At 56.6% G+C, this 66,741-nt stretch overlaps 6 protein-coding genes and 1 long non-coding RNA gene across 10 annotated transcripts; 5 read left to right on the top strand and 2 right to left on the bottom strand.

Annotated features, from left to right (window-relative positions):
• Positions 1–16,820: 16,820 nt before the first annotated feature.
• On the top strand, positions 16,821–20,622 carry LOC124505161 (aldehyde dehydrogenase family 3 member B2-like). Of its 3 annotated transcripts, XM_047070996.1 has the most exons (9): positions 16,821–17,098; positions 17,500–17,610; positions 17,814–17,934; positions 18,087–18,172; positions 18,292–18,373; positions 18,585–18,971; positions 19,321–19,487; positions 20,066–20,165; positions 20,438–20,622. In XM_047070996.1, the coding sequence occupies exons 1-9, from the start codon at positions 16,937–16,939 to the stop codon at positions 20,620–20,622; spliced, it is 1,401 nt and encodes a 466-aa protein (XP_046926952.1). In that variant the 5' UTR covers positions 16,821–16,936. The 3 variants fall into 3 exon arrangements, with proteins under 3 accessions (XP_046926952.1, XP_046926955.1, XP_046926953.1); XM_047070999.1 differs by lacking the exon at positions 18,292–18,373 and having other exon boundaries at positions 18,845–18,971; XM_047070997.1 differs by lacking the exon at positions 17,500–17,610 and having other exon boundaries at positions 16,823–17,098.
• A 7,249-nt stretch (positions 20,623–27,871) lies between these two features.
• Positions 27,872–32,943, top strand: ACY3 (aminoacylase 3). Its single transcript, XM_053722171.1, is given in 11 exon segments — positions 27,872–28,131; positions 28,829–28,988; positions 28,990–29,022; positions 29,296–29,380; positions 29,521–29,556; positions 29,559–29,615; positions 29,815–29,854; positions 29,856–29,880; positions 31,713–31,775; positions 31,777–31,920; positions 32,719–32,943. Coding segments are annotated over 11 exon segments (1,128 nt in total).
• Positions 32,944–33,943: 1,000 nt separating this feature from the next.
• TBX10 (T-box transcription factor 10) lies at positions 33,944–40,971 on the top strand. The gene is made up of 9 exons (XM_047072102.1): positions 33,944–34,103; positions 34,424–34,558; positions 37,583–37,835; positions 37,920–38,021; positions 38,410–38,581; positions 39,412–39,567; positions 39,869–39,936; positions 40,135–40,229; positions 40,682–40,971. The coding sequence occupies exons 1-9, from the start codon at positions 33,944–33,946 to the stop codon at positions 40,969–40,971; spliced, it is 1,431 nt and encodes a 476-aa protein (XP_046928058.1).
• A 1,457-nt stretch (positions 40,972–42,428) lies between these two features.
• On the top strand, positions 42,429–45,743 carry NUDT8 (nudix hydrolase 8). Of its 2 annotated transcripts, XM_047071382.1 has the most exons (5): positions 42,429–42,713; positions 43,351–43,483; positions 44,026–44,103; positions 44,201–44,438; positions 45,259–45,743. In XM_047071382.1, exons 1-4 carry the CDS (start codon positions 42,520–42,522, stop codon positions 44,426–44,428), a joined length of 633 nt encoding a protein of 210 aa, XP_046927338.1. In that variant the 5' UTR covers positions 42,429–42,519; the 3' UTR covers positions 44,429–44,438; positions 45,259–45,743. The 2 variants fall into 2 exon arrangements, with proteins under 2 accessions (XP_046927338.1, XP_046927337.1); XM_047071381.1 differs by lacking the exon at positions 45,259–45,743 and having other exon boundaries at positions 44,201–44,509.
• A 279-nt stretch (positions 45,744–46,022) lies between these two features.
• On the top strand, positions 46,023–50,246 carry LOC124505707 (double C2-like domain-containing protein gamma). The gene is made up of 11 exons (XM_047071718.1): positions 46,023–46,389; positions 46,507–46,892; positions 47,065–47,144; positions 47,221–47,292; positions 47,508–47,617; positions 47,712–47,847; positions 47,974–48,027; positions 49,214–49,365; positions 49,460–49,541; positions 49,716–49,812; positions 49,913–50,246. The coding sequence occupies exons 2-11, from the start codon at positions 46,643–46,645 to the stop codon at positions 50,041–50,043; spliced, it is 1,164 nt and encodes a 387-aa protein (XP_046927674.1). The 5' UTR covers positions 46,023–46,389; positions 46,507–46,642; the 3' UTR covers positions 50,044–50,246.
• LOC124505708 (uncharacterized) lies at positions 48,907–50,603 on the bottom strand. The gene is made up of 2 exons (XR_006960704.1): positions 50,544–50,603; positions 48,907–49,363 (listed from the first exon to the last, which is right to left on the bottom strand). It is a non-coding gene; the product is annotated as an uncharacterized LOC124505708 (long non-coding RNA).
• Positions 50,604–50,607: 4 nt separating this feature from the next.
• Positions 50,608–56,042, bottom strand: NDUFV1 (NADH:ubiquinone oxidoreductase core subunit V1). The gene is made up of 10 exons (XM_047071717.1): positions 55,907–56,042; positions 54,741–54,823; positions 54,498–54,668; positions 53,587–53,770; positions 52,566–52,755; positions 51,953–52,165; positions 51,615–51,781; positions 51,239–51,320; positions 50,865–51,010; positions 50,608–50,761 (listed from the first exon to the last, which is right to left on the bottom strand). The coding sequence occupies exons 1-10, from the start codon at positions 55,976–55,978 to the stop codon at positions 50,675–50,677; spliced, it is 1,395 nt and encodes a 464-aa protein (XP_046927673.1). The 5' UTR covers positions 55,979–56,042; the 3' UTR covers positions 50,608–50,674.
• Between the last annotated feature and the right edge of the window lie 10,699 nt (positions 56,043–66,741).

The raw sequence follows: 66,741 nt of genomic DNA, 5'->3' as shown, positions 1-66,741 counted from the left end.
AGAACCCAGAAACAGATTGACTACAAATAATATGTCATCCAGCCAGTTGCTAGAACAGCTAGTTATATTTACGGGAAAAAATTAAATTAGACATCTACCTCACACAAATCACAAAAGTAAATAAATTCTAGCAGAACTTAATGTGGAAAGCTGACTTTGGGAAGAAAACACCCCCCCCCCCCAAGCCTCCCAACTTTTAAAATGACCTTCGAGTAGAGAAACATTTCTTACACAAGGGATAAAAAGCACAAATCCTAAAGTAGAAATAAACTGGACTACATTGTCAAACCCTCCAGCCAGAGATTAGTGAGACCACATTGTCAATGTCCTCCAAGTCAGAGATCAGTGAGAACACATTTATCTTTGAACACGTTGGATTTGTTGCTTTGGGGACCATGGAGAACTGTAAAGTGCCTCAACAGAGGGTGCTAGAGAAGACCTACAGGATTTGTGTTTATGTCAAGTCATTTGGAGGAGGTTGGAGGAAGCTAGGCCTGGCTCTGGATCGAGTGCTGTTAGAGCAGGCATCTTTCTACGATCGGGTATCGGAACCAATTCTATCTGTATGGAGTGCAGGTGAACGCGAGGGCTGAACTGCTATGGGTCCACAGCAGCAGTCACGCACATCAGCCAGGATATGGGACTGTGAGGCCGTTATTGTGGTTTGGACAATGTTCATGCCTCTTGGTGTTCAGTCGTGTTTATGTAGTCTTGTTTCGTCTTAAACCATCAAGGCTGCAGCATGTCTTTGATTCTGCTGTTCTGAGGCCTCGTTCGTGTTCAACAGAACAACAAGTCCTGGCTGGTAGGGCCAACCCAGCTCCTAGATGTCAGGGCTTGGTCTTCTCTTCCTCAACACCAAATTAAAATCTAATCTACAAAGGGTGCCCTAAACAAGCTGCCAGCTCAGAGAAGATAGGCTCGAGATATATACTTGGCTTCCACCCAGCTTGTGGGGAGCTGAGAAGTCATCATTCCCCCTTAACCACAAGACTAAACAAACCGAGGCATCAACAACTCTTCTTGGATCCACCACAGAAGTGAAACCACAGTGCAAAGTGCCGCCCCCAGAATTGGGGAGACAGACAGGGGGATACAGAGAAATACAACTTACGAGAGCAGAAACACCCCCCATGGAAAGAAACTTCTGTGGGAACTGGAGCCAGCCCGGGAAAACCTGCACTGTAATCAGCTGGAGGCTCAGTGTGGACAACTCTGAGAGTGAAAAACTCCAGGGGGATCCAGTCATGGGGGACCCTTCCTCCTTTTAGGAGTTTTACCTCCAGGAGTTCGACCAGGTCCTTACAGCGAACATAGGAGAAAAATCTTCTCTGGCGGGGGAAGGGGAAAGGGAACAATTCCCAAACACTCCAGAGCTTTCTGATCTTCCCAAGGCCCGCCCTCAGGAGAAACCGTCTTACCTGAGCGTAACCTCTGGGGTTTTATCGAGGTCTTCCTCTTGGGGAAAGGGGAAAAGTCAACTCTAGCCATCCTGCCACATCTATAAGGAGGGGAAAAAGTGGAGAAGCACTCAAGTTCAGAGGAAGGGCACAGGCTCACCAAGACTGAGATCCACCCACAGGACGGCGGCCCGGGCTCCCCTCCCGGCACGTTACCGGGACGCTTCCAAAGGCCTGTTTACCACAGTCACTTTTACCCAGTGCATCATGTCCGCCTTCCAAAAAAAGATTACACGAGGAGTTAAGATGGCGAAGCAGCATGGAGACCCTCAGTTTGTCTCGTCCCTGAGATGCAGCTAGATCAGCACCAAACCATTTTTCACACCTAGGAAACTTCCCCGAGGGTTAACACCACGATCTGCGTAACTTGAGCCACAGAGCTCAGCAGGCACGTGGTGCGGAGAGGGGACCTGGGCTCAATACCACCAGCATTCTAGGAACAGTCGAGCACAGAGTCTGCAGTCCCAGAGTCCAGCGCCGGCTGGTTCTCTGGTGAGGAAGCCGGGCAAATCGCCAGGAGCAGGCGGCGGGGTCTGAGGGGTCCACGTGCCGCACGGGGAGAAGCGGTCCCCCTGCTTGGAGAGCGTTTGGTAGAGGCCACACAGCCTGCCCACCGGTAAAGGTCCCAGCGGACCCTGGAGAGCAGCCATGTTTGCTGGTATTGGGACAGAGGTGGGCAGAGTGCGGTGAAACCTGTTACTGGCTGAGCGTCGGGATTTGCCTTGATCTCTGAAGCTCTGACGCTGTCCAACCGCACATTTTCCGGGGGATGCTGGCCCTGGGCCGTTGCCCAGCGAGACCCTCCCCCCCCAGAAAGTCAGTGTGGGTTCAGGCCACAGGGGTCTCTGAAGCGCACAACCTCATCTGAGATAAAACTCTGGAGGGCGGTGCCACCCGGCAGGCGGACAGCTTGGACACAGACAGGGTAGAGGGGTGGAGTGGGCAAAGGCCTGCGACAAAGGAGGGGTGCTTGATCGCTGGTGGGTGAGAGCCCGGAGTTCCTGTGCCTGAGACTAGGGAGCTGGGTGAAGCCATTTCCACCTCTCCCACCACGCGCCACACCCTTCCACCCCAGTAGGCTAAACAGCGCCACCTAGTGGAGAATGGAGCCATTACACCAAGCCCCACCCAAAGGTGTCGTCCAAGCGCATCTCGGAGATCAGCACTAGTCCCTCCACCTGCTTAGGGTGCGGGCTATAGAGGGCTTCATAGTTTCGGTTCTAGGGGAAACTGGATGTAACTTTGTTCGGGTTTCATTCTGTGTGCTGGTTCATTTACTAGTTCTTTTTTTTTTTTTTGCTTTTTTTTTTTTAATTTGTTTCCTTTCTTTTCTTTTTCTTGGATACAAAAAGAGAAATTTTTATGTTCTTTCTTTAAATTAAAAAAATTTATATTATTTTTGACTTCTTTTAATTAAAAAGTTTTTATTCTTTGTCATGTTCTTTATTGCATTTTCCCCCCATTTTATTATAGAAAAAATTTTTTTAATCTTTAAATTTTTCTTACTTTTTTTCTTCTTTCCCTTTTGTCTCTATTCTATCAAGCTTCTTTTAACAAGCAGACCAACGTACACCTAGGATCTAGCTTCCTTTGATTTTTTGTTTTGTTTTTAATTAAAAATTTTTTAAATGTTTATTCATTTTGGAGAGACAGGGAGTGAATGGGGGAGGGGCAGAGAGAGAGGGACACACAGAATCCGAAGCAGGCTCGAGGCTCCAAGCTGTCAGCACAGAGCCTGCAACAGGGCTCCAACCTGTTAACTGGGAGGGAGATCATGACCTGAGCTGAAGTCAGAGACTCAACTGACTGAGCTACCCAGGCATCCCTTGTTTTTAATTTTTTAATTTTAATTTTTTTATTTCATTATTTTTTTCCTTCCATCTTCTTCCAAGATGACAAAATGAAGGAATTCAACCCCCCAAAAAGAACAGGAAGAAATGACAGCCAGGGGATTAATCAACACAGATATAAGCAAGATTTCTGAACTAGAATTTAGAACCGCGATAGTACAAATGCTATCTGGGGTTTAAAAAAGCATAGAATCCCTTCCTGGGGAGATAAAAGACATAAAATCTAATCAGGACAAAATTTTAAAATGCTATAACTGAGATGCAATCTTGAATAGATGCTACAACAGCAAGGATGGACAAAGCAGAGCAGCAAACCAGCAATATAGAAGACAAAATTATGGAAAATAACGAAGCAGAAAAAAAGAGGGAAACAAAGGCAAAAGAGCACAATACAAGACTTAGAGAACTCAGTGACTTATTAAAAAGGAATAACATCTGAATCATAGGAGTCCCAGAAGATGAAGAGAGAGAAAAAAGGGCAGAAGCTTTATGTGAACAAATTATAGGGGAAAACTTTCCTAATCTGGGGAAGGACACAGACATCAAAATCCAAGAAGCACAGAGAACTCCCATGAGATTCAATAAAAACCGACCATCACCAAAGCATATCATAGTCAAATTCACAAAATACACAGACAAGGAAAGAATTATGAAAGAAGCGAGGGGAAAAAAAAGTCCTTACCCTATAAAGGAAGACAGATCAGGTTTGCAGCAGACCTATCCACAGAACCTTGGCAGGCCACAAAGGAGTGGCAGGCTATCTTCAACGTGCTGAAGTGGAAAAATATGCAGCCAAGAATTCTTTATCCAGCAAGACTGTCACTCAAAATAGAAGGAGAGATAAAGACTTTCCCAAACAAAAACTAAAGGAGTTCATGACCACTAAACCAGCCCTGCAAGAAATTTTAAGGGGGACACTTTGAGTGGAGAAAAGATGAAACAAAACAAAAAAGACGAAAAGCAACAAAGACTAGAAAGGATCAGGCAATATCACCAGCAACACCAACTCTACAGGCAATACAATGGCACTAAATTCATATCTTTCAGTACTCATGCTAAATGTCAATGTACTAAATGCTCCAATCAAAAGACTAGGGTATCAGAATGGATAAGAAAACAAGAGCCATCTATATGCTGCTGACAAGATACCCATTTTAGACCTAAAGACACCTGCAGATTGAAAGGGGATGAAGAACCATCTATCATGCTAATGGTCATCAAAAGAAAGCTGGAGTAGCCATACTTATATCAGACAAACTAGATTTTAAAATAAAAACTGTAACAAGAGGTGAAGAAGGCCATTATATCATAATTAAGGGGCCTATCCACCAAGAAAATCTAACAATTATAAATATTTATGTTCCCAATGTGGAGGAACCCAAATATAAAAATCAATCACACACATAAAGACATTCATTGATAGTAATACCATAATAGTAGGGGACTTCAACACCTCACTTCTGGACAGATCATCTAAGCAGAAAATCAACAAGGAAACAATGGCTGGACTGGACAAACACTGGACTGGAAGGACTTAACAGATATATTCAAAACATTCATCCTGAAGCAGCACAATATGTATTCTTCTCAAGTTCACATGGAACATTCTTCAGAATAGATCACATACTGGGATACAAATTAGCCCTCCCCAAGTACAAAAAGATCGAGGTCACACCTTGTACATTTTCAGACCACAACACTATGAAACTCGAAATCAACCATGAGAAAAATTTGGAAAGACCATGAATACTTGGAGATTAAAGAACATCCTACTAAAGAATGAAATGGGTTAACCAAGAAATTAAAGAAGAAGTTAAAAAGTACATGGAAGCCAATGAAAATGAAGACACGATGGCCCCAAACTTCCGGGACGCGGCAAAGACAGTCATAAGAGAGAAGTATATAGCAATCCAGGCCTTCCTAAAGAAGGAAGAAAGGTCTCAAATACACAACGTAACCTTACAACGAAAAGAGCTGAAAAGAGAACAGCAAATAAAGGCCCAAACCAGCAGAAGAAGGGAAATAATAAAGGTTTCTAAATCAATATCGAAATAATAATAATAAAAAAGTAGAACAGACCAATGAAACCAGGAGCTGGTTCTTTGAAAGAATGAACAAAATTGATAAACCCCTAGCCAGATTGATCAAAAAGAAAAAAAGAAAGGACCCAAATAAATATAATCACAAATGAAAGAGGAGAGAGCACAACCAACACAGCAGAAATGAAAACAATAATAAGAGAATATTATGAGCAATTATATGCCAATAAACTGGGCAATCTGTAAGAAATGGACAAATTCCTAGAAACATATACACTACCAAAACTGAAACAGGAAGAAATAGAAAATTTGAACAGGGGGCGCCTGGGTGGCGCAGTCGGTTAAACGTCCGACTTCAGCCAGGTCACGATCTCGCGGTCCGTGAGTTCGAGCCCCGCGTCGGGCTCTGGGCTGATGGCTCAGAGCCTGGAGCCTGTTTCCGATTCTGTGTCTCCCTCTCTCTCTGCCCCTCCCCCGTTGATGCTCTGTCTCTCTCTGTCCCAAAAATAAATAAACGTTGAAAAAAAAAATTAAAAAAAAAAAAAAGAAAATTTGAACAGACCCATAACCAGTAAAGAAATTGAACCAGTAATCAAAAATCTCCCGACAAACGAGAGTCTAGTGATGGATGGCTTTCCAAAGGAATTCTACCAAACATTTAAAGAAGAGTTAACGCCTATTCTTTTGAAGCTGTTCCAAAGAAATAGAAATGGAAGAAAAACTTCTAAGCTCATTCTATGAGGCCAGCATTACCTTGATTCCAAAACCAGACAAAGACCCCACTAAAAAGGAGAACTACAGACCAACTTCCCTGATGAACATGGATGCAAAAATTCTCAACAAGATATTAGCAAACTGGATCCAATGATACGTTAAGAGAATTATTCACCATGATCAAGTGAGATTTATTCCTGGGATGCAGGGCTGGTTCAGTATCTGCAAATCAATCAATGTGATACATCACATTAATAAAAGAAAGGATAAGAACAACATGATCCTCTCAATAGATTCAGAGAAAGCATTTGACAAAACATAGCATCCTTTCTTGATAAAAACCCTCAGGGGGCACCTGGGTGGCTCAGTCAGTTAAGCGTCCGACTTCAGCTCAGGTCATGATCTCGCAGTTTGTGAGTTCGAGCCCCACGTTGGCTCTGCGCTGACAGCTCAGAGCTTGAAGCCTGTTTTGGATTCTGTGTGTGTGTGTGTGTGTGTGTGTGTGTGTGTGTCTGCTCCTCCCCTGCTCATGCTCTCTCTTTTCTTCAAAAATAAATAAACATTAAAAAAACCCTCAAGAAAGTAGGGATAGAAGGATCATAGCTCAAGATCATAAAAGCTACATATGAAAGACCCACCGCTGATATCCTCAATGGGGAAAAACTGAGAGCTTTCCCCCTGATATCAGGAACAAGACAGGGATGTCCGCTCTCATCACTGCTATTCAACATAGTGTTGGAAGTCCTAGCCTCAGCAATCAGACAACACAAAGAAATAAAAGGCACCCAAATCAGCCAGGAGGAAGTCAAACTTTCACTATTTGCAGATGATGTGATACTCTATGTGGAAAACCCAGAAGACTCCACCAAAAAAAGGCTGGAACTGATCCATGAATTCAGCAAAGTCACAAGATATAAAATCAATGTACAGAAATGGGTTGCATTTCTATACACTGAGAACAAAACAGCAGAAGGAGAAATCAAGGAACTGATCCCATTTATAGTTGCACCAAAACCCATAAAATACCTAGGAATAAACCTAACCAAGGAGGTGAAAAATCTATACACTGAAAACTATAGAAAGCTTAGGAAGAAATTGAAGAAGACACAAAAACATGGAAAAACATTCCACGCTCATGGATTAGAAGAACAAATATTGTGAAAATATCGATCCTACCCAAAGCAATCTACATATTCAATGCAATCCCTATAAAAATAACACGAGCATTCTTCACAGAGCTAGAATAAACAATCTTAAAATTTATATGGAACCAGAAAAGATTCAGAGTAGACAAAGCAACCGTAAAAAAGAAAACCAAAGCTGGAGGCATCACAATTCCAGACTTCAAGATGTATTACAAAGCTGTAATCAAGACAGTATGGTACTGGCACAAAAACAGACACTCAGATCCATGGAACAGAACAGAGAACCCAGAAATGGACCCACAAACGTATGGCCAACTAATCTTTGGCAAAGCAGGAAGGAATATCCAATGGAATAAAGGCGGTCTCTTCAACAAGTGGTGCTGGGAAAACTGGACAGTGACATGCAGAGGAATGAACCTGGACCACTTTCTTATACCAGACACAAAAATAAACTCAAAATGGATGAAAGACCTAAACGTAAGACAGGAAGCCATCAAAATCCTCGAGGAGAAAGCGGGCAAAAACCTCTTTGATCTTGGCCACAGCAACTTCTTACTCCACACGTCTCCGGAGGCAAGGGAAACAAAAGCAAAAATGAGCTATGGGGACCTCATCAAAACAAAAAGCTTCTGCACAGCGAAGGAAACAATCAGCAAAACTAAATGGCAACTGACGGAATGGGAGAAGATAAGTGCAAATGATATATCAGATAAAGAGTTGGTAACCAAAATCTATAGAGAACTTATCAAACTCAACACCCAAAAAACAAATAATCCAGTAAAGAAATGGGATGAAGAGACACTTTTCCAAAGAAGACATCCAGATGGCTAATAGACACATGAAAAAATGCTCAACATCACCCATCATCAGGGAAAGACAAATCAAAACCACAATGAGATACCACCTCACACCTGTCAGAATGGCTAACATTAACAACTCAGGCAACAACAGATGTTGGCGAGGATTCAGAGAGAGAGGGTCTCTTTTGCATTGTTGGTGGGAATGCAAACTGATGCAGCCACTCTGGAAAACAGTATGGAGGTTCCTCAAAAAATTAAAAATAGAACTACCCTACGACCCAGCAATTGCACCACTAGGAATTTATCCAAAGGATGCAAAACTATTGATTCGAAGGGGCACCTGCACCCAATGTCTATAGCAGCACCATCAACAATAGCCAAAGTACGGCAAGAGCCCCAATGTCCATCGATGGATGAATGGATAAAGAAGATGTGGGATATACACACAATGGAATATAACTTGGCAATCAGAAAGAATGAAATCTTGCCATTTGCAACAACATGGATGGAACTGGAGTGTATTATGCTAAGTGAAATAAATCAGTCAGAGGAAGGCAAATATCATATGATTTCACTCATACGCGGAATCTAAGATACAAAACAGATGAACATAAGGGAAGGGAAGCAAACATAAGATAAAAACAGAGAGGAGACAAATCATAAGAGACTCTTAAATACAGAGAACAAACTGAGGGTTGCTCAAGGCGTATTGGGTGGGGGATGGGCTAAATGGGCAAGGGTCAGTAAGGAGGACACTTGATGGGATGAGCACGGGGTGTTATATGTAGGGGATGAATCGCTGGATTCTATTCCCGAAATCATTATTACACTGCATGTTAACTAACTTGGATTTACATTTTGAAAAATCGAATATAAAAAAAGATTTCAAACCATACTAAAAGACAAAAAACAGTCTGAAGAGACTGAACAAGCATCAGAAGCAGAGTCAGATACGACAAGGACGTTGGAATCATCAGCCCAGGAATTAAAAAAGACCTATGACTAACGTGCCAAGCACATTAAAGGCAAAGGCAGACAACATGAGGTAACGGAGAGACAACGGAAGCGGAGCGATGGACATTTGGAGGAAGAATCGAAATGAAACGCTAGGGATCCAAAACACCGGAACGGAAACGAAGGATGCCTCTGATGGGCTCACTAGTAGCCTGGACACGGCTGAGGAAAGAATTTCTGAGCTTGAAGATATGACACTAGAAACTTCCATAATGGAAGAGCAAAGAGAAAAACAGATTGAGAGAGAAAAAAAAAGTCCAGGCTGTCCCAGAACTGTGTGACAATAACAAAAGGCGTAGCATACATGTAATAGGAAAACCCTAACCAGAAGAGAAATGGAACAGAGGCAATATTTGAAGCAGTGATGACTAGAGTTTCCCCCAAATTAACACCAGACACCAAACCACAGATCCAGGAGTCCCAGAGAACACCAAGCAAGATAAATGCAAAATAATAATAATAATAATAATAATAATATTATATATACAATATTATAATATATTATACATAATATATTATATATATTATAATAATATAATATTATAATAATATAATAATAATAATAATAAACAGTTACATCTAGGCACATTACATTTAAACTTAAGAAAATCGAAGATAAAACAAACATCTTGGAAGAAATCAGAGAGGGGAAACCTTATCTATATCTGACCTACAAACAAGGACAAACAGAAGAATCATATCTGACCTCTCAGAAACCACGTAACCAAGAAGAAAGCAGAGTGAAATTGTGTTGAGTGCGTGGCGGGGGGCGGGGGGGGGGACAAAGGGATGGATGGGAACCGTGTGTATTTCTCGCTCAGTTTTGCCGTGAACCGTTCTAGAAAACGACGTTCGTTAATTAAAAAAAAACTAGGTACACAGCGAACGATTATGACCGTGAAAATTCAGATTCCTACAAGCCAGTAAGACCAGAGAAAAGTAACACAACAGAAAACCATACCCATTGTGTCAGTTTCCTAGAACCGGTATAACCAATTACACAAACTCGGAAGCTTAGAGACCAGATATTCATTCTCTCACAGCTCTGGAGGTCAGAAATCTGAAATCCAGCTGTGCCAGGACCACGCTCCCTGCACCGTCTCTAGGGGGAGGGTCCTTCCTTACCTCTTCCAACTTTGGGGCTCCAGGCGCTCCTTGGCTCATGGCTGCATCACCCCAATCTCTGCCTCATAGTCGTATGGCCTCCTCCTCTTCTATTCCAAATCTCTTTCTTCCTCTTACGGGGACGTGTCATCGGATTTAGGGCTCCCTTGGACAATCCGGGATGGTCTTCTCTTGAGACCCTTAACTTGATTCCATCGGTAAAGACCCTTTTTCCACATAAGGCTACATTCACAGACTCCCAAGGTGAGGGCACGGACATACGTGTTTTGGGTGTGGGGAGGGCACCGTTCAACCCCACTGCGCTCATTGGCCAAAAGCAAAATGCCGACTGTTGGAGAGGAGAGGGGGCAAGGGGAACTTGGGTACAGTGTTAGGGGAATTTCCATCAGTCAGTCTCTTTGGAGGCAACATCTAGGTCATGTGTAGCAATACCTGGGCCAGTCGAAGATGCACATACCACCTACAAGTCTTACTCCCAGATACACACCCAGAGAAACTTTACAAAGAGATACACCCAGTGTTACTCACGGCAATGTCTGGAATCGCCAAAAAGGGGGCACTCTCTAAACGTCCACCATATTGATTTTGAAAGGTTGCAATTCGGGCCACAGGAGGCTGTCAGATCTCAATGGAAGGAAGGTCAGGGCCAAACCTCAGAGGCCTCAACCAGAGCTGCTGTTCTGTCCTCAGGGTCGTCACACCCGACCTCCTCGCTCCCCCACTCTGGCCGACGTCACGTCACGGGAAGCACAGAAAAGTCCAGAGGAAATCCGTCCCTCATTCTCCACCCCCGACTCTGCCAGCCCTCACCCCACAACCACATGCCCTGTCCCTTCTACCTTTCCCACCTGGACCATCCCTATATGCGCCCCTGGATCTCCCCACTCTCAACCCATCCCACCCCTCAGCCATCACCCATTCTTGGCTTCCCCGTGGCTGCAGAACTCCTTGAAAGAATCATCTAGGGTGGTGGCTGTCAGCTGGGGGTGATGGCATCCCTCAGTGGACACACCGACTCCAAGGTGCTCCTTCCATGTCCCCTGCCTTCCCTCTGCTCGGTCTCACTGATGCACAGCCACGTTGATCCTCCTCTTGTCCTCAGATGTTTATGCTTGCGTCCGTCTGCCTGGAACGGACACTCTTCCCTCCCAGCTGCAGGTGTCCGAGGGCCCGGCTCATCTCACTGAGGGGTCAGCTCAGATACGGCTTCGTCCGAGAGGTGCCCCTGGCCGGCACAGCCTCTGTCTGCCCAACACTGCTCCGTCTAGTGTCCCTCTCCAACTTTGAGACTACTGCCCTGTGCAGGGCTAGTTCAAAGCCAGGTCCCATGTGAGGCTCTCTCCTTAAATGCTCAGCAAATATTTGTTGATGATTTCACTACGTTTTCCTGGGAGTCATGATCCATCATTTTCCAGGATGTTAAAGCAAGTGGCTTTTGCTTCCTACGGGAGGCTGACGATGGCTCCCAAAGACGTGTCCACCTCCTCTGTGAGTGAGACGTTACTTTCAAAAAAGTGGCTTTGAGGGTGCCTGGGCGGCTCAGTGAGTTGAGCATCCAACTCTTGATTTCAGCTCAGGTCACGAGCTCACAGTTCGTGGGATTGAGCCTCACGTTGGGCTCTGTGCCCAACACATTCTCATTCTCTCTCTTTCTGCCCCTCCTCACTCCCAAACTAAGTAAATAAACTTAAAAAAATACCTTTGCAGGGGCGCCTGGGTGGCTCAGTCCGTTAAGCGTCTGACGTCGGCTCAGGCCACGATCTCACGGTCCGTGAGTTCGAGCCCTGCGTCGGGCTCTGTGCTGACGCCTCGGAGCCTGGAGCCTGCTTCGGATTCTGTGTCTCCCTCTCTCTCTGACCCTCCCCTGTTCATGCTCTGTCTCTCTCTGTCTCAAAAATAAATAAACATTTTTAAAAAATTAAAAAAAAAACTTTGCATGGGTGATTAAGATAAGGATCTTGAGAGGAGGAAACCATCCTGGAATGTCTGATGGACCCCGAACTCAATCACAAGTGTCCCAGTAAGAGAGAGGCAGGGAGAGATTCAACACTGAGAAGACCCCACGAAGGTAGGAGGTACGTGGCCACAAGCCCAGGGATGCGGGAAGCCACAGAAGCCGGGGGAGGCAGGAAAGGACTCTTTCTAGAACCCCGGGGGGAAGCATGGCCCTGATTTGGGCCTTCTGGCCTCCAGGACGGGGAGACAATAAATTTCTGCTGCCCGCAGTCACCGTGTTTGTGGTCATTTGTTAGAGCAGCCGCAGGAAACTGACAACATGGGGCGGCAAAGGTGTCTTACGAAGGTTTTATCTTAGTTTTGCCAACTGCTGTTGGGGTGGAGCGTTTTGTTATTCACTTACGAGCTGTTCAGCCTTCATGGTTCAGGTTTGCTTGCTTTTGTTTTCTTTTATTTTAACAGCTTCATTGAGATACAATTCACCCACTCGAAGGCATGAGCCAATGGTTTGGGGTCAGTGGGCGTCCTCAGCTGCCACGCTCCCCCTCCGCTCTACAGTGAGCCTCGCCAGCCCGCAGGTCCCCTTCCCGGGCTCATAACAGCACTGACATCCGAGGCTCGGGCCCAGACTCGGGTCTGGGGTTTGTGGCAGGCTGTGGCTCCTGCTTGGCTGACTCCAATCAGAGCCAGGGGATGATCTCAGGGTACACGGTGGGTTCTCACACGCTCTGCCTGGAACCGCTCTCCGCAGCCCTCCGCCGTGGGTGGTCTTGGTCTAATCTTCCCGTGTGATCCTCTCAAGGACCATGACAAGCACTCTGGCGACCTGGAGAGGCTCAGCGAGGTTAAGTAACTTACCCAGGGTCCCACAGTGAATAAGAGAGTAAGTGAACAAAAGAACGAGGTAACCACCCGCAGCTCTACAGGTGTCCCCTCACCCCCAGTCCAGGCTCTCTCGGCTCACAGCCCCTTCCTCTGCCCTGAGGATGCCAGTCAGACACATTAGGAGAGGGGACATAAAGGGGCTCAATGGCATGAGGTTGGGGGGTGTGTGCAGGGACCTGGGTGGGCCATAAAACCCTGCTGGCTGAGGGCTTCCTGGAGGAGGCAGCATTTCCCACCAGGGTCCCACTGATCTTTTCATCCTAAAGCCCCCTGGGGGATTTGTCTCCTTCTCACGCAACTCCCTGCCAGCACACTCAGACCGGAGTTGCCAGACGTGTTCTCTAAACAAATGCAGCCAACTCCCAGCCCAGCCTGGGGAGGGGTGTAGGTCTATGAATTAAGAGGCAGCTTCTCCTAGGTCTCCCCCACAGCCGCTCCACTGCGGGGCTTGGGCACAGGAGTCTCTGGTAGAAGCCGACAGGCTGCTGGGGCTCCTGGGAGGATTGGCAGACGGCAGAAGCAGGGGTGACACCGGGCCGAGGAGCAGAATCAGCACACCTGGAGGCAGAATGTCAGGCAAAGAGGGCAAAGGTGCAGCGAAGGATGCAGAGTCGGAGCCCACGCTGGGGTACGTGGGGCCCTGCGGTCGGGAGCCCGCAGCGCGAGGGAGTGAAATGTGGGGCCACAGGGCCAGGGGTCGGGAGCGGGCTCAGCTCAGGCAGGTGTCACTGCCCTGCTCCGGCTGTGCCTTCTGACTGGATCTCACTTTCCCCCCCTGGGACAGGCAGGTTCCTGGGAACACCCTCGGAGGAACCGTCCCTCCAGACCTGTGCTGGTCTGGCCCCGGGGGGTGGGGGTGGGGGGACAGATCCCATCCTTCCCGGAGGAGCTCCCAGGCTGGGGGAGGAGGCAGCATGTGGACAGACTGGGACCAGCCAGGTGTCACCGGGGCTGGGATGGGGATGGCTGGGGAGTCGGGAGACGAAAAGGGGGGAGCTCCTTGGGAGGCGAGGCCAGGGCTGTCTTTGATATAGGGTTGTAAAAGCGACCCTTACTGACATTTCTTTCCGCTTCTGGAAGTATCGCAAGCTGACTACGGAACATCTGCGAGAGGCGGAGAGATGCTAGGAAGTCAATAAAAAAGCCCAGGGTGCACCTTGGTGCAGGGTCTCAGTGCCGGTGGGGTGAGGGGCTAGGGCCACACAGACTGGGACTGAAGCCGCCACACGGCAGCCTCGAGGAGGGCAAATCGGGTCGCCTCTCGGAGCCCCGGTTTCCTCATCCTTCCAACGGGGCAGTAACGAAACCCGCGAGGCTCAAAAGAGACGTCACACACCAAGCACTCAGCTCCGGGGCACCGGCTGTGTTCCCCATGTAGCCTGTGTTCTGTGACGTGCCCACTGGCCTCGGGATACATTGCAGGGCCCTGCCCAGCTGTGTCTTGTTTCTCAAACCCCGGGCACACGCGCGTCCCTCTGCCCAGAACGCGTGCCCCCCGAGAGCCTCCGCCCCCGTCCCTTCCCCGCTGCAGCTGGCTCCCGCTGGTGGGGTCTGTCGCCGGCCTCTTGGAGCCTGTGGCACACCCTTTCACGCTTGGGAATTGCTTTCGGTGTCACCGTTCTGTGTTTGATTTTTTTTTTATGTTCATTTTTGAGAGAGAGAGAGAGAGAGACGGAGAGTGCGAGCAAGGGAGGGGCAGAGAGAGAAGGGGAGACCCAGAACCCGAAGCAGGCTCCAGGCTCCGAGCTGTCAGCACAGAGCCCGAGGCGGGGCTCGAACTCACAAACCGCGAGATCAAGATCTGGGCCACCGACTGGGGCCACCCAGGCGCCCCTGTTCTTCTGTGTTTAGACTGCGAGGTCCCGAAGGGCCGACCGAGTCTTCTGCAGTCACCCACGTGGCCCGGGCCCGGCCAAAGCCTCCCTGACAAGCAGCTGGGACTTTCTTGCCAGCAACCCCTGAGGCCTTGCTCCCCTGAAGCAGGGAAGGCACGACAGGGACGCACCTTGGGTGAGAAGCAGGAACCAGCTGGTCAGCTCCAGCCCCACCCTTGGCCTTGCTGCTGACCTCACCCCCCACCCAGCTGTCTGTTTCCTCACTTACTGGGCAACAGTGGGGATGGGGCTGGGGATCTGGCCACCCATAAGCTGAGTCTGAGATTGTCCCCGGGCACCCCAGGTGTGCCCAATGGGGACACAGACAATGACGGCTGAGAAAGGCAGGGAGCTCCTGCCCTGCCTGCCTCACCTGGAAAAGGATCTTGGGAGGGACATCAGGACACCCAGGTGCCATAACTCGTCCCAGACTCCTCCGCTCTGGGCCTCGATTCAGGGCTGAGGCTTTTGACCCTAGAGAGGTACTAGGGAGCCATGGACAAAGTTAGAGCAGGGCTGATAGGACCAGGAGCTGTTTGAACCCCAGGCAGGGAAAGCTGGGTGAGGGAGGGTGATGCTGGCATTCCAGGCAGAGCTCTGGGACTGAGGGTGGGCAGTGCTGTGGTCCACTCAGGTCTCGCTCCTCTGGGAAGTGCTCAGAAGGAAGATGAGGCTCTGCTGTCTGGGGCAGCGGTCTAGGTGGGACGCAGTCCCCCCCCCCACACACACACACCGGGCCTGGCTGTGGGAGGGCATGACCGGGGCCCCCTTCCAGCCCGTGACAAGAACAAGTCTTTACTGAGCAACTACTGTGGACTGTATCCTCTGGACCCTGTGGTCCAGAGCCCCTGTCCCCACGGAAGGGAGTGCACAGTGCCGGGAGTGACGGCCTCACCGCCAGGGGGAGGGAGGCATCTGCAGACCGCCCGGGAGTGTGTGCGGCATCTGTCCCGTCGCCCCGAATTCCCCCGCTGGGACAACCCCCTGAGCTGGGCACTAGCTGCTTTCCTTGTGTCATGGCTTCCGAGAATAGTAACCGCGGCCGCCGACGTGCGCTGAGGGCTGCACGGCCAGGCCTGTGCTGTGTGCTCCACAGAGGCGGGCTGTTCCCACTTCCCAGATGAGGAGACTGAGGCTCGGAGAGAAGGAGTGACCGGCCTGAGGCCCTGGGAGTGGTGGAGGCACGGATGGGGCCGCCGGCCTGCAGGTGCCCAGGGGAGAGGCTGAGCCCCATCTCCTCCACGGCCAACGCGCTGAGGTCCTGGGCTCCGGCCTGCGAGATGCGGCCGAGGACAGAGGACAGCCCAAGACCGCACGGACAGACAGACACACACACACAGACGTACACACAGACACACACAGGCGCACAGAGAGACAGAAATATGCACACGGACAGACAGACACAGAAAGACAGGGAGGCACACAGGTAGCCTCTGGGTTGGGGTGCTCAGAACCCCCTTTTGCTCTAGGTCTGGGGAATGCACCCCCTCTGCTGGGCCCCTGCTCCCTGGCCCCCCGCAACCCCCCCCACCCTCAGCCCTGCGGGGGTTCCCTTGGGCCGTCTGGCTACGGCCCAGAGGGATTCGAGGCCCCAGGCTCTCTCAGCTCTCAACCTGGCCCTCCGCCTCTGCCCACCAGAATGTTCCTCTGCTCCTTGCGCTGAGACCCTCCTTCCAGGACCACCTCCCCAGAGCAGACATGGGGCCCTCCTTCCGCTGCGGGCACCTGTGGATGGCACGCCCGGCCTCGCTTTCCCCGTGAGCCACTGCAAGCACTCTGTCAAGAACCCTCAGAGTCCCTGCTTCAGGCCCAGAGGGGGCCCCCCGTGTCACCCGTTGGATCCCTGCTTCTCAGCTTTGCTTGCGGCCTGGCGCCATGGCTGGAGGGGACCCAGGCGCGAGTGTGGGTGGGGCACACACATTGGAGGCGCCGGGGGCAGCCCGGGCCCTCTGGGGCTACACGTGTGTCCCTGCGGGAGCGTCCTGAGCCCTCGTGGCTGCGGCCAGGGCCGGGGGCGGGGGGACCGGCCGTGAGGGTGGGGGAGCCCCGGCCCACGCCGCCCCCTCCCCGCAGGATGGACCCCTTCGCGGACACGCTGAGGCGGCTGCGGGAGGCCTTCAGCGCAGGGCGGACGCGGCCGGCCGAGTTCCGGGCGGCGCAGCTCAGGGGCCTGGGCCGTTTCCTGCAGGAACACAAGCAGCTTCTGCGGGACGCGCTGGCGCAGGACCTGCACAAGGTGGGGGCGGGGGGCGGGGCCGGGGGGGCAAGGCCGGCTGTGCCCCCCACTCGTTCCTGTTTGTTGCACACACCCTTCCCGGGCGTGCAGTGTGGGGTAGGCGCTCTACGACATTAACTCACCCAAACCTGTGGGGCGTGGTTCCCATGGTACCCATGGGGAAACTGAGGTGCACGGGGGTGAAGACACCTGCCCAAACTCCCACACCCGGGAAGTGGCAGAGCGGGAGCTGGAGCCCGGGCCACCTGTCCTGGGGTCCACGCTGCTCGCCGCTCACCGTGCCGTTCCTCGGGAACTATCTCCACATCCCGGGGTGAGGATTCGTGGGGACCCCACGCCCTCGATCCCCCCCCCCCCCGCCCTGCCCCAGGCCCGATCCCTGAGTTCCATCTCCACGGCAGGCAGCTTTCGAGGCAGACATATCCGAGCTCATCATGTGCCAGAACGAGGTCGACCTCGCGCTCAAGAACCTGCCCACCTGGATGAAGGACGAGCCTGTGGCCAAGAACCTGGTGAGCCAGCTGGCCCGGTCGGGGCAGTGCCCGGCGGCAGTTCCAGCACAGGCCTCTCCCCCACCCTCGTCCCACGGCGAGCCACTGATGCTCTCGAGTCTTCATGAGGACTCCGTTGCACAGGCACCTCGGGGACACTGGGGGTGGCTTTGGGGTGCTCCCCCCCGCAGCGCCTCACTATGCCCCCCACCCCTGCACTCCAGCTCACGCAGATGGGCTCTGCCTTCATCCGGAAGGAGCCCTTCGGCCTGGCGCTCATCATCGGCCCCTGGAACTATCCCGTGAACCTGACCCTGGTGCCCCTGGTGGGTGCCCTCGCCGCAGGTGAGGAGAGCGTCCTGAGCCCCCCTCCCCACCCAGCCCAATAGCCCTTCCCTAAGAGGGCCCCCGGCCTCTGGCCTGTTCCTTGCATCTCTGCCCTGGGTGGCTGTCGGGGCCCTGGCCTCTCCCCACGCCTTCCACCTCTGTCCCTACAGGGAACTGTGTGGTGCTGAAGCCGTCAGAAATAAGCAAGAGCACAGAGAAGGTCCTGGCTGAGGTCCTGCCCCAGTACCTGGACCAGGTGAGGATGGCCCCCCCACATCAGCACCCGGTGGCCCACCCCCCGCCTCTGTCAGCTGGGAGGGGTCCAGCCGTCCCCAGGGCTGCAGTATCTCCTGAGGCGCCTGTTCCGCCCTACAGAGCTGCTTCGCCGTGGTTCTGGGCGGGCCCCAGGAGACGGGGCGGCTGCTGGAGCACAAGTTCGACTACATCTTCTTCACGGGTGAGGGTGGCCTCAACCAGTGTCCCGGGGGGAAGGCTGCGGAGGGAGGAGGTGGTGGCCAGGAGGGGGAGCATCCCAGATGGCAATCAGCCCCTGGGCCTTGGAAGGTGGAATCTGGGGGCAGCAAGGCCTGGGGCACCTGCCAGCCGACAAGGTACAAATGGGCCAGGAGAGGGGGGGCCTGGACCCTCGTCAACTCCCGTGTCCCCAGGGAGCCCTCGGGTGGGCAGGATCGTCATGTCTGCGGCCGCCAAGCACCTGACGCCCGTCACGCTGGAGCTGGGGGGCAAGAACCCCTGCTACGTGGACGACGACTGTGACCCCCAGACCGTGGCCAACCGCGTGACCTGGTTCCGCTACTTCAACACCGGCCAGACCTGCGTGGCCCCCGACTACGTCCTGTGCAGCCCTGACACACAGGAGCGGCTGCTGCCCGCCCTGCAGAGCGCCATCACCCGCTTCTACGGCGAGGACCCCCGGAGCTCCCCGAACCTGGGCCGCATCATCAGCGACAAGCACTTCCAGCGGCTCCGAGGCCTGCTGGGCTGTGGCCGCGTGGCCATTGGCGGCCAGAGCGACGAGAGCGAGCGCTACATCGGTGAGCCTGCCGTCCTGCCACGACCCCCGTGGGAAGGCCCGTCCATGAGGCGGGTCCTGCCTGGGCCGCGAGTCTGGGCCGCGAGTCTGGGCCGCGAGGCTCCCACCTGGGTCCCGAGGCTCCCACCTGGGCCCCGAGGCTCCCACGGCTGCACTGGCCGCGCCCAGCCTGGACCCCGGCTCTGGGAAGACCGCTGGGAGACGCGGGCGCTCCACCTCAGCCCCGGCCAGGCTGGAGAACCCCTCACGGTCCTTCCTGGGGGCCGTGGGGACACTGTCTTCCCCAGAAGGTCCCTGAGCCCTGCCCGAGGCCCCCCTCCCCAGGGCTGAGCCGCCCCCTGTGCCCGCAGCCCCCACGGTGCTGGTGGACGTGGAGGAGACGGAACCCGTGATGCAGGAGGAGATCTTCGGACCCATCCTGCCCATCGTGAACGTGAGGAGCCTGGACGAGGCCATCGACTTCATCAACCGTCGGGAGAAGCCCCTGGCCCTGTACGCCTTCTCCAACAACAAACAGGTGGGGGCTCGGGTGGGGCTGGGACAAGAAAGGGGTTTAAAAAAGGTGCAGACTGGTGACCTCCCCCCATCGCAGCCCACCCTGGGAGGGTTAGGGCAGCACCACTTGGCCAACGGTTCCCTGCACAAGGCTCCTGGCAGGGAGGGCTTGGGCAGGGCCGAAAACCTGCCAGATGTGCGGCTGGCCAGCCGTCTGCCCTGGCCGGGTTAGCCTCCAGCTAGACGATGGGGTGCCTTCTTCTATCTGGCCTGCTCAGAGAGCCCCTTCTTCCTAAAGTGCACGAAGGCTCTGTGTGGGCAAGCAGAGGCCCTGAAGGGGGAACGGGGCAGAGCTCCGGGGGACCCGACAGGCAGAGGGACATGCCTGCCACTGCATGGCTGGTGCTTCCTACCCTTCCTGCCGCCCCTCACGGTCACGGGCTCCCTCCATGTGGAAGGGGCTCAGAGGCTCAGAGGGGAGATGTCTCAGCAGAGGACGGGAACAAAGGGGGCTCCTCTGCTCCCAGTGGAACGGTTGAGGGCCCAAGCCCTCTTCCCGGATCACAAGCCCACCACCGGCCGCCCCCCTCCTCCCCCCAGGTAGTGAACCAGATACTGGATCGGACCAGCAGCGGGAGTTTCGGAGGCAATGAGGGCTTCATCTACCTGACTCTGACGTCCCTGCCGCTGGGGGGAGTCGGTGAGCCCTGCCCTCCTCTACCCTCCAGCCCCCACTCCCAGGGAAGCCCGGGTTGGTACTCCGATCCCCGGAAGGCCCAGTTTCGCCTTCACTCTCTTGCTCCTGGCCCCGGGTCTCTCAAGGCCTCAGTTTCCCTATCCGCACAATGGCTTTTTGAGTGGCTCAGCTTTCCCTGAGCTCCTTGCCAGCTCTGGGCTCCCACTTGGGCAGGAGACTGCTGCTGAGGCTGGGTGGGCTGCCGGCCTCAGCCCCTCCCCTCCACGCCCACGCAGGGAACAGCGGGATGGGACGATACCACGGCAAGTTCTCCTTCGACACCTTCTCCCACCACCGCGCCTGTCTGCTCTCCCACCCCGGCCTGGAGAAGCTCAATGAAATCCGCTACCCTCCCTACACTAACAGCAAAGAGCAGCTGGTCAGCTGGGCCTTGGGGTCCCAAAGCTGCACCCTCCTGTGAACACCCTGTGCCCCTCCAGTGCCCTACCCCCACGATCCCTCTGTCCTGCCGCTGCCCAGGTGTTCAGTGTGGGGCTCGGAAGGAGGGGATCCTGTCCAGGAGTGCAAAGATCGTCTTTTTGGGCCTTTGTCTCAACAGACCCCTGGCTGGGCAGGACCTCTGGGCCTTTGGTCCACTGTTTCCAGGGCCAAAGTCCTTGCCTGTGGTCTCCTGATTCAGCTTGGCTGTGCCTGGTGATGGAATTCTTGTGGTTAGAAAGGACTCCCTTGTATCAGATCTATAATTAGGCCCCCCAAATGCAGAGCGATTTCTAACAGCGCCACTCACACCTGGTTTGGGGAGCCGACATAATCTGATCTTGAGTCCGGACCTGGCTAGTTGCCGAAGTCACCCGAGAGGGTGTCCCTGGCAAGGACTCGGATGCTGTGGATAGGTGGAATCAACAGGAAAGAGTACAAGGGGTGATTAGTCACGTCTGCTCTGGGCACAGGAGGGGGTGTGCACATTCTGGACACGTCTGTCATCCGGCCGCAGACTCCCAGGAGGAGATCGTGGTCGGCAGAGTCTAAACCTAGCCACTCCATCCGACATATGGGGAAACTGAGGTCTAGAGACAGCAGGGGGCCGAACCGAGTTTATACAGGAAAGCAGGGCAGAGCTGAATGATGGCGGGTTTCTGGAGAAATTTGGAGGGGGGGGGGGCATCAGTAAACAGAATATATCTAGTGCATCGTGACCTGCCTCTTACTCTTCCCCAAATCCTCATCCTGGGAGCTCACTTCCGACCCCCACCCCACTCTTCATGGAGCTCCTCACCCCTCAGAGCCATGGGCAGACTGGGGGTGTGGCCTCCGGTTGAGGGAAAAGGAGGAGGATGGCCGTCTCGCACACCACGATCTCTGAAATGTGGCCCCCGGTGACCATCTAGTCAATGAGGGCATCTATCTATGGTGTTCACATTCTCTAGTCCCCTGATGATGGCAGCCTGGTCTGCACGGTGGCGGGGGACAGCCTGGCTTAGGCCACATGCCGTGTCCACACATATTTAGAAGCCTCGCCCAGAGGAAGGGACTGATACAATCAAGTTGCTGGTCCCTCCGCGGCCGGGAGCTCCCGTGGGTGGCCCCGGCTTCTTTTGCATCTTGGGTTTTGTTTAGAAAACACAGGACGTGCAATTACGTCACTGACCGAGTCACTGTACTCGGAGGGCAGTCCGGCCTCCTTGGCAACATGCCATCCTGCTGGGGCACTGGGGTGGCCCCGCTCCCTACGCACCCGATCTAGTCAGTATCTCGGGCTCGGGCTCCAGCGAGGGCATCAGCTTCCCAACTGCCCAGGGTTGTGCCATGCGAACGGAGATGAAAACCGGGGAGGGAGGAGTGTCTCAGGCTCTTGCAGGTGAATCCAAAGGTCTTTCCACATCCGCTGCCCCCACAGAGGCGTGGGCACGAGCTTCCACCCCTCAGCTTCCCCTGCTCAGAGCTGCCGGGTTAATCCCTTTAAAACAGCCCAGCTGTCGTTGCCAAGGGTTAAAGGCCACGGCTCGCTCACGAGCAATCACTGGCCAGATGACTTAGAGCTCAGCCCGCTGGTTGCTGTACTGGCCGCCGTGCGAGAGGCCGTACCTGGACTATGCCAGGTGAGTATTAGAAGTCACCCCAAGGGGTGCCTGGGTGGCGCAGTCGGTTAAGCGTCCGACTTCAGCCAGGTCACGATCTCACGGTCCGTGAGTTCGAGCCCCGCGTCGGGCTCTGGGCTGATGGCTCGGAGCCTGGAGCCTGTTTCCGATTCTGTGTCTCCCTCTCTCTCTGCCCCTCCCCCGTTCATGCTCTGTCTCTCTCTGTCCCAAAAATAAATAAAAACGTGGAAAAAAAAATTAAAAAAAAAAAAAAGAAGTCACCCCAAACCCCCAAATCCCTACAAAGGCTCACACTTCTCTCACCTTCTTAAGGGTTGCACCTTATCAATCACGGCTTTGGGGACAGCACGAGTCTTACCAGACAATCCCCCAAACCTCCCAACGGCGCCTGGGCTTTGGGTTTTCTGTAGATAAATCCGTCTTTTCCTTTGCAGGTGCGTCAGGAAAGTCCGTGCAGCAGAGGCAGACCTTTGCTTAACATTGCATCAGCAATGCCTTGGGTCCGGGTCACTGATGTGGGGAAGGAGAACGGGGACAGGTCCCCAGCCACCACCCCACGACAGAGGGAGGGCGGGGCTGCGCAGGTAGCTTTGGGGGAGCCCTTGACACGTTCATCGCCGTCCCTCCCACACGAAGGCAAATCGATCTTAGCTGTCAGAAACCCGTATTGTCGGTCTTTTCTTCGAATCTCCTGGCGATGAGGCGCTTTTGTAGGCATGCATTTTTGCCAAACCACTAGGGTAAAACAGTAACTCTCTGTAAATGACGATAGACTTGACAACGGTCAGGGTTAGAGATCTGATGACAGTTTGTTATAGCACACGGGGCAAGGGAGGCTCTCCGGCAGTCTGCATTTTATTTGTTTTTATTTTTTTTAAGTTTCTTTATTTATTCTGAGAGAGAGGGAGAGAGGGAGAGAGAGAGAGAGAGAGAGAGAGAGATCGAGTCAGAGGGAGAGGGGCAGAGAATCCCAAGCTGTCAGCTCAGAGCCTGACGTGGGCTCGAACCCACGAGCCGTGAAATCATGACCTGAGCCGGTCACTCAACTGACCGAGCCACCCAGGCGCCCCTGCCAGTCTGTATTTTAAAAGTCTCTTGGGGCGCCTGGGTGGCTCAGTCTGTTAAGCCTCCGACTTCAGCTCAGGTCACGATCTCACGGTCCGTGAGTTCGAGCCCTGCGTCGGGCTCTGGGCTGATGGCTCGGAGCCCGGAGCCTGCTTCCGATTCTGTGTCCCCCCCCCCTCTCTGCCCCTCCCCTGTTCATGCTCTGTCTCTGTCTCAAAAATAAATAAACGTTAAAAAAAAAATTTAAAAAGTCTCTTGCCTCCTTTTTGCCTTCAGTCTCTGTGGGCAACGTTTGGGTTATCTCTCGGGATGTTTTACATTTACAGACCAGACTTAACAACCTCCAGGGACAAAGAAAGAACGCAAGTTGTCTCTTAGGACTTTTGGGGTAACTGCTATTTAAAAATTTTCCGTAAAGGGGCACCTGAGTGGCTCAGTCGGTAAAGCGGCCGACTTCAGCTCAGGTCACGATCTCGCGGTCTGTGAGTTCGAGCCCCGCGTCGGGCTCTGTGCTGACAGCTCAGAGCCTGGAGCCTGTTTCGGATTCTGTGTCTCCCTCTCTCTCTGACCCTCCCCTGTTCATGCTTTGTCTCTCTCTGTCTCAAAAATAAATAAACGTTTGAAAAATAAAATAAAATAAATTAAAAAATAAAAATAAAAAATAAAAATTTTCTGTAAGTTAGGGGTCAGAAAGCAGGGCGCATTTTGTCTGTTTCCTCATCATTTGCTGCAACATCACCCTCTCCAACTTCATCGGTTTCTCAGAGATTCCGCCTCTTAGTGTCCCAGTCCGGCTGTGTCACAGTGCTGGGGTCTTAACCTTAACCAGCTTGCACCCTCCCTGGGTTGCAGACGGCAGGCCGAGGCCTCTAGTTCATCACCCTGGTCTCCCTCCCAGCTCGTCTGCCAGCCTGAGGCCAACAGAGCAATGGACACCACACATCTTTCTCTAACCTCGGCGATTCTAACTTGCTTCCCTTTTCTTTTTTCTTTAGTTTACTTATTTGAGTGTGAGACAGTATGAGCAGGGGAGGGGCGGGGAGCAAGAGAGAAAGAGAGCGAGAATCCGAAGCACGCTCCACGCTTAGCGCAGAGCCCCACGCGGGGCTCGATCCCACGCCCCGGCGATCATGACCTGAGCCAAAGTCAAGAGTCTGACGCTTAACCGACTGAGCCACCCAGGCGCCCAGGCCATTCTAACTTCCTAACTGGAGCTGAAACCTCGGGGCCTGCGGAACTGCTCTAGGCAGAGGTCGGCCCACCGGGGCCCCCCGTGACTTGCCTCCTCTTCCGCAGGGCACCACGTGCAGCTCTGCCGAGGAGCACGGACGACGGCTGGCGTCTTCGGGCGTCCCCTGTGTTCACACGGCAGTCCGCAGTCCTCTGACACAGGCCGCCGCTCCTCGCACGGAGGCTGATGGCCAAGTTGGGATATCCGCACCCCCCCCCCACCCCGAAGATGCCTCCTTCCCAAGGTCCATTTCTTTGGTCTCCTGGCTGGCTCACCAGGGGTTGGTCTGAACCCCTCTCGGGAGCTTCCCAGGTGTTACCTAAAACCGGCCCCCATCTGCGGAGGGCGGGGACTGATCAAGGAAGAGGGAGGTCATTCTAGGTTGGTAGGTGGCAGTGTTAATAAGCTAAAGGAGGGGCGCCTGGGTGGCTCGGTCGGTTAAGCGTCCGACTTCAGCCAGGTCACGATCTCGCGGTCCGTGAGTTCGAGCCCCGCGTCAGGCTCTGGGCTGATGGCTCGGAGCCTGGAGCCTGTTTCCGATTCTGTGTCTCCCTCTCTCTCTGCCCCTCCCCCGTTCATGCTCTGTCTCTCTCTGTCCCAAAAATAAATAAACGTTGAAAAAAAAAATTAAAAAAAAAAAAAAAGCTAAAGGAACTTACATACGAGGCCCGTCTGGGGCAGCAGCAAGACGAGTGGGTCCCCCCGCTGCCCGCCAGATCTTATAAGTTTACACAGAAAGAGGCCTCAACCGGGTACAGTCACGTATACCGCGCAGGGCTACAGCTTTGGAGCAGCCTCCGGGAGCGGGAAAGGCACGCTTCAGAGAGCCTTGAACTCGTCCAGGCCTCGGCTCAGCCTTCTCTCTTCCCGGGACGCCCTCCCTCTACCTCTAACCCACCCCTGCCTCCCCTCGGGCACTGCCTGTCTCGCCCTCTTGCAGTAGCCGGGGTCCCCGTCACTCCGCTGCCACACCGGTACCGGGTCCCTCAGCGTGTCTGGGCCTCCGCTCCCTTATCTTGCAGAACGGGGCTCCCACTTCCGTCTGAGAATCGCTGTCGGGGTTAAAAGGGACCACGCGTGTCCGAGGCGCAGGGGCCCCCAGACTCCTACAGAAGCTGTGCCCTCCCAGAGCTTCCCGGGGCTCCGTCACAACCGTGAGGTTTGTGCCAGAACCTCTCCTTGTCCTGCTGCCCTGAGGCTTGGGTGTGGCCCAGGTGTAGGAGTGCACCCGACACAGATCCAGATGTGGCCCTCCGTCCCGCTCACGTTCGCTCGATGACCCCTCATGGGGTCGCGCGTTCGGGGCCCCTTGGAGATCAGTATGCGTACCTGAGAAATACCCACCAAGGCCCGGATCCCCGGGAGACTTGCCCCGGCCTCCCGGGAACCTGTCAGAGATAACACAGTCTTCCCCGTCCTGACGCACAGGCGACTGAGCCACAACATCTAATTAAAGGCTAGCTGTCGGGGCGCCTGGTGGCTCAGTGGGTGTCGGGCTCTTGATTTCAGCTCAGGTCGTGACCTCGCGGTTCGCAGGCTGGGGCCCCGAGGTGCAGAGCCTGCTTGGGATTTTCTCCCTCTCTCTCTCTGCCCCTCCCCTGCTTCTGCTCTCTCTCTCTCTCTCTCAAAATAAATAAACATGAAAAAAAAAAAGAAAAGGTTAGCTGTCAGGTGCACGCAAGCCCTTTGATGGCACTGGTCACCTCGCTGTGTAAGTAAGATCTGCAGACGAAAGTTCCCGACTTCACGGAGAATAACCACCCAGTTAGGTCATCGTCAGCTCCACCCACCGTCAGTGGGTCGCCCTGAGCAGAGCTGCGTAAAGCTTATGGAGTGGCCTCCTTCGCTTCCCGGTCTGAAAGGGCCTTCTCAGCCCGGGAGATACTTTACTGTCCCTCCTCCACCTTCCAAACCGGGGTGTGGGAGGCCCAAACTCAGGGCCCTGGAGCCTCGCCCAGTGTAGGTGACTCACTGCCTGGTTCTGCCTCCCTCCTCGGTGACCTCCGGACTGTCCTTAGCTCTTCCCTGACAGCTCGACCTGGAGGCCGCCAGGGCCGGGTGTGGGGGAACTTCCCCCTCATCCTAGCTCCCTTGACCCTTGAGAGCAGCAAGGAAGGGTGGGCTCAGACCGGACCCCCCCCCCGGGTTCCGACTCCAGCTCTGCCCCTAAAGCCCTGTGTTCCCTTGGCATTTTGTCTGAGCCTCGGTTTCCACATCCGTAAAATGGGTCTGGGGGTCATTTCCAAAAACAGAGCAAACTGATTCCTTTGCGTCACGCCTGTCCCTGAAAATGACCGAAAATACTGGACAAAACATTCCGAAACTTTGTTTAAAGCATCAAAAAGCTGGAAAAGTGGGACCGCACAGATCATAGCCCTTTAGGGTAAAGGTGACCTGGGAGAGACGCTGGCCCTCTGGGGTTACAAGCACAGAAGCATGTGGCTGAGGGGGTAAAGGCGGGGGGGAGGGTGTTCCTCATCTGGGCATCTGCCAAAGCACAGACCTCTTGGGGGGGGGGGAGAGGTTGTCTTCATCTCAGGCCTTAGAGAGTCCTCGCAAGTAATTTTCCAAGTGTGCGTGCGGCTTCCCTTCCTGGCCCTGGGAGGGAGGGCTGGCCCCACTCCCAGAGGAGGGACAGAGGGCACGGACAGGAGCCTGGCCACGGGACCTGGGCTCTATGCGGCCGCAGCAAGTAGGAGTGTGGGGTGGAGCCAGGTGGGGAAACAGCAGCCCTGACCCCTGGGGGGACCTGGGCCAGCTCTCCGCAGGCTCGGCACGAACACTGCCCTGGGGATCTCTGGGCCCATAAACATCCGCTGGCCCAGCAGGTGCACACCCGGCCCCGGAGGCCCCGGAAACCCAGACCACCTCTGCACGAAATCACCCCCTCCCTGAGGCCTCTGCACCGGCCCAGAGGGGACGGCAGGAGCTGCCTGGAACCCAGACACCCCCCAGCTAATCAGGTGACACTCCCCATGCTGCGCCCTGGTTCCCCCACCTACAAAATGGGAGCGTAGTCCTCTTGCTAAAGGGAGCCTGTCTTGAGGTCCATCTCCCCCACGGGAACGGGCCCCTCTTCCCAACATAGGCACCGGGCGGGAGAAGCCCTGAGCTGCACCCCCAGAGGCACAAACGGGGCGGGGCTGAGCTGCGTCCCACCACAACTTTTGACAGACAACCTCCTTGCCCAGCTGGGATTCCTCGGGCCTCAGGGAGCTCACCACTCTGCCACTCCAGCTCTGACCACTGGGCCCCGTGTCCGTGCCAGGGTCACCTAAGCAGGTCCGCCACCAGGTTCTCCACCCCACATGTGGATGTGCTTGCTGCCTGTGCCCCGAGGGCCCCTGCGCCACGCGGCAGTGACTGGGGGCACCCAGTGCCGTGACACGTCTGGTGTCTACCTGGCCCAGCACTGGCTGCGGGCCCCGGGGGAGCTGCAGAGACCCAGCTTCTCCGCCACGCCTGGGCTGGCCAACCGGGGCCCCAACCGCACCTTCACCAGCGACTTCCTCACACGAATGTCCTCCAGGCTGGCCCAGCCCCTCGGCCTGGCACTGAGTCCCCGCCTCAGACGGTCGCGGTAGACTTCAAGCTGATCAAGGCTTCCTCTGAGTTCCCCAGACCCACGGTTTGCCTCCGACCAGCCCCATAGGCTGTGTTTAACTGTCCGGAACCCCAACAGCTCTTCCTCCTCCAGTAGATGCTCGCTGGGCCCCATCTCCGAGCCGGGCTTTGGTCAGCTCAGGTGAAAAAATGGGGAATAAGACTGAGGTGTTGTCCTTGGCCCCCTGGGGGACACAGAGGAAACCCGCAGCAACCACAGCCCAAGAGGCTAAATGTAGGGGAGGGGGCAACATGAAGCATCTAACGTGGCCAAGGGCAGCCATGGAGGGCTTCCTGGAGGAGGTTATATCTCAGCCAAGCCCCAAAGGGTGAGTAGAGGTTAACTAGGAAAAGAGAGGAGAGGAGATTCCGGGAAAGGGTCCGGCAGGTGCAAAGGCCTGGAGGTGCGGCTGCAGTGAAAGCTGATGAAGCAGGTGGGGCCAGGCTGAGGGTTTGGATTTTATGGGGCCAGTGGGGAGCCGGTGGGGGTCCTAAGCAGGGCAGGGACGGCCACAGTGGCACAGAGAAGAGGCCTTGAGCTGCTCTGTCTCTCCTGCAGGGTCTCGGAGGCTTCACCCCTCCTTGCAGCATGAGGCCGTCATCCCATTAAACCTCTGATCACTGACTGAGACTCTTAGGGGGCTGACACCCCATTCCTGCTCCTGCAGTTCCAGGGCCAACCCGGATGACCCCTGCAAGGTGACAAGGGCCCGAGAACTGAACCAGCTGCCGGGGCCCCAGGCCTCAGGCCGGGCCTTCGGCTTTGTCCTTGACCTGCACAGCAGCACGGCCAACGCGGGCACCTGCCTCATCGCAGAAGCTGCCCACAGAGGGTCTTGCCATGCACCTGTGCCACCACCAGGTGGCCCTGGCCCCTCGGGGGCAGTGGGGAAGGGGACCGCTGGGAGGGTGCCAGTGCCTCCCCTGGCCCTCTCCTTGGGCTCCAGTCAGGGCCTGCCACCTGCAAGGCCTCCAGGCCCTCTGGTCCCTTCCTTCCCCCCTTCCTGCCAGAGGGTGGAGGGAGGCTGGGCTGGGGTGGGTAGTGCCCCGTGCTCCCTCCATGCTCTCCCCACGCCTCAGTTTCCCCTTCTTGGGGGCCTGACCCATCCCTCCTGTCCCTCCACCCCCACTGCAGAGCCCCAAGGTGCCCTGCCCAGCCCTGTACCAGCTGCCGGGGTGGGGGAGTTATAGCCTGGACCCCTTGGCCAAGAACGGAATGGGTAGGCTGCCACCTCAGGGGAAATGGGTGAGGGGGCGGGACTTGGAAGGGCGGGGCCGCGTGATAGGCAGGGTCAAGGACCTGGGGTTAGAGCACTCCTCTCTGGGGCACCCGCCTGACCCCTCTCCTCCTGGTCCCCAGTCCTGGAGCTGGGCCCCCAGCGTCAGGGTGTGCTGCGAGCAGGATGAGGACCCTGGTGGCCAAAGTCCTGGACTTCATCGAGCTCTTCACCCAGGGTGAGATCTGCAAGGACTTGCTGGGAAACTGAGACCCAGAGAGGCGAGGGCCCGACCCGGGGACCCTGGAGCCAGGCTCACGGGTGGGCTGGGGACCAGCCTTGGGTGGCCCCCATGGCCCACTGTGTTCTGGGCCTGGAGGAAGGGACAGGCTCACACACCCAGCCTTTGGCCCAGGCACAGCCTCTCCTGCTTTAAGCACATGGAACGGGCAGCGTGGACCGGCCACGCACGGAGGCTGGGGACCGGGCATCCTCAGCTGCAGGTGCGTGTGTGTTGTTGTGGGGAGATTCCTGGGTCACAGCTTTGGTGGCAGAGGCAACTGAGGCCCAGAGGCAGGGACCACGGGTGCCTCCCACAGGGTCATCAGGACCTCAGAATCGGGATCAGAACACGAGGCTGCCCCCTCCCCCCCACCAATGCCCTGCCCCTACCGCCTCCCTGGAACCCCACGGACAGGCCTGGCATTCGGGGCCACAGTGATCTGTCCGGCGCCTGCAGAGGCCAGGAGGGGCTCCTCGAAGCCTGGCCACAGAAGGCAGAGGGAGGTGATACGGAGCGGGCACCACCCAATCCACCTGCTTGCGGGTGCAAACATGGAGCCTGTCTTTATTTTCCAAGTACTTCCCCGAGCGTCCCTCTGCACGTTAGCAGGGAATCCGGCATTCCTTCTGCAGGCCTTCCCTTCCTGAATGTCACAGGAGTCTGGCCTCCCCGCTTCTGCGCCCGGCCTGGCGGGGAGGAGATTGGGAAGATTGCGCCGCCCACCGCCTACCGCTCTGCCCGCTGCCACGTGGGGTCGCTGTCACACTAGGTGCACGCCCTCCGTGGCCTTCGAGTCCTGCCGTGTCCAGGCCACAGGCCTCCCCACGCTGGGTGCCCAGCCCTAGCCTCCTTAGTAACCGTTCTCCAAGTGTCCCAACTGGCCTTCGGGGGGCGGGACGGGCTTCAGAGGGGGCCACATGCTCTGTTGGCACCAGCCCTCCCCCTGCCACGGCAAAGATCTGTCCCCCAGCCCAGTAAGCAGCCACAGCCCCCTCCTTCAGTGGTGAGTCCCAGCGGGACAGCATCGGAGTGACCCAGCAGACAGACCTGGTATGCACCGGGGGCGCAGCAGAGGCTGGGCACAAAAAAGAAAGAAATATCGGAAAGAATTTGACATTTCAAAAATTGTTTAAAGAACCAGAGTAACAGGGCACCTGGGTGGCTCAGTCAGTTGAATGTCTGACTTCAGTTCAGGTCATGATCTCACGGTTCGTGAGTTCGAGCCCCGCGTCCGGCTCTGTGCTGACAGCTCCGAGCCTGGAGCCTGCTTCAGATTCTGTGTCTCCCTCTCTCCCTGCCCCTCCTCTGCTCATGCTCTCTCTCTCTCTCGCTCAAAAATAAATAAACATTAAAACATTTTTTTTTTAAAGAACCAAAGTAACAATTGTAGGAAAAATCAGCCATTGGTTGGGGTTTTTTGCTGTTGTTAAAGCTTCGTGTTTGATTTTGAGGTGTTCTCTTACTTATAACAACACCGTAGTGGAGGGGCAACATCTTTTCGGCGTTTAGGGCCGGGGGCCCATCCATCGTCCTTACAGATGCGGAGCCATGACAGTTATTCCGAGCGATTTCTCCCACAATTTAAAAATTTATTTGATAGGCCATTATATTATGTTTACTCCGTGTCAGACGCTGTTAAGCACTATTAGCCGTTTACCTTAAACCTCAGGAGGATAGGAGAAGACACCATAATTCCTATTTTACAGAGGAGGAAACTGAAGAACAGAAAGGTTAAGTGACTTGCTCAAGGTCACCCAGCTAGCAAGGATTTGAACCTCTACTATCTGTGCCCTTAACCACGAGGCTACACTTCCACGATGACAACTGTCTTTCTAAGGCAACTTGTGTCTCCATTCTAAACACAGAGCCGGGGGCATCTCGGCAGACACCCTGTCACATTGGTTGAGAAAGTGAAGCAGTGACTGGATGAGGCCATCGGTGAAGGGCATCTCTTGGGCACTGCCTGCTGGGGTTGCCCCCACAGGGCCCAGGGCAGAGGTCGGCCCCAGCAACCTTGGCCGGAGGCTCTCTTCCCAGGACTGAGGCTTCCAGACCCTACAGCCCGGTATAGCCATCCTCCAGATGTCCGGTGGTGAGGATGTGCTCTGTGAGGGGGGGGGGGTCTGCCGTGTACCCCATGGTCATCAACAAGGCCACCTACTATGAAAAGGGCATTGCCTCCATTCAGGCGGAGAAGCTCATGTTCTCCGTGCCTGCCCTGCCGCGCTGGCCCTCACCCCCACCCCAGCCCCTGACCCAGGCCGGACCAGGGACTCAGCCCTCCCATCTGAACAATGGGTCCCGAGCCACAGTCTTGCTCCCAGGGCGCCGCTTTGCCTTCTGCTGTATACCATGTTTCTGGCCATACCCCCATGCCTCCGTACCTCAGTTTCCCATCTATAAAATGGAAGATGTCCAGGGGTTGATGGTTCATGTCCTCTGTCCTTCATGGTCCCTCTCTGTGACCTCAGGGTCTGGCCCAGGGTGGTCTTGGACATGCTGTGTGTCCTGGGGCCAGTGATGGCTGTCTCTGTACAGCCTATCGGTGCCCAGGGGGAAGATCCCACTTGGAGTCAACAAAGGGCCTTCCAGAAGAGGCCACGCCCCAGGGGGGGCCTCCCAACCTGCCTGCACTCCTGGGGCCGGAGAATCAGTCTGAGAGAGCAGAAGCCCATGCACGTGCCTACCCGGGCACTGTGTGTGTGTGTGTGTGTGACTGCACACACATGTGTTTCCAAGAACTTCAATACCTTGGGTGTCCTTCTGAGGAGGTCTTTATGTGGCTGGGCACAGAGCCCAGATGTGCATTTCCAACGTATAATGAGCCTGGTGCCCATGGGGACTCAGGGGGAGTCAGGGCTGGGGAAGGGGTGCAGTTCGACAAGGCTGTCCCCACCCAGGACAGCCGCCCGGGGGCAGGGACGCAGGGAAGAGGTGCCTTGGCCTGGGGTAGGGGGAGTCCTACCAGGGGGGCTGGAGGTCCTCAGCGCCCCAAGAGGGAGCGGGCGCGGGGTCTGCTGCTGGGTCCCCTCGGTCCTGACCCAGGCCCTCTCTGCAGGGCGTCCACACAGGCCAGACTGGACACAGCCCGCAGCTTCTGCACCCACCTGAGCCTGACAGGCCGCGGCTCCCGCCTGACAGCAGGGCCGGGGGGCCCAGAGCGCCATCCTCGGGAGGCGTCTCCCCCCGGCCCCTCCGCACCCTCGCCTGGCCCATCCATCTCCCCGCGGCCACAGCTGCCACGCGGCCTCCTGCTATTGAGCAGCGAGATGAGAAGGTGTGAAGGATATGGGGGCGCCAGGGACGGGCTGGCAGGCAAGATGGATGAGGGGGCAGGGGGGCCAGCAGGCGCCTCCGGCGGGAAGGGCAGGCCGGCCGGGGAGGAGGCTGTGCAGAGAGGCGCGCCTGTGTGCGAGGCGTGTGTGAGAGAGCGCGCGTGTACCCATGCACACGGCAGCTTGTGCACGTGTGCACACGAGTGGGTGTGGGGCATGGGGCCTGGGGTTCATCTGTGTGCAAGTGGGCTGGCCCGTTAGTGTCCTCACCTACGTGCGTGGAGGGGGCGTTTCCCATCACACAGAGCAGAGCTGCGTGCAGGTGCACGTGCACGCGTGCACACACACACACACACACACACACACCAGTGGCCAACAGGACCCTGGGCTGGCCCACTCCTGGGAGTCCAGGCTGAGGGGGAGCCAGGAGGATTGGTGGGAATCTCCCAAGACCATCATCTCTCCCCTCTCCCTCCTCCCCACCCCCCCGCCCCACTGTGGATCCTGGGACAGCGTGGCGTGGCCGGTCACACACCTCACTGGGTGGCCCCTGAGAGCCGCTGGGACCCTCCCAAGCATGGAGAACCGCCCCCCTCATCCTGCCCCACAGCAAACCCCAGAGCTGGGCATGGGCCTACCTCTCCCAGCTTGGCAGGCAGGGATCTGGGTTACAGGAGACCAAAGCAGGAGGCATCCCTAAGCGGAGGGAGGAGAGGTCTGCCCCCGGGCATCAGGCTCCGGGAGGAGCTGGGTGTCATTCTTGGAGAGAAGCAGTCCTTCCGACCCGCGGTCCCTCTGTGCCCACTGCCAGGCATGGGCCTCCGCCTCCCCCACGTCCCCAGTGCCACGCTCTGGAGGAGGTGTGTTGGGGTGGGGGGGGGTCTAGTCTGCCTTGGGGACCCCAGTCAAGCGGGCCCAGCCCAGCCTGAGGTGCTGTCCCCTAGTGCCGGCCTGGCGGCTGGCCTGGAACACTCCCTCCCAGACTGAGCTGTCCTGGGGTCTAGCCCGATGACCCTCCCTGGGCAATCGGGCGGCAACGAGATGGCCAAGCAGCACTCTCATCTGACAGCAACCAGCTTTGTGCCTTCCTGTGCCTTCCTGACCGGTGATCCAGGTGTCCCTGAATGCCGGGCCTGGATGGGCGTGGGCAGCCTGGAGAAGGCGCCTGGTCGGGCCGGAGAGAGCAGGGTGACCTGTGTGCAGAGCAGACACCCGCCCCAGAGACCTGTGACCTGGGCCGGCCTCCCACCCCGTGGGGACTACTTAGGCACCGTCAATCAGGATGGGAACAGTTTACTGCCGTCCGTCCCAGAGAGAAGAGATTATGCGCGCAGTTGGGGAAACTGAGGCACGGGGGCTGTCGGGAATCCACCAGCATCGCACAGCTCCTCGGGCGCCAGCCATCAGCCAGACCCGGCTTCCTGCCATCCGGCCCAGGAGCCCTGCCTCCTCCAGCACTTGCTGAGGCTGCCCCCTTGTGATTCCCAGTTTCCCAGGCGATGCCACACCAGCAGCGGCCCCAGGTCAGGGGTCGAGGTCCTGGTGAGAGGGCATCACCTCTGCCATCAGCCCTCACGCTCCTGCGGCTACTGCGGCCTCCCCGGCCTCCGCCAGGCCTTTTCGGTGCCCAGCCCTCCAGTCACCGGGCCTGGGCCCCTGCGGACCGCCCAGCCGGGTCCTCCAAAAGGGCCCCCACTCTGCGCCTGGGTCCATTGATCAGGAGTGGCTGAGGGGCTCCTAGCTGGGAAAGGGAGGGAGCCGGGAGGGGGGACCGGGAAGGGAGGGGGGGAGGAGGCTTTGCAACGTCAGAGCCTTCCCACCTGCCCTCCTCCCACACAGCACCACTCCTGGAGCTGGACAAGCCCGGCCAGCAGCCTGGTGCAGTCCAGTCTGAGGGTGGTTTGGAGACGGGGCCCTGCATACCGCAGGGCCAGAGTAGCCTGCCTGCAGAGACCAGGCGCCTGACTCCGGTGGAGAACCAAGACGCGAGTGATCGCTTGGAGGGAAGGACGGTCCCGCAGAGCTGAGCTGTGCCGCTGAACGGGCCGGGAGACCAGGAGCGTCTGACCACCAACCCAGCAGGCAGGGACTCCTCAGGTGACAGCTGCAGCTGGCCCGCACTGAGCAGGACTTCTCCAGGAGCCAACGTCCAGGCCGTCCCCATGGCAGGTACGGTGTAGGCAGCCGGGGTGGCCCCGTGACTGGGCTCAGGCTCCAGGGTGAATGGGGCGGGGCGGGGACTGGGTGGGGGGACCAAGGAAACCCTTCTGGATCCAGGTCTTGGGCAGGAGGGTGGGGCAGGGGCACCCCACGCTAAGGCCTCAGATCCCACCAGGGCAAGTTGATGGGCTCACAGCCGCCCATGTACAAATATGGGGGTGCTGATGGGCCGGGGCACAGAGCCATTTCTGGGAAGGGAGAGCCTTCTCGGGCATGAGTGACCTTGGACCTGTCCCTTCGTCTCTCTGGGCCTCACCCATTGAGTATCGAGGTCTAACTTCCCCTCCAGACCTGGTTCCATGCTTGTGGGAAATTGTCAACTCCTGACCCCAAGGGATGCCAGCTTTTAGAGGAACCAGACAGAGAAGGGGCCCCTCCTGAGTTTCTGAGAGCGCTCAGGGGTGGCACTTTGACCAAGATGGGCAGGGGGTGAGCTCATAGAAGACTTGGGAGCCAGTGACCAGCCCGTGAAGGCCCCAGACCCAGGGAAGCCATGAGCCTCTCCCCTGGGGACCCATGGACCCTTGGGGTTGTCATCAGTTACCCAGACGATAGACCTGCCCCAGCAAGGCAGCTGAACAACGGAGCAGTTGCCCATGTGGTGGCCTGGTCCAGGTGGTGGGGACGTCAGCCCGTCTACACTTCATGCCCCTCTGGGAGATGCAGACCTGATGCGGTCCATCCCTCTCGGAAAGACCCCCACCCACTCCCGGGGCTTTTCATACGTGGCCCTCGGGGCTGAGAAATATGGGACCGCGGGCCCTGAGCCCCACACTCCAATGAAGCACCTACTATGTGCCAGCTCTGGCCAGGCGCTGCCCACCTGTTAGCTCATTACACGTAGACCACCCCGGGAACCTCCCTCCACCCATCCCTCTATCCGTCCGTCCGTCCATCCATCCATCCATCCAACACCAAAATCCACCTCTGCCCAGGAGATCTCAGTTCCACCAGGCTCTTGGCCACTTAGGGGGCTGCTAGAAACTAATAGTCCATTTTTCAGGATGTTTTTTTTCTGGTTTTAATGTTTAACTTGTAAAAAATACATAACATAAAAATTACCACTTGGGCCTTTAAAAAAATATTTTTTTGTCTATTTATTTTTGAGAGAGAGAGAGAGAGACAGCACGTGCAAGGGAGGGGCAGAGAGAGAAGGAGACACAGAATCTGAAGCAATCTCTAGGCTCCGAGCCCAACGCGGGGCTCGAACCCACGAACCGCGAGATCATGACCCGTTTCTCTTTTCTTTTTGGTAATAGCCATCCTCATGGGCGTAAGGTAGTGTCTTATTTTAGGTAGAATTTGCTTATTTTTATTTTTTCTTAAAAAAAATTTTTTTATATTTATTTATTTTCGAGACAGAGAGAGAGAGAGAGAGAGACAGAGCATGAGTGGGGGAGGGGCAGAGAGCGAAGGAGACGTAGAATCCAAAGCCGGCTCCAGGCTCTGAGCTGTCAGCACAGAGCCCGATGCGGGGCTCGAACCCATAACCGTGAGATCACGACCCGAGCCGAAGTCGGATGTTCAACCGACTAAGCCATCCAGGCCCCCCAGGATTTGTGGTTTTTTTTTTTTTTTTTAAGGAGGGTAGAGGGTGGCAACATTCCAAGAAATGGAATGTTTATGGGGCGCAAGGTCAGACATGGGTGGGAGTCCTTGGTGGTGATTCGAGGATGTCCTCTCAGCTCAACTCTCCCGGAGCAGGACCAGGCACCAGGGTCTCTGCGGAGTGAAGACGCTCATTCCCGAACCCCCACGACCTCACATGTCCTACCATCGTAACAGGTGTCGTTTTTGAAGGGTGTGCCGGGCACCGTGTGTGTCCTCGCAAATCCTCACATCAGCCCTGCGAAGCACGTATCAAGAACCCCTTGGGGGCAGATATAGAAACTGAGGCTCTGAGGGGCGCCTGGGTGGCTCAGTCAGTTAAGCGGCCGACTTCAGCTCAGGTCATGATCTCGCGGTCCGTGAGTTCGAGCCCCACGTCGGGCTCTGTGCTGACCGCTCAGAGCCTGGAGCCTGTTCCAGATTCTGTGTCTCCCTCTCTCTGATCCTCCCCCGTTCATGCTCTGTCTCTCTCTGTCTCAAAAATAAATAAACGTTAAAAAAAAATTAAAAAAAAAAAAAAAAAAAGAAACTGAGCCTCTCAGAGACGGAACAATTTTGTTGCTCAAGGCCACAAGGCCACGTGACTTGATGGCTCGAAGATTCCCTGAGGAAGCCAGGCAGTTCCTGTCTCTGGCCTCCAGGAGACTTAAGTCGGCATTTGCCTCATGAAGTGATGCCCCGTCAGGGATACTATGGGAACACAGGCCTGGCAGTCAGGGAGGGCCCCCTGGAGGAAGAGGCACCTAGGTGCAGCCGGAAGGATGAGAGCCGGCTTGGTGGCACGGGGGTGAGGCTCACGCTTTCCTCCTCTCTCCCCAGCCTTCCTCTCTGCCGGCCTCGGGGTACTCGCGACCTCGGAGCCCTACACCCTGACCAGCTCCAGCTGGGAGCCCCGGCTGGACTCCCCATTCCCGTCAGACCCTCCCACCGGGGCCCAAGTCGTGGCCGAGCCCGGCAAGCAGGGCCCCAAGAACCCGCGTGTGTCCAGCGTGACGGTTCAGCTGGAGATGAAGGCTCTGTGGGAGGAATTCAACCAGCTGGGCACGGAGATGATTGTCACCAAGGCCGGCCGGTGCGAGCGGCGGGCGTGTGCGTGGGGGGGACAGGGGGCCACGGCGGGGCCGCCCCTGGGCTGCTGAGCGCCGCCCTCCTGCAGGAGGATGTTTCCCACCTTCCAGGTGAAGATTCTGGGCATGGACACGCTAGCTGACTACGCACTGCTCATGGACTTCGTGCCTCTGGACGACAAAAGATACAGGTCTGGGGGCCGGCCAGGGGAGGCAGCTGGGACAGCGGGGGGGGCGGGGCCAGGAAGTCGACCCCTACCTGCACCCCGGGGTGCGCCAGGGGCCAGTCGGAGCCGTGAGCGAGCGGGGAGGCCTACCCTGGGGCAACAGCGGAAGCCTGAGGCGGGCAGTGGGCTAGCCTGGGCAGGGAGAGTGGGCTAGCCCACTGCGGCCACCGGGCGCTCGAGGCCAGGCAGCGTCCTTGGGGTCTCTGGTTCCTCGCGTGTGAGATGGGGGCAGAGCAAGGGCCGCGATGGAGACGGCGAGAGCCCCTTGGCCCCGCCGGTCTTCGGGGCAGGGGCAGCAGATGCGGTGCCGTGGGGGCGGACGGGGCGCCCTTCCCACTCGCTCTGTCCCCAGGTACGCCTTTCACAGCTCAGCCTGGCTGGTGGCGGGCAGAGCAGACCCGGCCACGCCCGGCCGGGTGCACTTCCACCCGGACTCGCCGGCCAAAGGGGCACAGTGGATGCGCCAGATTGTGTCCTTTGACAAGCTCAAGCTGACCAACAATCTGCTGGACGACAATGGCCACGTGAGGCCCCGGCCACGGCGGGGAGGGGGCAGGGCAGGGCTGGGGACGCTGGGGCCTGATTATAACGAAGCCCGGAGCCAGGGCCAGCTGTGACTTTGGCGCCCAGCGTCCCCACCTGCTACTGGCGGCTAACGCTGGGGGCCAAGTTCACCCGGCCAGGGGTTGGGCAGCAGAAGGGACTGCCCGAGCAGGGGGCTGGAAGTGAGAATGTTCCAGCAAACACTATCCTCCTCGTAGACAGTGTGTATGGAACGCTGTTGCAGGGGAAGGAACAAGTGCAAAGGCCCTGGGGCTGCAGAATGTTAGGCCCGTCGGGAGAAGCGCAAGGAGGCTCCCCACGTGGCGGAAGTGGGGTGTGTAGGGGAGATGGGAGGAGAGAGACCCTAGAGGCTGCCAGGGCTGATCTGCGGGGCCAGTCGGCTGCGGAGAGGGTTCCGGCTTTTACTCTGTCCGGTGGCCACAGGAGGGTTTTGAGCAGGGGGTGGCACGCCGCAGCTCGCTGGGGCTGCGGTGCGGAGAATAGACAGCACGGCTGGACGGGAGCAGGGACGCTGGCCAGGAGGCAGTGGGGTGGGAGAGGTGATCAGATTCTGGATGTTTCTGAAGGTGGAGCTGACGGCGGGATGTGGGTGTGAGAGAAGGCAGAGTGGCAAAATGCTCAGACGCCACGGGGCCTTTGATGCAGAACCGTGGGCCCTCGGGACCAGACTCTGCGCCCCCGTTATAAGAAAGACAGCCGTTCTGCCCCGGAGAGAAAGGCTTAGCCCGAGGGAAGGTTTGCTGCTGCTCCGCCACACCCCCGAACACCGCCTTCCGCACCCCCCCCCCAGATCATTCTCAACTCCATGCACCGCTACCAGCCCCGATTCCATGTGGTCTTTGTGGACCCACGCAAGGACAGCGAGCGCTACGCCCAGGAGAACTTCAAGTCCTTCGTCTTCACGGAGACCCAGTTCACGGCCGTGACAGCCTATCAGAACCACCGGGTGGGTCGGGACCACAGCTCACGAGGCAGCTGCCAGCCCATTTCACAGGGATGGAGACTGAGGCCCAACGCTCTGAGCTCAGAGCCTTGCCCTTCTCTCCTTCCCTAGGACTCAGCAGACCTCTGCCCTCGGTCATTCCCCTGCCTTCACGCCCACTGACTCGGTGGCTCCCGGGCTGAGGGCCCGGGTCCCAGGGCCTCCTGACTGGGGGGGTTCAGGGAAGACAGGGTGGCTGAACCTGGGACGCCACAGCCTCGCCCTGGCTCAGGGTTGGCCCATAACTGCACTTTCTCCTCTGCAGATCACCCAGCTGAAAATCGCCAGCAACCCTTTTGCCAAGGGCTTTAGGGAGAGTGACTCAGACTCCTGGTACTGTGTGAGCCCAGCTGCCCCAACCCAGCCCCTCACCCCCATCTGCACTGTCTCCTAAGGCCTCGGGTCCTGCCCTTCTCTCTGCTTCCTGCCCACTGACTGGTCCTGGGGTCCCACGGCCTGACTGATCATGATCCTTGACCCGGGCTCTCCCCTGTGACCCTCTGCCTCCATTCCTGTTCGTCCCGTCTCCAGGACTGTCCCTCCACGAGCCCTGCTCGGCATCCCGACCCGGAGTCACGGCGGCCTCGGCCCCTGCCTGCTGAAGGGCTCCACAGAGGAGGGAACAGGTCAGCCTCCAGGCTTACAGACACAGTGGGACCAGAGCCTGCATGATGGGCAGGAAGCGAGGAGACAGGGCCACACGGCCTCCGGGAGGGGGCTTCAGCACGTCCAGCAAGCCCACTGGGCACCTGTGTGGACGAAGAGGAGGAGGCAGAGAATTCTGAGGCAGTTTGGGGCCAAGGGCACAGAGAACAGGACGGGGACAAGGTGCTAAGAGCAGGGGTGGGAGGTGTCAGACGGGCTTCCTGGATGAAGTGGCTCCTGAGCTGGGCCTTGAAGAACTGGGAAGGGTTTGGACGGCAAGAGATGGCAAGAGATGGCAGGGGAGAGCGAACGAAGAGAGAACAAGAGCGAAGGCTGAGAGGGGGGCAGCTTGGGATGGGAGCAGGGGAGGAGGAGGGGAGGCTGAGGCTGTGAGGGAAGGTCCGGGGTCCACGCAGACCATGTCCTCCCTCAGACTCCCACAAAGCTCCAGTCTCCAACTCCAGGACCTCCGCCCGGCTGCAACATCAGCTGCTGGCCCCCCCTGAGGCTCTGCTGGCCCCAGCCACCTACCAGCCCCTCGCCTACCAGGGCCTGTACCCTGGAGCCTCAAGCCCCCTCAGAATCCCAAGGGCCCGACCAACACCATACCCCCTCCCCAATGTCCAGAACGACAGAGATCAGGAGAGCCTGCCCCTCCCAGCTAGGCTGGGGCTCCTGTCCCCCACAGCCATGTGCTTGGGGACTGTGCAGGACCCTCAGTGATGATGAGGGCCCCGTGCACAGACTCCTCTTACCCTGAATACTACCCCTGCTGCCTCACCTCTGCGGAGGCCCTCTTCCCTCAAGGATAGAAGGGCAGGTGGAAGCCCAGAGAGAGAGGCTACCTGCCCAGAGTCACAGCAAGGCCGAGAAGATGCCAGGCTTGGAACCAGCCCCCCCCCCCCATACATGTCTCCTTCTGCCTTGGGGGTAACTCCTCTCAACCCTGCTTTACCTCTCCTTTTCCCCCAACATTAAACCATTTGGCATGCGTAGTCAGAGCACTTCTGTCCTCGGGGGTCGGGGTGGAAGGACTCAGGAACACCCAGACCCCAGAGACGGCTGCAGACATTCCAAAGCTCTGCCCGGTGCCGGTGGTATCGCTGGGAGCACAGTGATGGTAAAGATGCCAACACCAGCCAAGGAGCAGCGCTGTGAGTGAGGCTGCAGGCTCTGCTCCCGGCCTTAACGTGCCCAGCTGAGGACTGAAACTGCAGCTCAAAGAGGCACCGGCTCAAAGTCAATGCAAAGCATTGGCGACACCGGCCATTCCACTATAGGTGCCGTGCACAACTGGGGTGGTCTGGTCCGCGAGAAGCCAGGGTCTGGAGGGATGCAGAATCATGATGGGCAGTGACCACACGGGCCAGGCCAAGTGGGGGGGAGGGGGAGGGGCTTGAGAATCCAATCAAGACTCGACGCAGGACAGCTTCCACAGAAGAGTGACATTTAAACCTACACCTAAAGGAGTAGAAATTGAGAGCGAGAGCGAAGGGGAGAGAAGACAAGCTCCCAGCGGTGGGAAAAGCAGGGCAAAGGCCTGGGGCTGGAGTGGGTCCCTTGGAGCGGGAGGGCTCGGCGCGCGCCACCCAGAAGAACCAGGAGAGGGGCCCAGAGCGGGGCCGGGCTAGGCACTCCTCCCGCAGCCCCTGATGTCCCCGGCCTCCGGGAGGCGCGCTCCGTGGACCCCCTAAATGCCGACTCCGAACATCCTGGAGCACTGCGCGTGAGGTGCGTAGGAAAGGGACGGGCACACGCGGGCGTGGAGGGACGCGGGGTCCGGCGAAGCCTCGAAGCCTGACGCCCGGAATCTCGAACCCAGCTGTCACAGAGCTGGGTCCGGAAGCCGCCGAGACTCGAGTACCGCGAGCTACCGACTCCAGGCTCTCTGACACCCTCCCTCGAAACCACCAATGCCAGCCAGCTCCGCCCTCGGCCCAGGCCCGCCCCTTCTGCCGGAAGCCCGAGACAGGGGGACCCGCCCCTTCCGGACCCGCCCCACCAACTCGCGTCGAGGCCACTCCCTCGGGCCCCGCCCACGGCCCTCTGGCCCAGAGCCCCGCCCCCTCCCGCCGAGGCCCCGCCTCTTGTGCGGGTCTCGCCCCCAAGGGCACAGCCGACGCCGCTTCGGAGCCCCGCGGGCGGGGCGGGGCGACTCCTCCCGCGGCCCCGCCCAGCTTCCCCGGAGACCCTGAGCGCTAGGGCTGCCTGCCCCGCCCCTTCCTTCGCCCGGCGTGGCGCCCTCGGTGTCCCGGGTGCGCCCGGCCCGACATGCCGCCCCACTGCCTGTCAGCGGAGGACGAGCAGCGCTGCCGGCGGCTGCTGGCAGGGGCCACTGCCCGACTCCGCGCGCGGCCCGCGGCGGCCGCCGTGCTCGTGCCTCTGTGCTCGGTGCGCGGGATCCCAGCGCTGCTCTACACGCTGCGGTCCAGCCGCCTGGCCGGGAGGCACAAGGGCGACGTCAGGTACACGGCCGGGAGCTCCTCGCTCTACTGAGAGGAGGCCGCCGAGTCCCGGAGACCGCAGGGACCTGAGCGAGGCGCTTCGCCTGTCCGAGTCTGGGTTTCCGCCTCTATGGAATGGGTCTGGGGAGAGCCGCGCCCCCAGTCTGGCGCCGTGGGTGCCAGCCCGGACGCCACGCCGGACCCCTCGAAGCGCGTCCCGCACCAGCTCAGGACGGGGACACTTCTCGGAGCTGTGCCCGTGTTTCTAAAAAAGGCAGGACCCCGCCCCCTGCCGGCGACTCTGGGGAGATTCGGGTCCTGGAGCCGACGAAGCTCGCGGGTGGGGTGAACTGCCTGGCTTCCCGCCCTGGCCCCGCCCCTGTCCCGTCGGGAATGAGGGACACGCTAGGGTCATAGCGCCACTGGGGCCACCATAAGCAAAATTTGCGTGTGTGAGCCCCAGGGCCTCTCCCTTACCCCTATCGTTTAGGGAGGTAAGCCGAACCTGGAGAGGTCATGTGGCTTGCGGGAGGCCTCACGACAAACTAGGGGCAGAGTCAAAAGATGCTTAGGTGGGTGATCAGCTCTCCGCACAGCCGTCACCCTCACCCGCCATGGCCCCAACAGACCAAGGACCGGGCCACCTGTGCTTGTTCAGTTTCCCAGGTGGCAAGTGGGACCCCACTGACCAGGACGTGGTACACACAGCCCTGAGGGAGACCCGTGAGGAGCTGGGCCTTACTGTGCCTGAAGAGCATGTGTGGGGCATCCTGCAGCCTGTGTATGACCAGGTAAGGCTGCCAGGCCCCGAGGCCACCGCCAGGGACAAGGAGAGTGGTCCTGGCCTCTGGTGGAGCTCCAGACACCTGCCTGGCAGTCATGTTCCATCCCCGCACAACCTTTCAGAGAGGGGTATCTTAGCCCCTTTTCGTGGGAGATACTGAGGCTCAGGTCCTGGGAGGGAGGTGGCCCCAGGATAAGCCAGCTCTGCCCAGCTTGGTGGAGGAGGGTGGGGGAAGGCTTCACAGGGTAGGCAGGGATTGAATGACAAGTGGGAGATTTCAGGGTAGTAAAGGTCAGGGGAGGTTATTCTAAGCAGAGGGAACAGTCTGCAAAGGCCCAGAGGACTGAATGGCTCTAGTGAGTTTGAGGGGCCTGTAGCTAGTCGGCATGGCTGGAGTGAGCTCAAGGGCAGGGGCCAGGTGGACCCGACCTCCAATACTGAAGGCCTCTGGATGGCGAGGTGGAGTCTTCCTCTCGGGCTCCCCTCCCCCGCCCCAGAGCCCCGCCAAGGCCGCGCCTCCCCTGACTGCCTGCCATCTTCCTGCCCCAGCAAAAGACCACCGTGGTGCCAGTGCTTGCCGGTGTGGGCCCCCTGGATCCCCAGAGCCTCAGGCCCAACCCTGAGGAGGTGAGTGGGGAGAGACGGTGGGGGCCAGGTTGTTCCACGCAGGGGAGGCTGCGGCAGCAGGTCCCGTGTCTACCCTCTCGCCGCCTCCCGCCCACAGGTGGACAAGGTGTTTGCCCTACCCCTGGCCCACCTGCTGCAGGAGCAGAACCAAGGCTATACCCACTTCTGCCAGCGTGGCCACTTCCGCTACACTCTGCCCGTCTTCCTGCACGGGCCACACCGTGTCTGGGGTCTCACGGCCATCATCACAGAGTTCACCCTGCAGCTGCTGGCGCCCGGTGCCTACCAGCCCCGCCTGGCCCTCCCTAAGCGGTCCACGGGCTGAAGGCCTGGCCGTAAGCAGCACCCTTCCTCCACCCTGCTGGGCCAGCTCCATTCCGGGACTGAATAAAGAGCCTTGACCCATTCCGTGGCCACTGCATCTTGTGCACTGACCTTGAGCAGACCCCGTGGGACAGCTGGCTCCTGGCTGGGGTGCCTCTGTCCAATCACAGTGTTACCCACTGGACAGTGGGCACTTAACACTTGGCCCTTACCACAGCCCTGAGGTGGGGCAGTGCTGGCCCTGGCTGGTGAGACTGGGGCTCAGAGAGAAGAGACACCTTGCCCCAGGTCACCCCGAGCTAGGATTTGAACCAAGCCCTCCCTGACTGCAGCGCCCAGACCCAGCCACTCCCCTGCAGTTCCTGTTCCCTGCTCTGTGTCTAGCTGACCCCATGCCAGCCCGCAGGAATCCAAAGAGGAGCCCTGTGTTACTATAAAGTTCCAACACGCCGAACTCCTGCCATGCACCAGGCACTGTGCTGGGGCCATATCTTCGGACCAGCCAGATGCTGCCCTGCCCTCTGGGGGTGACTCAGTCCAGGGAAGACCTCAGAGCAGGCCACAGAGATAATCATGTGATTGTACATTAATTAATCACAGGTAATAGTGGAATTAATTATACATCAGTTATGTAGAGCAGAGAGAGAGAGGATAAAGCAGTCTGACCTTGTCATGGTGGACTAGGCAGTAATATTAGCCGGGACAGGTGACAGGAAACTCCCCTCACCAGCTGACTTCACCAAAAGAGGCTAGCTTCAGGCATGGCTGGATCCAGGGGCTCAGGGGCTCTCCCTCTTACTGTGCTTTCTACTGTGCTGGCCTCACCTTTAGAGAATCTCTACTCTGCCGGGATGAGAAGTGAGGAGAGGGCAACGGCTCTCGGACGGCACAGCATTAGCCTCCCATCAACAGAAAACAGAGCTTCTGTCTCTGGCCATCCAACCCAGAATTGTACTTCGTCGGGCCTCCCCGAGCCTGTCACATGGCCTGCTGTCTTTGGAATTCCCTAGGCGGCAGGGTCTGGGGGCACAGTCCCAGGGAGGAGGATGAGCCTCCCAGACGGAGACTATGGAAAGGGCAGTCCCCGCAGGACTGCTGGGAAGAGAGAGAAGGGAAGGTCGAGCGGTAAGAAAGCAGCCAGGTTCCCCTACAGAGTGACCTTGAAACCAAAGGTGAGCAAGAACAGGCCACGTCAAAGGGCACAGGGGGGAAGTGGGGGCAGAAGGAGCAGCACATGCACAAAGTTTGGGGTCCTGGAGGAAACAAGATGAACAAGGCGGAGAGTCGGGGAGGGGCCCCGCCACTCAGGGGCCACCATGGTGTGCCAAGGGGACGTGCTTCAGTGGTGACTTAGGATTTTGTTCCTAAGGGGGACAAAGGGGGGGGGGGGAGAAAGGTGTGAAGTGATGTGATTTCTGTCTTAAAAAGCTTGAGCTTGAGCTGCAGAGAAGCAGACTGCGGTGCCCCCCTCCTCCTCCTCCTCCCCTCCTCCTCCTCCCCCTCCCCTCCTCCTCTTCCCCTCGGCCCCCTCCCCACTCCACCCCTCCCAAAGTGTCCCCCACACTGCTACCCACTCCTACACACCTCCCCCTGCATCCCTCCCTCCCTCCTCAGCTATCCCTTCCTTCACAAGCCCCTCCCATTGCCCCTCCCACTTCACACCCCCTGTGTCGCCTCTGGCCCTCCAGACTCCTCAGATGAGAGCAGGGCGCATGACGGTGGTAAAAATAACTCATGGTGTGAAGGGGGAATGAGGAAGGAGGGAGGCTGAGCCCCAAGGGACCCCTGGGGTTGAGGGCAGAGAAGTGCCAGCCTCCTGAGCCCAGGAGATGGGCTCTGACCCCGCCCCTTCCCCCTCCCTCACCGCTTCTGGGAGGCTCTTTGCTCACCGTCCTGCTCGAGGGTCATCGCAGTCTGGCTTATACTCAGCGAACCAAACCAAGTGGACGAGCTCACGGAGCGGTGAGTAGCCCAGCCGGCCCGACTGCCAGCCCACAGGCGTCCTCCTTCGGGCCAGAGCCCCCCACTTCTCCCCCACCCCACCTACTTGGACCCTGCATTCTGTCCTTCTGTCCTCAGGTCCTGGCTGCCACCCAAGATTCCCCCCCATGCCCTCAGGGATGCCTCTTCACCCTGGCTCCTTGGCCCGCTGCGTTCCCCCCGTCTCCAGTTCGTGGGGGCGTCTCTGAGTCCCCGCCCCCACGTCCAAGCCCCCATGGCAGGCGCAGCAGCAGGGAGCCAGGGGCGGCCACAGCGGGTGAACATGCAGGAGCACATGGCCATCGACGTGAGCCCCGGCCCCATCCGGCCCATCCGCCTCATTTCCGACTATTTCCCACACTTCTACCCCTTCGCTAAGCACACCCTAAGCGCCCCAGACCCACACCCTGCAGTGACCCCTGCCATTCGCTCTGCACCCCGGCAGCGGGCCGATCCAGAGCCAGAGGGAGATTCAGATGACAGCAGTGAGTGGGGACAGGGGACGAGGGGAACGCTCCTGGCCCAGCCCAGCCAGGCTAGGGTTTGGGGCCTCCCAGGCATCTGACCAGGGAGGGGCAGGGCGGGAGGCATAGTGCCATTTGGGGGGTGGGGAGGGGGTCGAGGCAGGGGCTGACCCTGCCTACCACCTCCTGTTAGCTGCCCTGGGCGCCCTCGAGTTCACGCTTCTTTTTGATGCGGACAACAGCGCCCTGCACTGCACGGCTCACCGGGCCAAGGTGAGGATGAGGGCAAGGGTCTACGGGCGGAGGGCCTGGGCCACAGACCTGCCCCACATTCGTGGTCTCTTCTTAGGGTCTCAAGCCACCAGCCTCAGGCTCTGTGGACACCTATGTCAAAGCCAATCTGCTGCCAGGAGCCAGCAAGGTGAGGGTGAGACCCAGACCCCTACTGACGCTCTTTGGCCGCACCCCAGCCTGGAACACCCACCTGGCCCTGCAGTGCCCCGCCCCCCAAAGCCTGGACATCAGGCATGGAGCTCCCCATCGTAGGGATGTGCAACTGGGGGCCCACCAGGCAGGTGGGCCAGGGTGGGGCCCTGGGGCCCAAGGAGGTCCTGATCCCCCCTCCCTGGCCCCTAGGCCAGCCAGCTGCGGACTCGCACAGTTCGGGGCACAAGGGGGCCTGTCTGGGAGGAGACGCTCACCTATCACGGCTTCACCCGCCAGGATGCTGGGCGAAAGACACTGCGGTGAGGACAGGGCCGGGCCTGGGCTGCGAGGGGGCAGGGCCGAGGTGGGGGGGGCGGGGCTTGCTCGGCCGGGTTTGACCCGGGCGGCCCGCAGGCTGTGTGTGTGTGAGGACCCGCGGCTGCGGCGACGGCGGGGGGCGCCTCCCCTGGGGGAGCTGCGGGTGCCCCTGAGGAAGCTGGTGCCCAACCGAGCCAGGAGCTTCGATGTGTGTCTGGAGAAGCGGAAGCTGGTGAGTGGGGCTGACACAGATTGGGGTGGGGATCAGCATCCTTGTGGTGGGGAAGCTGGAAAGGGGACAAGGAGGGAGACCCTGGGCGGTGTCTGGCCAAGGTGACCAAGCTCTCTGCTCTTTCAGACCAAGAGGCCCAAGAGTCTGGACACCGCCCGTGGCATGTGCCTGTATGAGGAGGTGGGTAGGACGGTGGGACCAAGCAGGGATGGGAGGCCCTAGGCCCCATAGCCCTAGGGAACAGCCAGGCCCCAGTGGCTGGGCAGGGGTGTGACTCCCCCCCCCTCCCACCCCTCTCCACCAAGGCAGCCCAGAGCAGCTATTGGGCACTGGGACAATCAAGGCCCTCAGGGGGCAGAGATAAAGCCCGGCTTGAAGCAGAGGCTGAAACTGATGGGATCCACCCATAGCCCAAGTTGGGAGGGCAGGTCAAGGTCCAGGAGAGAATGGACAGCAGGATAGGGCATTGTGGACGCCACTCCTGGGGCTTGTAGCCCTGGATAAGCTCTTGTCAGCAGGCAGAGGTGCTTGCAGGGGGCCCCACGCCAATGACCAAAGACCTCCGGCTCCGCTCCCCGTGGATGGAAGGACCTCATGCTACTGCCCTGCCCCCTGGTGGAGCCACAAGTTGCCGCGCCTGCCACTTAGCCAAGGCCAGGCTGGCAAGTCCTACCCAGGTGGGGCAGGCACCCCGAGACGGGCACTTCCTGTCCCAGACCCCACACGCGGCCGCACCGCTGCGCATGGCAGGTGCTCATCGAACCCTCCCTTACTGAGGAGCCGGTGAGAAAGGTGGCTGGGCTTTCTGTAAACGGAATCCTCCGTGAGGTATGGGAGAAGCGCGTTCTTCCTGAACATCCTCCCAAGCCCTTTGCAAGCACCAGGGGCTGAGGGTGGCAAAGGACATTCAGAATCTGGTCCCCTGGGTGGTGCGGGGTGAAGAGGGTGGTTTTCGTAGCTTTAGTGACCTGTATGTCATCGGGTAGAGGAGCACAGCCTCTCGGAGCTGCTTCTGTGACACAGGGGGAGGGTGGTGATGGGCGCTTAGTGAGACGCCACTCGGGAAGCTCCTCGCGTGTTTGTGGCCTTCAGACACCAGCACCCTTCCCCTCCGTGACGAAGACGCACTGTGCTCACCAGTCACGTGGCCTGAGCAAGCCCCTCCCCTTCTCAGGCCCTGGAGGCTACAGCTGACCGGAAAGTTCCCTTCCAGGGCACCGGGCCAGTGACTGTTTTGGGAAACTCATGACATGAAGTTGTTGGTCCTCGATTGCTTTGCAGTCAGCTCGAGTTGTCACATCCGGGCTAACAGCGGTGGGTGGGCGGGCTTTGGGCTGCAGCTGGCTGACCACAGCCTACCCCGCAGGAGGAGACGGAGGCAGCAGGGGACGAACGCGGGCGCATCCTGCTGTCACTGTGCTACAGCTCCCGGCAGGGCGGCTTGCTGGTGGGTGTCCTGCGCTGTGCCCACCTTGCCCCCATGGATGCCAATGGCTATTCGGACCCCTTCGTCCGCCTGTGAGTGAAGGGGGGACAGGTAGGTGGGCCGTGGGGGCTCCCCGGAGCCCCTCTCCAGGGCCATCCCTAACCTGACCCCATCCTTCCCAACCAGTTTCCTGCATCCAAACGTGGGGAAGAGACGTAAATACAAGACCAGTGTTCGGAAAAAGACCCTGAACCCCGAGTTCAATGAGGTAGGCCGGGGTCCGGTGGAGGCGGTCCCGGCTGCCCCGGGGCGGGGAAGGTCAGCGTTCTGCCTCAGTCAGAAAGCGCAGGTCCCACCTGACCTCACCTGCCTGAGCCTGTTTCTGAACCTGTAAAGGACCCGAGGCGCCCCCCTTCCTACATTTCTGCCCCCTCCCCTGCAGGAATTCTTTTATGCAGGCCCAAGGGAGGAGCTGGCCCAGAAGACACTGCTAGTGTCTGTATGGGACTATGACCTGGGCACAGCTGACGACTTCATTGGTGAGTGAGAATGCAGGGGAGCGGGCTGGCGGGGGCGGGGGGCGGTGGGAGGGGGGCAGCGGGTTCCGACGTGGCTCCTGATTTCTGCTCCCCAACCCAGGCGGGGTGCAGCTGAGTAGCCACGCCAGCGGGGAACGCCAGCGGCACTGGTGCGAGTGCCTGGGCCGCAGTGACTGCCGACTGGAGCTGTGGCACCCGCTGGACGGTGCGCCCCCCCAGCTCAGCGACTAGAAGGGGTACCCGGCCCGGCCCCGCTCACCACCCTCCCCCAAACTGACCCACAGAGCCGGGAGGACCTGGAGCTGCCTCACCCACCGTGCCCAGCCCCACGTCAAACTGTTTGCTCCCTTACCCCCGCGTCCAAGTTCACCCCTCTGCCAACCATGAAGAATAAACTTCCAAACCAGGCCAGACAGAGCCTGTTCCCTTCGCTGCCCGTCGCCTCACCGGGCAGACTGGGCCCCGTTCTTGCTCCCATCCTCCAGATGCCCACGGAGGGCCAGGCCCAGGGCTGGACCCCAGGCCGCCGCTTCCCCCTCATCACACTGGGAAGGCCCCGCCCCCGCCCCTGCTATCTGCACTGAGGGATGGGCGCTCGGGATGGTCTAGGGCAGACTGACCCACCGGAAGCCAAGCTGTGGGTTCGTGACATGACCTTGAGCTGACCTATCCCCCCTCCCCACAAGAGACCCACGTGGCGTATGGGAAGCCTCCCCCTCTGGGACACAGACCTCCCCGAGTAATGGGCCGCAGTGGCAGAGCGACGAGAAAGACCACAGAAAAGCCGCAGCAGGAGACCGGGCAGCACCCGCTTTATTGTCCAGCCATCTGGACAGACAGACGTCAGCCCAGGGCAGCGGGATCAGGAGGCAGCTTGCCTGGCCTGGTGCTGCCGGGCGAACCTCTGCATCCGCTCCTCGAGCTCTGGCCGGAAGTGGCGGATCAGGCCCTGGGGGAGGGGAGGGGGCACCGTGTGAAGCGGAGCTGAAAATCCCAACGCCCTAGGCTCTCGGCACCGCCACCCGAGTGCCCCACGGCAGGGCAGGGAGTACCTGCACGGGCCAGGCGGCTCCATCACCCAGGGCGCAGATGGTATGGCCCTCTATCTGCTTGCTGATCTCCCAGAGGGAGTCGATCTCGGCCGGCCGGGCATCCCCCTTCACGAAGCGGGCCATCACCTTGTTCATCCAGTCCACACCTGCAGCCGTGGCAGCAAGAGAGGGCCCGATGACGCCAGCCAGGGTGCACCCCTGTGGCCCTCGAGGGGTGCAGGCCACAGAGAGGGTGGGGCCGGGAGAGGCCGGAGCCGGCCGGGAAGCAGCAGCCGCACACTGAGTGTCCGGAGCCCACCCGACCTCCATCCTGCGCCTGACCCAGGCCTAGGGTGAGCCTCAGAGGAAGCCCCCGCCCCGCCCAGGGTGCGTACCCTCGCGGCATGGGGTGCACTGGCCACAGCTCTCGTGCTTGTAGAACTCAATAAGGCGGGCGATAGCTTTCACGATATCCGTCTGGGGTGACAAGAGACAGTGAGGAGTCACCCGGGGCCAGAGCCTCAGCCCGCCCAGAGCAGCGCCCCGTCCCCCCACCCCAATTCCAGCAGCATTCTGGCCACCTCCTCCACTGTCCCTGGGCATCCGGCACTGCCCAGACCCCTCTCTAGGCATTCTCTCCAGGGGAATTCTCTCCCACCTGACTGTATCTCAGGTCACATGAACTGGGATCCAAGAGCTGGGATCCAGGGAGGAGTACTGACCGGGTGGACACGAGGCAGGGACTGGGTGGGGAGCGTGGGCAGCCCTTACCGAGCGGTCCATGACAATCACAGCAGCCGTGCCCAGGCCCGTCTGCGCCTGCACCAGCGCGTCAAAGTCCATCAGCACCGTCTCACACACGGACTTGGGGATCAGTGGCGTGGATGAGCCGCCGGGGATCACAGCAAGGAGGTTGTCCCAGCCACCTGTGACACCCCCTGGGGCCCCGGTCCATCCCCAAAAGGATGGATGGTCAGGGCTGGGACCGCCACACCTGAGTAGTCCTGAGCCCAGGCCCTCTGTCGGCCCCCGCCCAGCGCGGCCTCCCACCCTGGCTCTCTTCACGGACATCCTGCCCCACTCCGGCTCCGGTTGGCCCCTTGGCTCACCCGCATGCTTTTCGATCAGTTCCTTCAGCGGTACAGACATCTCCTCCTCCACAGTACAAGGGTGGTTGACGTGGCCAGAGATATTGAACAGTTTGGTGCCCGAGTTGCGCTCACGACCAAAGCTGGCAAACCACGCACCCCCACGACGGCAGATGGTGGGGGACACAGCCACCGTCTCCACGTTGGCCACGGTTGTGGGGCAGCCGAACACTCCTGTAAAGGAATGGGATGAGACCAGTGGCTGCCAGAGGGTGGGGACAGGGTAGATCAGGTTTCCCAGCAGTGGGGTCTGTCCCAGGGTCCTGCTCTGTGGCACAGCCCCCCTTCACCCTTTGGTCATTCCCATCCCCCTCTGGACCCCAAACTCTAGCAGGCGCTGCATTGCCTTTTCACCCCTCTACTCTTAGTCCCTGGGGGGCTAGAGAGGACCTGGGGACTGGGACGGGGTGAGGGACTAGAGATGGAACCTCTATGTTGTCACCCACCCTACTCTGTGTCTGGCCCCCAGTCCAGAAGGAACTCAGAAATCCCCTAAGAATGACCAATGGGGACCTGAAGCCAGATGAGATTCCACAGGATGCAGCACAAGGCCCAGGACCGGGCCGGGTCTCACCCACATCAGCAGGGAAGGGCGGCTTCAGGCGGGGCTTGCCCTGTTTGCCCTCGATGGACTCAATGAGCGCCGTCTCCTCCCCACAGATGTAGGCCCCGGCCCCACGCACAACAAACACATCAAAATCGTAGCCGGAGCCACAGGCGTTCCTGCCAATCAGACCAGCCTCGTAGGCCTCTCGGATGGCCACCTGTGGGACAGAAGCGTGAGGGTACCATCCCCCCAGCCTGGGAACACTGTGTGCTGGGGAGGGTTACAGGCCCACTGAGCCCATGTTCACCAAAACCCAGGGATAAAGCTCCCTTTGGACATAACCAGAGGATGCTCTGGGAGAGGGGTGGGATTTTTACAACGTTTATGCTACTTTTGTAATAACAACACTTAACAAATTCTTCACCTATATGCATTTTTAGAAAAAAGACTAAGGGAATAATGAAAATTTTCATAAGCACTTTCCTACAGGTGGTGGATCTGTGGGAGGTTTTTCTGCGTGTTGTGTACGTGTGCAGTTTCCTATCTTTACAATGAGCAAGTCCTACTTCTGCAGGAAAGGAAAAGACCCTAGGGGTTTGTTTTTAAATACGTAGTAATAACACTTATACACAAAGCTACGATGTGCCATGCCGTCCCAGGTGCTGTTTCCGTTTCCCTCGTTGCTGCCGTACAGGAGCCTCACAGAAAGGTGTGAGACTCTGGCCCTGGACCAGTCACTACAGGCATCACTGAGCTGAGAACCGCTGAAATGACCCCTTGGCCCTTCTGCAGGAAAAATGCCTGTAAGCCCACCCCTGCCCCAGGAATCAGAGAGCCCGGAAAGCCTCCCGAGTTGAGGCTTCGGAACATGTCCAGAGAGCCCAGAGGAGGCTCTGGGGGCCACGTTCCATGAACAATGCATGCAGCAGGGGTAACTACTCTTCCGGGTCGAGCCCAGACAGATCAGGGGCTACAATCTAAGAACCATGCCAGGAAGCAAGCATGTGAGCGCACCCTCTCCTCTGTTGAGGCTCCTCCCCTTTCCCACCTGCAGATTGGAGGCCTCGTTGTAGAATTCCCCTCGGATGTAGATGTAGGCAGCACGGGCGCCCATGGCCCGGCCCCCAACTAGGCAGCCTTCCACCAGCTTGTGGGGATCGTGGCGAATGATCTCCCGGTCCTTGCAGGTGCCCGGCTCCCCTTCATCTGCGTTCACGACTAGATACTTGGGCCTGTAGGTTCCAGCAGATCCGTAAGGCCACTGGGCCACCAGGCCTGGGCCTTCAGCTACATGCCACCCCACTCCGCCCAAGGAAGCCTCAAAGATGTCTCCTCCGAGAGCCAATCCCTCCCTGTTCTCCCAACACATTCCTAGCGGCTCTGCTCGCTCACAGTCAATGACATCGAGCTCACTGCCTATTACGCCTTTGGGTGGCTAAGACCACAGGAAAGGTCTTTGTTCTGCTCAGTCCAAACGTCTCCTTGTGCTTTCCTAAGAGCCCAAATTCTGCTCTTGGTCACAAAGAACCTTCCTGAACCTCTGCCATATCTCTGGGGCCAAAAAGAGGTGAAATAGCTGACATTTATCATTTGCTTTCTATGTGCTGACCAATGTGAGGGGCAAAAACTTTGTGAACACCCTCTTTAATCCCTGCACAATGTAACGTCCACTTACAAAAAAGAAAACTGAGGTTCAAAGAAACCAGGAGACTGCCCAAGGCTACATAATTAGAAGACAGAATTGACTGATGAGTCTGCTTAAGTCAAAATCTTGTGTTGATTCTTATACCCCTCAAGTCTCCCCCGAGGAAGCCCGGAGAGAACAGAGTCCCACCTACTTAAGCTCTGGTGATGTTTCCTTCACTCTTAGTTTCCAAGGAAACAGCCCCAAGGCCCGGGTAAGCCACAGCCACCCCCAAGGTTTCTCCTGCAACCCCATCTCTACCTCCCTACACACACCTGCCATCTGAGGGCTTATTCATGAAGCTCCATTTGAGGCCAGTGGGGAAGCCAGCACCGCCACGGCCCCGCAAGCCGGATGTCTTGACCTCACCCAGGATCCAGTCAGGCCCCTTCAGCAAGATCTCCTTTGTCTTGTACCAGTCACCTCGGCTCTGAGCACCTTTCAGCCTGGACAGAGTGGGGAAGACATTGAAGGCGAGGCTCTGCTCCAGGACCACCGAGCTAAGGGCAGCATCTCACCTCCAGTCATGGCGGCCATACAGGTTGGTGAAGATCCGGTCTTCGTCTTTCAGCGAGCCAAATGAGGTTTTCTTGGGTGCTGTCTGAGGACACAAAGGGTCAGGAGGCCCGACCCAGTTCTGCGGTCACAAAGGGCCAGGCCAGATGTTACAGATTCTCGGGTCCCCGTGATTAGACGGGGCTGGGCTGAAGACAGGGTAAAGGCCTACGCCTCAGAACCCTTCGTGGCATCACAGCTACCACCATCACTTTAGTGAGCACTGATGCTTAGCAGGCATCAGGCTAAGCACTTTCCAACCCAAACCCCATTTCGGCCTCATAACCCCGAGACAAGAATGATTTCCTCCATTTGACAAGGGAGGAAACGGAGGCCAAGAACAAACAGCACTTATGGAAGGGCACACAACCAAAAGCTGCTGGGATCTGAACTCAGATGTGCGGGTGGTCAAAGCCCACACCTGAACCACAGCGCCATATGAACTCCCTGAGCCCGGTGTGAAGTGTCCATTCATTTGCCCGGCTGTCCTGCTGGCCCAAAATTTGGTCAAACCAAGGCCTTGTACAACTAACTCTGCTGGGAACAAAATGTGTTTACTGATGCAAAAGAAGCGTTTCACCGGGGCTGGGATACAAAGCTGATGGGAGACCCACTTGGGATAAAAGTGATGAAAGGCGGGGTCTGGGATTCCACACGACCCAGTGGTCAGCACCTCAGCTGAGAGCTAAGGGTACCAGGCTTCCAGACTCCCAACCCCCTAAAAGGCACTACAAGGAGCAGAGCGCTAGATGGGGCGTCAGGAGACGCACATCCGCTCCAAAGGTTTTCTGCATCTGTAAAATGGGGCAGAGGCACCTTCAAGCTCTACAAAGCTCGGGCACGGAAACAAAGAGACAGGGATGCTTCGCCACCTGCAAAATTTCCCGCTACGTCGCCCAGTTGTTAACTAAGACAAGCCAAGGAACCGGAGGGCTGGGGGGAGTCAGCCTCCCACTGGGGCCGGTTCCCTTCTACATCCAGGCCGGAGCGGCAACCTTCCTGTCGGGCTGGGGAAATGAGGAGGGTTCTCTAGAAGGCACTACAGACCCAAGGGACGGCCGGCGCAGAGGCGCTGCACAGAGAGACCCGGCCCGCAGACACCCTTGGCCCGAGCCAGGCCGGGCCTCACCGTGTCGCCGCTGAAACGCACAGACACCCGCGCAGGGAGCGACCCGCTGAGCAGCCGCCGTGCCGCCAGCATCGCGGGAGACGGCTCAGTCACCTCCCACTGTCACCTTCACGGTTCCGAGCCTGAAGAACCGGCGCGACCGAGGCGCTGGGCGGCGCACAGGAAAAACGTCACGCGCCCTGGCCCGGGCTGCGCGCCCAAGGTCCCCTGCGCCGCTCTCGCCCCGCCCTCGGCCGCCCTCCCTCGCAGGAGGGCGGAGAGGCTGCTGGGAGATGTAGTCCCGTGGGCCTCGGAGCCCACCTTTCCACCGGTGCGGGTGGCGCTTACTCTCGTGCTCCTCTGCTCCGATTGTTCGCATTCGCCTCCGGACTCGAGACTTTCAAACCCTAAGTAACCAAACGTCGCGTGTCACCGTTTGCTGGGTCCTGGTGTTTCCCACTTTCTACAGGTTCTGCATTTAGTGTGCACTTGTGCGTCTGGGTGTATGGCGGGAGGAGGAGAAATCAGGCAGGTTGCAGCCCGACGACCCCTAATGACCGCGTTGTAATTATTCTGCCCTAGTCCAAGCCTGATGATCTCTCCCCGACCCCACTCTGGGCACCCCTGGGCTCAGGGAAGTATTGCTTATTAGCGGCAGAGAGCAGGGACAGCTCCGGAGCCAGGCAGGGGATTGTTGGTGGAGGTCTTAGGTTGGGGTGAGACCGAGAGAGTGGAAATGGTGAAGATGGGCCGGTGAGTGGCACGTCCTCTTGCCGGCGCTGCTAAGCTCGCGCAGCCATTCCTTCCTCAGCCCGTCAGTAGAGCCCGGGCCTTGGCACTCCTGCTCAAAATCTTGGGGTGGCCCCTAAGTGCCTTCACAGTCACGCCCTGGCCTAGCATTTAAGGACTCCGCCCCTCCCCCCGCAGGGTCATCAGGCCCAGACCCCATCAGGCACGCACACCCTGCCCAGGACCCCTTCTTCTTGGGACTTTAGGGCCGTTTATGTGGCTGTGCTCCTCCGCCCTGAGGAGGTCACGTGTCCTTTGCCTTCCCCTCGAAGTCGCGGAAGCCTGATTAACTCTTGTCTTTATCCGTTCTCTGGGACCCTTTGGCTCTGAGACCTTGCCCCGGTCCTGTGACAAGCATGTCCTTTTTGCTCTGTCCAGCTCCTCTATTCTCTTTTCCTGTTATCATCCCTTCTGGTCTCTCCTGCTGTTTAGAAACTCATTTGCCCTTATTTTCAAAGATACTCCCCACAGCAGCCTTGGAGAGAGTTAACGTTACACGTGAAAAAAATTGAGGCCCATGCAGGTTTTCCCTCTCGTCCATGAGCATGAGGGTGCCGAGTGGTAGGGCTGGAATCAAATCAAAGCCTTTCTGGGGCGCCTGGGTGGCGCAGTCGGTTAAGCGTCCGACTTCAGCCAGGTCTCGATCTCGCGGTCTGTGAGTTCGAGCCCCGCGTCAGGCTCTGGGCTGATGGCTCAGAGCCTGGAGCCTGTTTCCGATTCTGTGTCTCCTTCTCTCTCCGCCCCTCCCCCGTTCATGCTCTGTCTCTCTCTGTCCCAAAAATAAACGTTGAAAAAAAATTAAAAAAAAAAATCAAAGCCTTTCTTCCTTTCCAGAGTGCCCCCTCCCCCCCCACTCCAGCAAACGCACAGAACAACCACACGCGTGTGACCTTGACCTTCATTGAAGATGGCAGTGGTATTCCCAATAAAGGTACTAAAGCATCAGCACCTTGTCTGAGGTCTCACAGGTGGGTAGGGCAGTACCAGGCCCAGGGCCCAGCGGTCCTGGCTCCCAGCCGGGGGACCCCCACTCCTGGGCAGGGAAAGAGATTGCCCAGACAGAGCTGGGGATTACACAGCTAATCCCAGCCTCCGAGACCTGAGTCCATGGATCCCTCCGTATGGGGCAGGAGAAGGGGGGCAGGATGGAGCCAGAGGGTGGATTCCTTCCTCATCCCTGACTGGGTCAAGGGAACACAAGGCCACGGGGAGAAGGCCGCCTGGGGATGCCGTGGACGGGAGATGGTGGGGCATGGGATGATGAGAAACTGAGAGTGAGGAGCAGGGTCTCCTGTTCATCCAGCACCAGGCTCTGTGCCAAGCACTTGCCATGTGTTATCTCCTTAATCCTCCCACGACCCAGAGCGTAGGAATGATGAACCCCTGTTTTCAAAAGAGGACAGAATGTATTAGCCACGCAGAGTGGCCTGCCCCGGGCAGCACAGCTGCTAGAACTCAGCCTGAGGGTTCCTGACCTGAGATCCCCCACTCAGTCCCCACCCATCCAGAGCACCTACTTGCCAGGCTCCCCTCAGTGTCACCTCCCAGAGAGCCCTCCTCTGAGGCATCCCAGGCCCCGGCCGTCCCCTCTCCCTCCGCACCTGTCCCGTCCTATGCCACTTTCTCGCATCTGCCTCCCCAACCAGCCTCCAAACCAGAAGCCATTGCTGTGTTGGGCTAACTTTGCCTTCCAAATGCTCCTCGTTCCTGTGCCCTCCTGCCCATCCCATCGCCATGACCGGGGTTCGCTTTTAGCCGGAATTTTGCAAAGCTTCCTTGAGGTCTCCCAGCCTCCCATCTCGACCCCTCCGATTCCTTCTCTGCACCACGGGGTGAGTGGGATTGAACCTCAGATCCGTGTTGTCTCTCCTTTGCCCTGAGACCACCGAGGGGTGGTTCCCCAGTGTCCTCAGGACAAAGCCCAAGCCTCCTGGCCTGGCATTCAAGATCAGGTGCTGACTTCTCCGTCTCCAGCTCAGATGGCTCTCCCCACACAGAGGATCTCTCTGATTTCCACCAGAGGATCCGTCTTCCTTCCGTTCTCCTCCTGATGAGCCCTTTGAATGTCGCCTCCCAACATCTCTAGTAACCTTGCCACAGGTCCTTTGTGACAACGGCACGATCAGATCTTCTCTCTTCTCCACCCCACAGCACAGAGCTTCTCAAGGGAGGTGCTTACTCCATATTGTAATCCAGTTTTGTAATTGGAAAATGAAAAAAAAAATCAATGTCTTTCCTGTTAGGAATTTAAGATGGAAAAGCAAAAAGAAAGGACTAATATGTTTTCACCACCCTGACTTAAAACCCACTATCGTGTTTCCTTATTTGTTCCCACTCTGTTTTCTAGGTGATTTGAAAACACTTCACAAGCATTTGATCCTTAAAAATGTAGACCTTAACAGGAAAAAAAAAAACCCACAAAAGTCCTTCCGCCCCAGAGCTAAATGCTTGAGTCCAATATCTTCCAATCCTTTAAAGAAAAAAAATACCTTGGGGCGCCTGGGTGGCTCAGTCAGTTAAGAACTGACTTCGGCTCAGGTCATGATCTCACGGTTCATGGGTTCAAGCCCCGCATCGGGCTCTGTGCTGACAGCTCGGAGCCTGGAGCCTGCTTCAGATTCTGTGTCTCCCTCTCTCTCGGCCCCTCCCCCACTTGTGCTCTGTCTCTCTTTCTCTCTCAAAAATAAATAAAATGTAAAAAAAGAAAAATTAAAAAAAAAAAAAGAAAAAGAAAAAAAATGCCTTTACTTGTACATGCATTTACCTACAGGAATAATACGAGTGTTTCGTGCTTTCGTACATGTAGTCATGAATCTTGCTATATCACAGGTTTTCACCTTGCTTTTTTGCATTCAAGACGCTATGTTTTTGAGCTTAATCCATATGGATACAAATAGGTTTAGAAACACGATTACCTACAGGTAACACCAGAGCTTCAAGGTTAAGGACCTGGATTCAAAATCCTGCTTTCGCCACTTACTACCTGTGTGATTTTATGACCCGTGCCTCAGTTTCCCCTAAAGGGAAATTAGGAGAAGCTGTGCCCTCAAGGAGCATCTGTTGGAATGGAGAACAGCAAATGAGCAGTGCCTGACACACAGCAAATGCCCGAAGAACGTTTAACTAAATGCCCTGGATTATAGATTAATTTGGACAAGATCCCCATCCTTACAATACTGAGTCTCCCCACCCAGGAGTGTGAGGTCCCTCCTCATTTTTTCAGATCTTGTAGGTTCCTTGCTAAACATGTGGCACTTTTTCTTTAAAAACGGTGCACATTTTTTAACATAGGAATTTTATGTGATGTCTTGTACTTTTACGTTTTGTGACCTCTGTTTTAATAACATTTTCTCATTGGTGTGAATAGAGCACCATCAATTTGCCTGATTAGTGCTGATCTGGACCCCTTAATGGACTCTCCTGTTATATAAAAGTTTGTCCGGGGGCGCCTGGGTGGCTCAGTCGGTTAAGTGTCCGACTCGATTTCGGCTCAGGTCGTGATCTCACGGTCGGTGAGTTCAAGCCCCATATCGGGTTCCGTGCTGACAATGCGGAGCCTGCTTGGGTTTCTCTCTCTCTCCCTCTCTCTGCCCCTCCCTGGCTTGTGCTCTCTCCGCCCTCACTCTTGCTCTTAAAATAAAATAAATAAGCTTTAAAAAAAAAAAAAAGTCTCAGATAAAGCTGGAGGCTCAAAACCTTCACAAGAGTATCTGCCCAGGCTTTTCTCTGATATTTGTATTGCCTTCTACTTAGAATGTCTTCTTCTCCAAACAATGGAAGGGGTCTTTCTGCTGCAGGCAGAGGAATGACCTTTAACCTGCAAGTAGCTTGCTAACACACTAAGGGTCTGGAATGACCAGGCAATAAAATTTGAGTTGCCCTCCCAGATCTGGGCGTGGCTTGGTTTGTTGCCCAGGGGCACCTTGGAAATGGGCTGCCCTCCCATCAGGCAGGAAGGGAAAACACCCAGAGGACTCTGGCCTATTTATCTTGAGACAGCGCCTAAGTGTGACGATTGTCATGGCACCCTGTAAGTAGGAGGTTTGCCAAGGCCTTTGGTGGAGTCCTTGAGCATATTAAGGAAACTCCCTTGCAAGGCCCAGTTTTATCATGCATGAATGGGGTGCTCGGTTTCATTGAATACTTCTACATCTCAGATGTTGTATTGTTTTTCTTCCTTCTGCATTACATCAATCCTTTTTCTAATCTGTTAAACTATGTTTGACCTAAAGGTGTGGTGGAGTGAGGCAGCTAGAACAGATTGTAGCCACTTGGGATTAAATCTTGGGCTCTCCTGCCTAAGCTGTGTGGCCTTGGGCAAGTGCCTTGACATCTCTGTACCTCATAGTATCATTGCATGGTTACATGTTTTAATCTCCATAAAACCTTACATAGAGCTGTGTGTCTGCTGTTCTCGTGCTTTTATTATTCCAGGGACAAACCTTTTGGTCATGCGTTCTGTTCTTTCACTGTAATGCTGGCTCGGGTTTCACATCAGTGCTCATAAAGGAGGGTGGCCTATAGTTACATTTCCTCCAGGAAATCTTGTCCAGTTCTCTTAAAAGTGGATCACTTTCGGGGCACCTGGGTGGCTCAGTTAGTTAAGTGTCCGACTTTGGCTCAGGTCATGATCTTGCAGTTCATGGGTTCAAGTCCCCTGTCAGGCTCTGTGCTGACAGCTCAGAGCCTGGAGCCTGCTTCAGATTCTGTGTCTCCCTCTTTTTCTGCCCCTCCTCTGCTAGCTCTCTCTCTCTCTCTCTCAAAAATAAACATTTTTTAAAAACATCTAATTAAATTTCATTTTGTTTTATTTTAACCCAATTAGCCTCTGCCTTTTAAAAAGTTTGACCCTGGGGGCGCCTGGGTGGCGCAGTCGGTTAAGCGTCCGACTTCAGCCAGGTCACGATCTCGATCTCGCGGTCTGTGAGTTCGAGCCCCGCGTCAGGCTCTGGGCTGATGGCTCGGAGCCTGGAGCCTGTTTCCGGTTCTGTGTCTCCCTCTCTCTCTGCCCCTCCCCCGTTCATGCTCTGTCTCTCTCTGTCCCAAAAATAAATAAACGTTGAAAAAAAAAAATTTAAAAAGTTTGACCCATTTACGTTTATTGGTATTACAATATTATATTGTGTTTTCTACTTAGCATTCTTTCTCTTTATTTCTTTTTCCCTCTCTTTTTTGGTTTTCTGCTGAATTAACTGTGTTTTCTTTGTGCCATTTCCTTCTCCACTCTTGTTTTGGAAGTTACGCATTTTGTTTCTATTTTTAGCAGTTCCCCTTGCATTTCTAACAGTCATACATAAATTTCTTTTTCAGGAAATGCTAATTAAGAGTCTATCCTCCTGCTGAGTATGAAACTAAAACAAAAACAGAGTATACTGCCTCCCTCTGTGCATGCCTCCCTCCCAAATTCTGTCCTTCTGTTTTCTGGGTTGGCCCCATTTGTGACCTGGCGTTACGGGTCCCCTGCTTTGTGCTGCCAGTGGAGACCTGGCCTCAGTCATGGGGACCTCTAAGCTTTGTTCTCCAGGGCTGAGTACAGACTGAGGACCTGGCCCCAAGCCCTGTGCGTTCAGCCTGCTGTATTCCTGGCTGAGATACAAGCCTTCAGCGCCGCCCCTCCCCCCCCCTCCGCCCGCTAGACTACAGGCTTCTTCTTGTTCATTTGTTGTTTTTGTTGCTTTTCCTTCAGAGGTTTACTTCAAGCCTACACAGAATTCCCTTTTCGTATCCGTGTGGCATTCAACTATTAACATTTTTTTTCTTCTCTGATTTTAATGCGTTTGAGAAGGACACAATGGATTTCTGGTTGTAGTCTGCTACCTTGAATTGGCTACCTTCCTATTTTTTTCCCATTCACTTAAACTTTAGAAAGTAAAGTCGATCGGTCATGGCCAGGGGGGTACACACAGGACCAGGTCAGTGCATTTGAGGCAAGCAGCACAATTGACGACGCGTCTAACACGGGTCTCCCTCCCTGCGCCCCAGCGTAGGATGCCTCGCATACCCTGTAGACTCTAGTCCTGATGTGAGCGAGAGCCACTCCCTGTCAACCTGCCAGTGTGTCAGGGCCCCTCTTTGGCTTCTGCTGGTTCTGAAGCACTGGACACTGTGGTCTCCCCCGTGGGGGACCCGTCAGCTCTCAGTTGGGCACAGGTCCCAAGCACCAGTACAAGACCACCCCTCCCCGCCCCTCCCTCGCAGCACACCCACGGTCAGATGCCCAGCACATAAGGTCTAGGAGTCTGGAACATCTCCATGTTGGTCGTTTGCCCACTCCACATCATCCCTTGGAGTCCTGCCTACAGCCCCTTTGTCCCCTCGCACAAAAGCTTTTGTCCCTGCTCTGCCCAGTGTAGCCCTTGATGGCTATTTGGGGTGACAGACACCAGGAAGAGTTCACACACCGCTCAACCAATCCCAAGCTTTTAGAAACATGAGACTCGTCCTCCCCATCCCTCAAGGGTTCGGTTTTTTTTTTTTTTAATTTTTTTTTTCCACGTTTTTATTTATTTTTGGGACAGAGAGAGACAGAGCATGAACGGGGGAGGGGCAGAGAGAGAGGGAGACACAGAATCGGAAACAGGCTCCAGGCTCTGAGCCATCAGCCCAGAGCCTGACGCGGGGCTCGAACTCGCGGACCGCGAGATCGTGACCTGGCTGAAGTCGGACGCCTAACCGACTGCGCCACCCAGGCGCCCCTCAAGGGTTCGGTTTTTAGAAATGCTCTATCTTGTTCATCAGCAAAAAGAGAAAAAAAAAAAAAAAACCGCCGGACATTTATTATTGGAAACAGGTTGAACTGTTCATCTTCTGTTACACGTTTTTCCTCCCGATACACAAAACTCTCGGCCACAAAGGACCTGTGGCGGGGGAGCCCTGTTGCTGCAACAGGTCGTGACACCATAGCCAGTATTTATGGTTTTTCTTCCTTCTTCGTGAATCCCACACGTTTGCCTCCAGCGAGCACCCCTGCTGCTCAGGGGGCTTTACCAGATGGGTGGGGGGGGACTTGATATCATGAAGATGTCATGTCTCTCCAAATTAATCTATAAAAACATTTGAATTCCAATCAAAATCCCGTCAAAGTTTTTCGTGGAACTGGGAAAACGGATGCTAAAATCTATATAGAAGAACGCAGGGTCAGGAATGGTCAGGCCAGGTTAGGAGAACAAGGCTGGGGGGAAGCTTCCCTACCAGACAGCAAGACTAATTATAAAGCTAGCAGAATCGAGACGAGCCAACCAGTGTCTCTCAAATATGGTGCTTTATCACAGTTTGCTAGAAGTTTTGCAATTTTGGTTTTGATTTCTTCTTTGACATGAGACATCTTAAGAGAGACTTATAGGGGTGCCTGGGGGGCTCGGTCGGTGAAGCGTTCAACTTCGGCTCAGGTCATGATCTCACAGTTTGTGAGTTTGAGCCCCGCGTCAGGCTCTGCTGACAGCTCAGAGCCTGGAGCCTGCTTCAGATTCTTTGTCTCCTCCTGTCTCTGCCCCTCCCATGCTCATGCTCTATCTCCCTCTCTGTCTCTCAATAATAAATAAACATTTAAAAAAATTTTTTTAAAATGTCATCGCAAGCCCGAAGTCATGGAGTCTCCTACTTTTTTTTTTTCTGTTAATATTTTATTTTTCTCATCACACGTAGACAAACCCTACTTCAGGGTTTCTCATTCTTGACACTGAACATTTGGGACTGGATAATTCTTTGGTGTGGGCACCTGTCCTGTGTGCATCATAGGACATTTGACAGCATCCCTAAGTGCCAGGAGCACCCCACAAGTTGTGACAACAAAAATGTCTCCAGACATTGTCAAATGTAACCTGGATGCAAAATCACACACACACACACACACACACACACACACACACACACATTGAGAACCACTGATCTATTTGGATGTTATTGTGTATGGTGTGAGGTAAGGATCCAGTACTTTTCCTCAATACGATGTATTAGTTTTATTAATATTAAATAATTCTTCTTTTCAAACTTGTTTATGATGCCACTGCTATTACATGTTCACATCCTATACGTGCGTGCATCTGTGATTGTATATGGCAGACCCTGAGTAGATTATCACAAACTCATTTCCTTTTCCTGGGCACAGAACCCCCTTGCATCTGAATGGGACAGAAGTGAAGAGTGTCACTTCCAGGTCTGGACAGCAGGGAGCAGGTGTGTCTTCATCATGTTCTCTCTCTCTCTCTCTCTCTCTCTCTCTCTCTCTCTCATCCCCTTCCAAGGACACCTTGTCAGAGTATGAATCTGGGGATTGAATGGCCCTACCCAGTTCTCACTCAGGGTCTCGTGACCACAGTCAGATGCCACTTGTTGTTGGGGCCACTCTGAGGGCTTCTTCCCTCCCTAGTGGGGCTGAAGGAGGAGCCGGAGTCTGAAACAGCTGTGGCTCACTGTCTGGCTGGGGTGTCTCTCTCTCCCTCCTTCACTTGCCCCCCTCTACCCTCTCTGGTCTCTCCACGTGGGCTCTCCCTGTGGCAGCCTCAGGGTAGCTGGATTTTTTAACACAATGACGGAAGTCAGTTGTCCCCGAGGGAAACTGCAAAGCTGCATGACCTTTCCTGACTCAACCTCAGAAGCCCCACAATGTCTCTTCCACTGTCTTCATCCAGGCAGCCACAAGGAGGGCATAGAGACGCCAAGCATAAAGTACTTGTGAACACGTGTCAAAATCACAAGGTTCCAGATTCCTTATTCCCCTGGGTGTGGCGTTTGTTTCTCCCTCTGGAAGGTTACAGGCACGGTCTTCATTTCCTTCCCGACGACTCTGGAATTTTATGATCTGCTTTGTGGTTCTTTTGTCAACATGCTCAGCGCTCATTGTGCCTTTCAGCTTGAAAGCCCATCTTCCGTCCTGGGAAAACTTACTGCGTTATTTTTATTTTACTATTTTTTTTCCTACCCTCTTCTTTCTCCCTCTCTCTGGACCTCCTGGAATAATACTGTTATTCTTATCTTTCCATGCCTTTATCTTTTTTTTTTTTTAATTTTCATGCGTATTTTTCAACTCTATCTTGAGATTTTTCATTTCTGCAATCTCATTTTTAATTTCCAAGAGCTCCTGAGTACTCTTTATAATAACCTCCCTTTTGGGGCGCCTAGGTGGCTCAGTCGGTTAAGTGTCCGACTTCGGCTCAGGTCATGAGCTCGCGGTCCGTGGGTTCGAGCCCCGCATCGGGCTCTGTGCTGTCGGCTCAGAGCCTGGAGCCTGCTTCGGGTTCTGTGTCTCCCTCTCTCTCTGCCCCTCCCCCGTTCATGCTCTGTCTCTCTCTGTCTCAAAAATAAATAAACATTACAATAGCCTCCCGTTCTTACCTCCTGGATGTAATATCTTTGGTTATGTCCCTGAAGATAATGATTAAAGCTGGTTTGAATTTTTCTGATACCACCTGCACGGCCCCTATCTTTTCTGAGTTCTTTTTCTTTCCCCGTTTATTGCTGTCTCTCTTTTACGTGAGAGAGTTCTCTCAACTGTCTGGCAATTATCTGTTGTCCTTTGACATTTGTCGTGTCAGGGGTGAGCGGGAAAGCTGAGGGTTTATCAAACACAGACCCTGTCACCAGGGCCCCTAAATGTCAGTTTCCGCTTCTCCCAGAGGATTCCTCCAGTCTTCCACTGGGCTATGGGCCTCTGCCCACGCTCCAGAAGCTGGGCTGGAGGGCTGTGCAGGGGGTCTCAAGATTTGAGTATGAGGACCCTCCCCTGGCCTGCAGGCTACGCAGCCCCACCCACTGAATAGGGCCAAGTGAAGACCTACCACTTGCTAGTTGCCACAGCTGAAAACCCACTTAACGGGCACTGGGTCTGCTGGGGAAGGGTGATGCAGCGACAGCCCCTGATGGAGGTCACCAGCCCCAGCTGTGTGGCTTTTTCTGCAGCCAGATCCTCCGGACAGGCATTCCCACAGACCCACTCTTAAACCTCTTCGCCAAGGCCCCCCGTGCCAGGCCCCCAGTCTTGGCCTCTTCCAAATTCCTGGGATCTCCCGGGGCCTCAGGGCCATCTCAGCGGGTCCTGAAGGAACCACGTGCCTGGGGACAGTGCCGTT

The sequence above is a fragment of the Lynx rufus genome, unplaced genomic scaffold (genome assembly GCF_022079265.1).
Source record: "Lynx rufus isolate CCGP_SWC_20201006 ecotype Redwood Valley unplaced genomic scaffold, mLynRuf1.p SCAF_9, whole genome shotgun sequence".
Taxonomy (NCBI): domain Eukaryota; kingdom Metazoa; phylum Chordata; class Mammalia; order Carnivora; family Felidae; genus Lynx; species Lynx rufus.
Note: the sequence above shows the minus strand (reverse complement) of the source record. Positions and strands in the feature narration are given on the sequence as shown.

Bases quoted from the DNA above. Each gene is read 5' to 3' on its own strand.
- LOC124505161 (XM_047070996.1), top strand. From the start codon at position 16,937: ATGGACCCCTTCGCGGACACGCTGAGGCGGCTGCGGGAGGCCTTCAGC. The intron at 17,611-17,813 runs GTGAGCCAGCTG...CCTGCACTCCAG, and splicing joins AGCCTGTGGCCAAGAACCTG to CTCACGCAGATGGGCTCTGC. The intron at 17,935-18,086 runs GTGAGGAGAGCG...CTGTCCCTACAG, and splicing joins GGTGGGTGCCCTCGCCGCAG to GGAACTGTGTGGTGCTGAAG.
- TBX10 (XM_047072102.1), top strand. From the start codon at position 33,944: ATGACCCTCCCTGGGCAATCGGGCGGCAACGAGATGGCCAAGCAGCAC. The intron at 34,559-37,582 runs GTGCCCAGCCCT...CTCTCTCCCCAG, and splicing joins GCCTCCGCCAGGCCTTTTCG to CCTTCCTCTCTGCCGGCCTC. The intron at 39,568-39,868 runs GTGGGTCGGGAC...TCTCCTCTGCAG, and splicing joins CAGCCTATCAGAACCACCGG to ATCACCCAGCTGAAAATCGC.
- NUDT8 (XM_047071382.1), top strand. From the start codon at position 42,520: ATGCCGCCCCACTGCCTGTCAGCGGAGGACGAGCAGCGCTGCCGGCGG. The intron at 42,714-43,350 runs GTACACGGCCGG...GTGCTTGTTCAG, and splicing joins AGGCACAAGGGCGACGTCAG to TTTCCCAGGTGGCAAGTGGG. The intron at 43,484-44,025 runs GTAAGGCTGCCA...TTCCTGCCCCAG, and splicing joins TGCAGCCTGTGTATGACCAG to CAAAAGACCACCGTGGTGCC.
- LOC124505707 (XM_047071718.1), top strand. From the start codon at position 46,643: ATGGCAGGCGCAGCAGCAGGGAGCCAGGGGCGGCCACAGCGGGTGAAC. The intron at 47,145-47,220 runs GTGAGGATGAGG...GTCTCTTCTTAG, and splicing joins GCACGGCTCACCGGGCCAAG to GGTCTCAAGCCACCAGCCTC. The intron at 47,848-47,973 runs GTGAGTGGGGCT...CTGCTCTTTCAG, and splicing joins GTCTGGAGAAGCGGAAGCTG to ACCAAGAGGCCCAAGAGTCT.
- NDUFV1 (XM_047071717.1), bottom strand. From the start codon at position 55,978: ATGCTGGCGGCACGGCGGCTGCTCAGCGGGTCGCTCCCTGCGCGGGTG. The intron at 54,824-55,906 runs GTGAGGCCCGGC...TTGTGTCCTCAG, and splicing joins TGCGTTTCAGCGGCGACACG to ACAGCACCCAAGAAAACCTC. The intron at 53,771-54,497 runs GTGTGTGTAGGG...TGGAACCTACAG, and splicing joins AATAAGCCCTCAGATGGCAG to GCCCAAGTATCTAGTCGTGA.